Genomic DNA, 70,143 nt, shown 5'->3' on the forward strand with positions numbered 1-70,143 from the left:
AAGAAGTGAATGTGGGTACCATTTGTATTGCACACTATTGAAAAAACAGAATGTTAGTGAATTAACTGACAGCCTCATCATTTGTCTTCCCTTTATTGCTGGGAACCCTGTAATTTTTATACTACATAAGAAGCTCTCTATGCAACAAAAACTGAACCTGAGACTTAGGCAAAATTCAGTTTGATCACTTACTACCACATCTAACTTACGACCTCTGATAAAATGTTAAGCAGTTTAAGAGACTGAATTTAGACTACAAATTGATTCAACAAAACACATCTTTTAAATACATGCCAAGAAAAGAGATGATTAAAAAAGGCTACTCTAGGAAGTTCTAAGAAGAGTGCTATGGAAAGTTAACAGCTAAGATAGTCTTTGGGTATCTTTGGAAAAACCATCAGTTCTGGGAAAATTGGATTAAAAGCTGAAGAATACTTGCTTCCCAAGTGATGTTTTCTGCATTTCTGTCATCCAGTCCCATAGCATTCTGTTTATAAGATACATGAGTGCTACTTCAAATGAAATAGGAAAATGATGGAGCTTCTCTTACCCAACTTCTGGGAAATAAACCCATTAGTCTGGTTCTTGGCCAGTTGTCAACCTACCGCTTCCCCACTTCAAATATCCCTCAGCCTTTTTGCTGGTCAGTTGAAATCGATAATACTCCATGTTCATGTACTCTTCCTTTCCTTGCCCTGTGCTAAGTCCCACAAAAGTGGATGTAAACATTAGATAAGGCTTGTGAAGGCTATGAAACTTCTAGGGAAATGTCTCAACAGTTTTCAGAGTGTAGAGTAAAAAGCCAACTGTGATCCAGACTAAGAAACGTCAACGGTAATTGTGACAGCTTCCATCTTTTTAGAGCTTAGTATGTGCTCGCAAGGGCAGTACAGAGCATTCCATGTGCAGTAGTAAATTTAAGCTTCCTTGCTGACCCTAGCTGGTTAGTCTCTTCAGGGATAAGGGAAAGAACTTGCCGGAGTAAGTTGACTCAAGCTCATGTATAATTCCACAGCCCAAGAGTCTCTCTGAAACCCCAGGTATTCAGGAAGAACTTCCTGCAAGAAATGAATCTGGAGCTGAATGAGTGATTTCAAATACTATAGCCAGTGCTCGCTTTAAGTTCTGTACTGTCCTACAAGCGGCCTCACATTCTTTTCCTTCAGCAAGGAGCCCCTTGCCCTTTAGCCTCAAGCACAAAACCAGTTATTTACTCCTATGTCCTGAAGGAGGTAAATGCAGCTCTGTTAATCATCAAGGGTTCAGTTAAATGACTATAGTGGAAAGTTAGTACTGAGTCTATACCATGAGGGCTCCTGGAAATTAGAGGAGCAAAATTTCTTTGTCCTTGTTTTCAAGGCATGGCTCACATGGGCAGGATCTTGCATAGCCCCCTAAGTTAACTGAGAGATCTTTCTGCCTGTAATATGTCTCATGGAAACATCTTTTTTTTTTTTTTTTTTTTTCCTTTTTGGTGGTGCTGGGGATTGAACCCAGGGCCTTGTGCATGCAAGGCAAGTACTTTACCAATTGAGCTATATCCTCAGCCCTCGTGGAAGTGTCTTGCATTTGCGTTTTTTTCACATTTTTCCAAGTGCTATCCCACATATTTTCTCATATAATTTTCACAACAAAAACCCTACTGAAATACATATAGGAGGCATAATTAACTCCTCTTTACAGATGATAAAACTGCTAAGATGTATACACTGGACTTGAGTCAGACAGTCATAGTTAACCAGGCCACCAACCTAGTGTCCATCCACAGCCTCTAGCCTAGTAGCAGCCACTCCCTCCATCTTTCCTCTCCACACCAGCACCCTTCTTACACCTAGGTAATATCACATTGATCTTGCAGGGCACTGAGCTAGGTGCTGAGCAAGCCAATCTTACCTTCTGGTACTGAACTGAACCTAATGAGGGAGAAGTATGCAAACACTAGCAATAGTCAGATAAGTACTTGAAATAAAACTGCATAAAATGGGCGAACATAGTAAGGGAAGCTGGGGGAAGTTCATTCTAAGAATGTTCTGGAAGGATGGTGACATTTTTTACAAAATCAGGAACAATAGGTAAGAGAAGGGAAAGAATAGATATTTCTGATAGAGGGAGAAGGCCTGTGCAAAAGCATGGAGATGTAAATAGGTATAAGCGCTGGAGGAGGAGGCTTTAGACAGGGAAAGGATAGGAAAGAAAAGATACAAGGAGAAAAACCACCAAATTAGAAGTCAGCAACAATTGGGTTCCTCTCATTACTGTAGTCCTAACTCTGACACTGGGCAGTCGCGGGCTTTAGTTTTCCAGTCATTGAGATTACGGGTTACCACTGTGATCCCTGACGTGCTGTGACCTCATGAATTGGTAGTTCCAGAAATAGGGCATAAATAGTAGTTTAAAAGTCCAGAGGAAGGAAAGCCTTGCTACAAGAGAGAGCTTTGTAGTTAGGCCCTGAAAGATCCTGAAGCATTTCCACAGGCATAGGTGAAGAAAAGATTTCCCTGCTTTTAAAATTATGTTTAACATACTTCATAATTGAAAAGGAAAAAAGGGAATTCTGTTCTCCCCACTGAGAGATTTGAGTAATCATTTCTGTTTGAAGGGATACTGGCATGTCTTTCTCCAGTTCTGAATTAATCATACCTCCCCTGTTTTTAAGGAGATCAAGTCTGAGTAGGGGGAGAAAAAAAACAAACAAACAAACATAAAACTCCCTGAAAAGGTGCTTCAGTGTTTGGAGGCCTGGGTGATGCTCCCTATCTCTTCCTCCCCATTTAGGTAACCGGAACTGTCTGGGTCACAGAGAACATCCTCAGAGGAAATCCTGCTTTCCCACTTCCTGGTCGGGGGCCAAGCTCCAGGAAAAGGATGGATTTGGGGAGGGCTCTGTGTCCTGCTTCTTCATGGGAGGTCTGGGGCCTCCAGGGCAGGGGGCGCTAATTGAAAACACAACAGAAAAGATGATATCAGGTATTCAGAGGTGTAAGAGCTGCAGGCCCCTCAGAAGACCACTTGGTCCTCATTGTACATGTGAGAACACAGGTCAAAGGGGAAAAGGGACTTGCTCCAGTGCACACAGTACAACATGCACAGAGCTGGGACTGAGCTCAGGATTCCGCCAGCCTCCCTGAGCACACCATTGCCTGCCATGGAATCTGAGTCAGCAAGTTAGAAATGGAGCAATAAAACCCAGGCCCTCTCTGATCCCTATACATACCACAAAGGAAAGGAAAGTCGGTTGTCACATACACCACCTCCAAACTCTCCACAGGTTCAAAGCTCTTCAAAACCCAGCTCAAATGCTCCCTCCCCGACTCCTGCATCACCTCCCCACCCTGGAGGAAACCTTCAGGAATCTTCATGTGGAAGGGAGATTTTCCTTCTTTGAAATACCACAGCCCTTTCTCTGATTCTCTTCTTGTCCTCCTAAAGAATTCATTACAACCAGCTTGTACGTTACTTATATGTACCCAATACCGGGAGCTCCAAGTGCAGGAACCATGCACGATCCCTTTATCTACTGAAAAGCAACATGGAAAAGATCTGCTGCACACTCCTGCTGTTCTGGGGGCCTTGCACTAGACTCTGGGGAGCACAATCAAGAATGAAAAGACATCACTACACCCTGCCTTTATAAGTGTGCATTTAATGCACAATCATATACGTGCAGAATCATATTCATCTATCACTGACCAGAGTTCTACTCAGTACCTCATTCAGACTTCACAGTAACCCTTCAAGGTAAACAAGCAAACAGCTTCACATGCAGATACAGGAGTGCTCACAATCACAGAGAACCAGGACAAAACCAAGCAAAAAGACCTGCAGCAAGTGAAAACATCCTGGCTCGGGCCAGTGGGATGAACATGAGATTGAGGGGAAGATGATGAAATTATTTTTAGAGGCCAGAAACTACTTGCTAGGGGGCCAATTCTGTTTGCTTGCAGCATTGTGGATCCTAAGGATCACAGGGGAAGTACTATTTTATATATTTTCTCATCTAATTACCATAACAATCCAATGTTATGATAATAAGTTACACACTTGTTTTTTTACAACAGCTCTATGAGGTAGATGCTATTATTGTTCCTGGTAGAAAATAGGAACAGGGATGTTAAGTAATTTGCCCCAAAATCACATAGTCCATAGAAGAAGCCAGGATTCAATCCCGGTCATCTGGCTCCAGAGCCCATGCTCTTAACCTCAACAACAGGTCAGAATTATTCCTGGGAGGCAATGTAGACTCAGGTGTGAAGGTGATCTCCCCCACCCCAGCACCAGGTCACACAGGTGACCTAAGTGGTCAAGTCAGAAGTTGAACTCAGGACGGTTGAACTTCAGAGCCTGGGTGGGCTGCTCCTCCTTTTTCTCCCTCTCTTGGGTGGGGCAGAGAGGCAGCTGAGGTAGGCATGCCCTTGGGTTCCCTAAAGCCCATGTCCTGCCTTGATAAGGAGACATCAGGTCTTGGCCTTGGTTGGAAGGCAGTGTGTACCAAAGCTGAGTGGCTTCTGATGACTGACTAAGTGCTCCAGACCCAGCTCTGCAACTCTACCAGCCCTGCTTGCCTTCCTGCCCAGCAGAGAGACTATCTGTGGAGATAGTCTACCTCTCACCTCCGTGGAGGCCTTTTCCAGCTGCCCCAGGAGGGGGCTGCCACTCCACAGCGCCTGTAATCGTGGAACCATTTATCTCTCCTCCCAGGCCAGACAGGATGCACTTTCACACTTCTCTGTGACTGGTTTCTCGGGCCCGGAGGACTAGCCAGTTCTGCTTCCTGGAAGTTCACAGCCCAGGTTCCTACCTGGTGGTTTCCCTCTCCCTCAGTTTCTCTCTGCAGCTGTCTCTGTCCCTCCGATTTCTTCAACATACCTTTGCGGTGCTCCTACCCCATTTCCAAATATGCTGGGATAGAGACAAACCATAGACACAGTCCCTTTCTGGGAGGGTCTTGGCAGGTTACACAGACACTCAAATGTGGTCAGCACCATGTTGCGGGGGATGTAAGGGACATAGGAACTTCTGCTCTGTCCCAAATCTAAGGATAACCAAACTCCTTGGCTCTCTCTGCTCCAGGAACTTCATGTGGCCTTCACTCTTCTTCCTCCTGCCGCCCAGTTCAGCAAGGGCCTATTCCCCCAAGAGTCTGGGGAAGCAAGATAATGAGGAGACTAACTGAGAGAAACAAAATGTCCATCCATGTGCCACCAGAGGCCTGAGCGTGTGTATGTGATTACATTCAATTCACTGTGATTCTTCTAAGCCTGTGGTGGGCTCTGGGTCCTCCCACATCCCCAGCAGGCAGCATGGGGCCCAGCACTGCTGCTCCAAATGTGTTTTTTTAAAAAGGACCAGTAAGCAGGGGCTGTGTCCTTTGTGCAAATGAGGAAACTGAGTTGCAGAGAGGATGAATGACAGTCCACCCTCTCCAGTTTTGATACCAGAGTCAGAAAATAATTCAGATTTGTTAACCTAGCACAGGGCATGCTATTCCAAGGAAGGGAGAATTCCTCTCTGATATCCAGGCACCCAGGATATTTTCTGGCACAAACTAGATCCTTAGTAAATGCAGAATAGAATAAAAGAATGAGTGAATCTGGGCGAGTATGTGTTTGCTGACCCTGGCCTACCACTCTCCCCTCATCTACCACAGGGCCCTTCATGCAGCTTTTGAGCCACGCCTCACTGAGTTTCTCAGTCTCCACATGTGCCCTACATTCCTACCACTGGTCTTTTGCACTTGCTATTGCTCTTTCCAACTATCTGCTCTGGTCAGGGGCTGAACTCCCTGTCCAAAGCAAATGACACCAGTTTCATAAAATCTTCTCTGATCCTTTCTTCCTAAAATAAACACACACACACACACACACTCCATACCACCTCTCTTAGACTCCAAAGCACTCTGCACACCCTTCTGTAGTAGAACAAGTATTAAGTAATACTGTAATTCTTTGCCTCTGCCTCTGTCTCCTCCATCTTGCTATCCCTGGGCCTGAATGTAACGGAGCTTGGGATGGGTGGTGGGAGCAGAGGTTTATAATAAAAACTGATAACTTCTCCATATTAAATGTTGTTGGGCACTGGGCTAAGCTCTTTGTATGTGTCTCATAATCTTTCCAACAACCCTATGGGTTTTTTAAAACTTCTGTTTTATATATGAGGAAACTGAGGCACAGATAAATAGTTTGGGAGGGGTGCTGGCACTCCTCAGGTATCCTTAACCATGTTATGGGACTTTGTCCTGTGGAGCAGGTCCTGGGTGTCCAAACCAGGACCTAGGCCAAGCCAGGAAAGGCTACTTACCATAGCTTTTCCCAGTGACTCACAGCTATCTGGCAGAGTCCACTTGTTCTGATGTCTGTGAGTCTCCTTAAAGGTGCCCTCCTTTCTATCCTCTTTCTCATTTCCCCACCCCACATAGCCTTCAGATAGTTAGGACTTTCTATCAACCTGTGAGAAAGGTGACAAGGGGATCTGAATGCTTGTTTCCACAGGGTGCCTCTGTGGAATTGGAGTTCTCACTGAGAGCCTGAGCAGAAGGCAGAAAAGAGGAGGAGGCAAAGATGAGAACAGATTACAGGCAGAGACAGAGAGGCAGGGCTGGAGGCCGGAAAGAGGAGCAGACTCAGCGCCAGAGAGAACATGTTCAAGCTTAAGATAGGAGACAGCAGAGATGAGAGGCGGAGTGAAGAGATGATAAGAGATAAAAGGGAGAGAACCTGTGGGTCCCCCACCCATCCCCATGACAGATAGGGAAACTGAGGGTCTGAGGAAGAAGTGACCGTATTTCCTGGAGGACATTCCTCTCACTCTACTGAATACCATCAGTTGGGTTCTTTCTTATGCCCAGCTCTTACCCATGTCTGTGTGCCTGGCTCTGAGCAGCCTGAGTAGACCAAAAAGACAGATCCAGGGCAGGGCAGGGCAGGTTGATCAGGGATTTCCTGGACAAGGTCAGGTTGGAGCAAAGCCACAAGGAATGTTTGTAGGCAACTTTATTGAGGCATGATTTATATATAACAAATGTACTCATTTTAGTGTTCAGTTTACTGAGTTTTAACAAATGCATACACTGCATAACCACCACCACAGACAAAATATAGAATATTTCCTTTACCCAGAAAGTTCCCCTGTGTCTCCTTAAAATCAATCACCTCCACCATTGCCCTTGATCTGAACTCTGCCATTATAGATTCACTTTGCCTTTTCTAGAGTTTCATATAAATGGGGTCAGATACCATACTCTTTATATAATGACCTCTTTTACTGACCATAGTGTTTTTGAGATTATTCTACATGGTTGCATGTATCAGTAGTTTTTTTTTTTTTTTTAACGACTGAGTAGTAGTCTACTGCATGAATGTACCATAATTTGTTTATCCATTTACCTGTTGATGAACATTTGAAATATCTCTAGTTTTTTGGTATGGTGAGTAAACTTTGGGGCTGGGGTTTTGGCTCAGAGATAGAGTGCTTACCTGGAGTGAGTGAGGCACTGGGTTCAATCTCCAACACCACTTGAAAAAACTAAATAAACAAAATGAAAGTATTGTGTCCATCTACAACTAAATTTTTTTTAAAAAAGGAATAAAACTTCTATGACTATTTATGTCCAAGTGTCCTTGTGGACAGGTATTTTTCAATCTTCTCAATAAGTGTATATTAAACCGTATGTATATAAGCAACTACCAGAGTTCTCCATGGCAGTTGTAAGAATTTTGCATTCCCTTCAACAATGCATGAGAATTCCAGTTGATCTACATCCTCATCAATTCTTAGTATTGTCTGTCTTTTAAATCTTACCATTTTACAGAGGCAAGGTGGCATACACATATAATCCCAGCTACTCAAGAGGCTGATTCAGGAGGTTTACAAGTTTGAGGCCCTCCTCAGTAATTAGCAAGACCCTCTTTCAAAGTAAAACTAAAAACAGCTAGCGATGTAGCTCACAGGCAGAGCAATCCTTAGTACTAAAAAACAACAACAACAACAGAAAAAAAAACCCTCAACCAGTTTAATGGGTGTGTCATGATAGCATATTGTGGTTTTAACAATTTGTATTTCCCTAATGCAAATCTGAGCATCATTCATGAAACTTTTGGCTGTTTGTCTTTCTTTTTTTTTTTTTAAAGTGCACTTTTTATAATAACTTTTATTTTATTTAGTTTTGTATGTGGTAATGAGGATTGAAGCCAGTGCCTCAAGCATGCTAGGCAAGCGTTCCACCACTGAGCCATAATCTCAGCCCCATTTGTCTTTCTTTAAGGATCACAGAGACTTAAGCCAGAATCTATCATGATACTATCCAAGGTGTTCAAGATTTTGAAGTAGTTCACCTAAGGTAACAAATACTTATTTATAGCCAACAGGAGTGGAGAAGACATTGGAGCCAAGCTGGCTTCAGCGTATACCAACCAAGTGGCACTCGGCAAAATGAGTCTGTTTCTCTGTCTTCAAAATGGGATCATACCAGCAGCCCTGAGTCCAGAATTTCAAGTGTGAGTCATCTCTATGCTTCCAAAGCCCAGCAGGATCTGCACAGGATCAGATGACAAAAGTAGAGCAGGTACACACAAAAGGTGCTTACTACATACAGTCCCCCTCAGAGGCCATGGGTTCCATTCACTGTTTTGATGTGTACGTGTGGGCCAGGTGACCATTGACAGGTATTTGTGAGCTAGAGAATGGGTGGCTGTGCACATGTGCTGTGACTCTCTTCACAGCTTTGGGAGGAAAACCATGGGTGCAGAGCTGTCAGGGTTCTCTGCTCCTGAGGATAGACAAGTTTAGATACTACTCCTTTCACAAGTTGGGGATGCAGTTTTGGTTTTCTGGATACTTCTGGAAGAAACATGGGCTGGAGAAGGGGAAAGAACTCTGAAACATCTGAAAGCATAGCGCTTTCTTAATATCCTCAATTATCTTACTTTACAATGTACCTTTGCTACACATAAGGCTATAGAAATTTCTCAAATTTTTGTGTGCATCAGAGATCACCTGGAAGGCTGGTTAAAAGCAGATTACTAGCCAGGCACAGTATTTGTAATCCCATGATTTAGGAGGCTAAGGCAGGAGGATCATAAGTTCAAAGCCAGCAACCTAGTGAGGCCCTAAGCAACTTATTGAGATCCTGTCTCAAAATTAAAGTGTGGGGGTGTGCTGGGAATGTGGCTCAGTGGCTACCCCTGGTTTCAATCACTGGTACTAAAAAAAAAACCAAAAAATATACAAACAAAAAAATGGATTGCTGGCTTCATTCTTATAGTCTCTGATTTAGTAGATCTGGAGTAGGGTCAATGAACTGACTTTTCTAACAAGATAAAGAGGGTTCTGACTGTCCTTCTTAAGAATCAGGAATTAGAATGAGGTCCTTCCATTCCTGAAACTTCTGGTGGTCTGGCTGGGGGTTAGGAGGGAAGCACAGAGATGACTCTCATGCTTGGAATTCTGGATTCAGGCCTGCTAATTGGTAGGACAGGGGTTCTTCCAGGGTAAGAGAATAAAAATGGAGAGAACAGTCACATGGAAGTGGAAGGAGGAAATAATGACATCTCCTCAGTTTGAAGTTTTCACCATTAACAATAATCCCATAAACCCCAGAATGCTGTATGGACAATTATCACCTCCCTTCTACAAACAGGGATGGTGAAACTCAGATTGAGTAACTTACTTTGAATTATGCAGCTAGCCAGTGGGGAGCAGGAACAAGAGCTCAGGTGGGCCTGCCTAGGACCTGCTTTGCTGCCTTGGAAGCACCATGTCTGAAACAAGACCAACTAGGTATGAATTCTGCCTCCACTACTTACTAGTTGGGCATTCTCTGCAAGATGCTCAACCTCTCTGTGCTACTAAAAAATGGAGGTCCTAGGAGTCCCTAACTCATTGGGTTGCTGAGTAACTGAATTGAAACTCTGATGCGCTTAGTGCAGTACCCGGCATACAGAAAGGCAATGTAAATTTTTGGAAATAAACCCTGATGCCCATCAGATTGCACACACTGAGAAGAGAAAGTTCAGAAAGCATCCAGTACCCAGTGAAAAGGGTAGGCAAAAACACTTGAAAAAATGTAAAAGCCTTGGCCTTAGGGTGGAGGGAGAACCTTGGCTTCATCAGTGGTGAGGGAATGGCCTCATGTCAAAGCCTAATTAAACTGCTCTGCCAGTTTGGTCTTAACTTCAGGACTCCAGACTTAGCAGTACGGGTCCCAAACCTCTCTCCCCACCGGCACTACCCCCACCCAGGCGCTCCGGGTTTCCTGCCCGACTGAGGCCCCTGAGTGGGAGGAGGAGGGGTGGCATTTCCTGGCCAGGCCGAGGGCCGAGTCACCCTCTCATGGACGCTCGGACAACTCGCTGACCGACAGGCACCAGATGCTATTTCGGGCGGCGCCTGGCTAAGCGCTCAGTTTCCGTTTTTCCACCCACTGTCGGAAACTGGGGAAGGGAAGGGTGTAGACGTCACGAGCCCCCAGCCCCAGGCAGCCCCAGGTGGGGGTCTGGGGACTAGGTCGGGGACAGCAGACAGACTGTCAGAATCTTTGGAGACTCACGGAGAAGACCGCATCTGTGCAGCGGAGGGGGATGGCGGACGCCACCTCCCGGCCCCGCAGACAGACGCCTGCAGTAGGATTGACAAGCCTTTCCACCTGTCCCTACTTCTTCAGGACAGCTCTTGAAGGTGTAGGGCAGGGTTATTTCATGCCTTGTAAATAATTCAACAGTCTGCAGGTGCCTCAAAGGTATCTAAATTCAAGGAGTTCAAAACCAAAAGCAGAACACCTCTCCCCTGCTCACTGGACTCCAGACAACTCCACCCCAACCGTCTCAAGGAGGAATCACCTTGCCCTAACAAGACAGTCAGATTCCTGGATTCCTCCCTCCTTCTCTCCTGCAAAACCCAATTCCTTCAAACCCAGTTTTACATCCAACATAAACACCACCTTCATCCCCCTTCTGTCTTCTCTTCTGCCAGCGCCGACAACAAGCTCTAATTCTCCCTTTCCAGATCACCACACTGGCCCCAGAACTGGTCTTCCAGAATCCTTCCCATCCCAACTCCACACTGCAGCCAGAGTTTTCTAGAACAGCAAATCTCATCCTAAATAGGACACTGAGCCCTAAAAGCAAATGAAAAGAAGGTTCCAAACAATCCTTAAATTGTCCGTAGGCTCACAACATCCGTATTGAACTCTTTCGTGTTCCTTTCATTAACTTACAGCCCTTTTGCTTCAGCTCTAGGTCCAGGCCTCATTTTCTTAGGGAAGCAGTCCCCAGTTGGACTCTCCAATATGGGATTAGCAAATCTCTTTTTGCAGGGGCTTGCATACACAAAATGACTTACCCAAGGGTCCCACAGTCCAAGAGTGACAGATCTGGGATTCTAGCTTATAATTACATGGATCTCGCTTTTTCTAGTAAATGACATAGCCATGCAAAGGCTTTGTGTGTTTGGGGGGATGGGGGGTTAGACTCTTTTACTCAGGACACGGGTGGCCCTTCCACCATGGGGTTCTGTGAAAGTTACCTTTGTCCACATGGCAGCTGACTTTCATCAGAGAACACAGGAACGGAGGGGACAGGCTGCACTGAATTAACTGCACCTTCTCAGGGAGTCATCCACATGACCTTGGAGCACCCGGAACTCAGGGAGGGACACAGATGAGTCCTTGACTGGGACTCAATCTATGACCGGACAGACTAGGGGCTTTTCCACAGCTCTCACACTCCAAAAAGAGCTCAACTAGAGATAGTAGAGGCACAAGCAGCCCAGCATGATGAGTAGAATTGTGACGGAATTGGGCAATGAGCTTGGTTACTGGCTTTTCTTTTGGTTCACTTAAGTTTTGGCTAATTCATATCTCTTTTTGCTTTAATTTTCTTCTCTCTGATGATACCCAGATTTCCCATGCAAGTGTATATGATGTTTTCATGGACCATGGGCTACGTGAGGTACATACATTATCGCCCACCACCACCACCTTTTAAAGGTCATTGAGTTATTCTCACAACTCTGTGGGGTAGAATTTATCTCCCTGTTTTACGGATGAGGAAAATGAGGTTTGGAGCTAAATGGCTACAAATTTGAGCCTGTACTCCTTTTACTCCAACATGAAAGAATAAATTCAGAGACTCTTCATGGGTTGAGCCCCAATCACGGAGTTGGTACTGGACTCAAATTCGGTATGGTATAGTTCTTGGTTCCTGCAATGAGTTGAACCCAGTTCCCTCATCCCAACCGAAATTCTTAATGCCCTATTTTAGCTGAGATCTAGAAGACTCCTGGGCCAAATTTCCTTCAAACCCAGGCTCCACCACTCACTAGAAATGTAACATTGCATTTTACTCTTTGTGCCACAGTTTCCTCATCTGTAAACTGAGAATAACAAAAGCACCAACTTCTGAGAACTGTTTATGAAAATTAAAAATATTTGTAGAGTACTTAGCACAGTGCTTCAGTAGCAAGATTAAAATGTTTGTTAAAAAACCTGCGGGGTGGGGGGCTGGGGATATAGCTCAGTTGGTAGAGTGCTTGTCAGTCAAGTACAAGGCTCTGGGTTCAATCCCCAGCACCACACACACACACACACACACACACACACACACAAGAAAACCTTACGGGGGGAGTGGTGATCCTGGGCTCTGGGCTACGCCTGAAATTAAGCAGAATGGACATTTTAATCTTCTATTGACATCAATCACTCCAAACCTCCTAGGGCCCCCCTGGATTTATTCTACTGACTCCATTTTAGAGCCGAAAGGGTAGAAGGCCAGAGAGGAGTTGGGGGACTTCCTGAGATAAGGGGAACTGTCCGCTGAAATCTGGATGTCTAAGACACGGGAGAAAGAATGAATGAAGAAAGAAGGGTTGGAAGGTGATGTCTTGGGATGTCATGGTGGTCTTCAGAGGGCAAGACTCGCTGAAGAAAAGTGTCTGGAAGGCCCAGGGAGTGACTGAGGTTGTAGGAAGCCTGGATTCGTGAGAGGTCGCGGGATGAGAAATGGGGCCGGATCCGCTGGTGGAAGGCAGCATGCTCGTTCTCTCGGTGGCGCATTCCGGAGCCGGTCCCAGCGCCGCGCAACCAGTTCCCACTCCCTCCGGTGAAATTGCCAAATTAAAATGAATCATTTGGCCCATAATGGCCGAGGCGCTTATCGGGGGCGGGCGGACCCGCGGCAGTGCCTTATCTCGGCGGCGCACACGGCCCCGGCGCGCCTCGGCCCATGCTAACGAGGCCTGGAACGTGAGCGGGATTAGAGCGCGGTGGGGCAGGAGCCGGGCGCGGGCTGGCGGGCGGGCGGGGGCGCGGGCTGCGGAGGGGCCGGGCCTCCACCGCCAAGGAGCTGGCCTCAAAATGGCCACACGCGTCCCCCCGTACGGAAAAACGTGAGCATTCTGGCCTTTTTCTAGGGGAGAAGCGACCTCCCGCCTCCCACGGAATTCCTCGTCAGTTTCTTCCCTCGCTCCCCACACCCGCAGAAGACGCCTGCGCTCCTTTTCCTTCAGTTTCTTTAGTTGGGGGGCATTTTCCACGGACACCCCCGCCCTCGCCGTCCCCCTCCCGCCTCCGAGACTCTCTTCCTTCCTTCCCCTTTTTCCTTACGCAATATACAGAAATGCGCGAGGCGGTGGTTGGTTTTCATTTCTTCTTCGTGGTTGTGTGCATGCGGTGGGATTGTGAGAGTGCGTGCGTGTGAGCTGTGGGCAATGTTGTCTGTTTCCGAGTGTGGTCTTTTTGGCGATAGGTTGCGTGTCCCTGTGCAATGGTGCCTGCACTGTTTGAGTGTGTAGATTTGGACCCTCGAGGCCCTTCTGCCGTTTATTCGTTGTGTGTCATTCGCCCGTTTCCTTTCTCAACAGGGTTCGGGTTCTGCTGTTGGGGTGTGTGGTCCTGGCGATTGTGTTTGGGTGGTTTCGTTGTTATGTCGCGCCTGTGTGATCCTATGTTGGGGTGGGTGTGTGTCCGTGAGTGATTGCATTTGACTGATTTCGTTGTGTCATGTTGGGCAGCGTGCGGGTCTGACCATGTCGGCTTGTGGGGCAGTGCTTGGTTGTGTTTATTTGCCTCCCTCCCATGGGGCTGGACCTTGTGTGGCCCTGTCCACACTGAGTTGTGTGTCTCTATGCCTGTGTCCTTTAGAGGTGCATTTGCAAATCGCTGGGGGCGGGAGTGGGGGAGGGTGAGCGAGAGATCCAGGCACTGGTGGGGACGTCGGCATGGGGGCGGGGAGCGGGATTTCACATTTTATTCCAAATTATGATGTATTCGGGAGCCAGTGCTGGCTTGGATGGGCGAACAGAGCCCAATCGGCTGCTGCTCTGTCCGGAGGTCAGTCTGCGCCTCGGTGTTTGAAGGGTTCGTTGGTGAGTGGGAAGCTCTTCCAAGCTGGAAGCTGAGCAGCGCTCGCAGAGGCCCGCGCCTTCAAGCCGGCAGCCGCGGGCTTGGGTTCGCGCCGCACTCCGGCTTCGCCCTTTTCTGGTCAGTTTCACGGGTGCGGCCGGCCGCAGTGGTCTAGAAGAGAGGCCTGGTAAGGACAATGGATGCACTTTCCCAAGGCCTCGCGCCACGGGTGGGGGGCCCTCGGGATCACCTCCGGGGGACATTTTCCTACCCTTTCCTCGATGAGCGATATTCCTTATGGGTCAGATGCCTGTCGCATGGGTGACCACGATCGAGTTCGCGCTTCTCGGAAGAATGGGGTCAGTGTTGCCCTGACTGGAGAAGAAAGGATTTTGTTTTGCCAGTTGTTGTGATTGCCAATGTCATCATCATCATGATCATCATCATTAGCATTCTATTTTGATTAAAAATAATCGTCCAAAAGCGCGGCAGCAAGTCCCTTTAGCTTCTTTGGAGGGAGAACAAAGCCGCGCAGTCCTATTACCCCCGCCCTCCAGCTCTGTTTTCAAGTTGTTGGGTTTGGGGTAGGGAGAGAAAATGGAGGGGTTGGACCGAGATTCAGTCATGAAGCAAACACAACCCCGAACTAACACACCGGGATGAGTGGGTTCCCCTTTCTTTCTTTCTTCCCCTTTTTCCATTTGGATTAGAAGAGGATAAAGAAAATCTCCCGCATTGGATCGAAATTCAGGGAAGAATTATTCCTGTATTTCCATCAGAGTCACGGGCAAAAGGAAGGAAGCCTTTGCAATTAATCCAAGACTTCGATGTGTGATGATAAACTGGACAATTTAGGCAAAACAAATTAAACAAAACCCACGGGGGTGGGAATAAAAGCAAACTAAATCTGGCTACACCCTTGCAAGCAGTATCTGGTTGGTTTTTAATCCTCCTTCCCTTTTGCCTGTTTATTACTGCAACAAATTACTAGAATCCCCCCCCCCATTCTGCCTATCTAAACCCTGAAAAATCGAAAATCGTATTGTAGGGTTGGTGGAGGGGAAGGGAAAGAATTTACCCCTTTTATTTCTCTCTCCCTTACTTACCCTAACTTGCTTTCTTTTTTTCTTTCTCTCTCTCCCTCTCTGTTTTTCTCTCTCTCGTCAGTAGAGAGAAAAGAAAGGACCTGAATAGATCAGACAACCCCCTCCCCCCCCCAATTCTGACTCCGTTCCATTCCTTCAGGGAAGTAGAGCCCTTGGAATCGAGTTCTGGTTTCACTTTGGGCTGGAGATGGGTAGATGGGGGTCAGGAGAGTATTGTGGAGGAGGGGTTGGACTTTGGTGTTCTGCACCACAGATAAGGGCCTGGAGACTCTATTCACCTTTCCGGACACATACCCTCACCCATCTACATCAGGCCGGGGAGTAGGTACCCCTATGCGCTGTGGCCAGGGCCTGGCTCTGGTTACAGAGTATACCGCGTAGACACGTCCGTGCTTAGAAAACAAATTCGGCCATACTGAACCAGTCGGATCCCAGTTGGAGGGTACGAAAACGCTCTGGGCAGCCTGCCGGGAGGGGTTGTTGTTGTTGGACTAAATAGTTATTTCTGATTGGTCAGGCGTAGTGTTCATTTTTAAGGGGAGTGGGGGAGGCTCCAAACACCTGCAGGTTGGGGGCAGAAAGCAGTTTGTGGTTCCGTAAGCTGGTTGGTGGGGGACATGAGGTAACTCCCAGCCATTGACCCCCATTTTTCTCTCCCCTCCCTCTCGCCCTCCCTTTTTCTCTCCACCCCCATCGTTCCTGGAAACTCGCTTTGGGCGCGGCAGACCGCCCAGGACCACACAGCAGCCCAACTAACTGCTAGCCTTTCAGCGAGAGAGGGGGAAAGCAAAGACCCCTGGCTACAACCTTGACCCCTCTCCTCCAGCAGAGGAGTGAAGGTCCTGTTCAGAGGGGCCAGTCTCTCTAAATATGTCCCAGGTGAGTTTTTTTTTTGGGGGGGTGGGGGGGGTAGGGGTGAGTGTTGGAGAACAAAGTATCCAGGAAGGACTTGGGGTTCCCGCTTGAGGTGGGGAAGGCTCAGGAAGAGATGAGCCTGGTCTTAGATTGAGTTGGGAATTCAGGTCTGACTGCCACTAGCTGCCTCTGGCATCCAGCAGGGCTCTTTCCTTTTTCCGGCCTCCAGTAAAACCAGCTGGTTGAACTGAGTCCTCCTGCGGCTCTCATCCGTCTGGGTTCAGTGGACATTACACAAGGCCGGTAACTTTGTGGCGGCTATATCCGGGTGGTTTAGACTGTGCCTGGCGCTCCTGCAGGAAGAAGGCCCAAGCCATCCTGGCTTCTTGGGTGAGCCCTTGACACAGGGCCTGAGGCCTAGGGCCTGTAGTGCTGGAATAGCCTCCACTCTGGTAGAAGCAGATACTGGTGGATTTGGGTTTGATGTGGACTCAGGCTCCCCAGAGTGTCCTGCTGGTGTTGATGCAGTAGGAGGGATTGGAGGCCAGTGTAAGGTGGTGGCTCTAGCCCTGGCCCTGTGGAGGCTGTTTCATCTAAGAAATTCTCCATACCAGGGAATGGAGGGTTGGGACTAGAGACTGGGGATCTCCTTGTTTAGGCACATGCTGAAAGACTCTGCTGTTTGGCAACTGAGGTGTGAGGATTTGGTGTTGAGGGCTGCAAGCTGAATTTCTACTGCACAAAGAGAAGAATTGTTGAATAGTCCAGTGCCATTCTGTCCTAAACCTCCCCACTTCTCCATCCTCTCCAAATAAAAACGAATAAAAATCACCCAGGGTTTCCTTTCAGTAATCTTAACTGAAGCCAAGTGATTCAGTTTAGTCCTCAACAATCATAGGTGCTTATGAGTCATCTGGTGGCTTTCTCCTGGGTATGGACCCCTGACTGGAGCGATCCTGGGCTCAGAAGAGGTGGCTGGGTTTTCCTGAGTTCCAGGGGAGGGAGCAAGGAGAGGCCTCCAAGAGAGTCCCAAGGCTAATCTATGTCTCTCACAGGAAGCTTTGGATAGATGGATATTTATAGGCATTTGGAGAGGAACACTGGGACCAGGGTCAACTCATGTGGAATATATACTCCTTTTGCCTCTCAGGAACTTGCTTTTACTGCTGCAGGGCAAAATTAATCAGCATATACATGTGTCATAAGAGAGTTTGAGCTTATTTGATTGGAGTGCACATCATTTGTCATTTAGAAGCTAGAGCTGAAGCACATGTCACTGGGTATACACTGATGGTGCTGACTTTGAAGTAGGGAGCCAACACCTGAGGGCTTGTACATTTCACTAAGGACTATATTTCTGGTGTATTTCAGCAAAGGTAGGGTAGGAAAGCTAGGATGACTGGTATGCTTTTGGTTCATTTCCAGTGGCCTGAGTGTCTTGGCTGTGGCATTCTGTGGATCCAGACCTTTTGTCTCCATTATAATCAAAAGCTCACTTTCAGTGAAGCATTGTAGATGCACTGCCTTTGCTGACTGTGTACATCAAAACTTGGGGAATTTTATAATTTCCAGGCTAAGTGGGGGGCTGGCAGACCCAGCACAGGTGTGCAGTCTGAATCTCTGTGCTCTACCAGCTAGTGTGTGTGTTGGTAATTGAGCTGAATTCTGTAGGAGACTTGGGAAGGTTCAGTCAGTCTCCCTTCTGGGGAGGAAGGAACGGTTCTCAGATGACTCTGTCCAGAATATTGTGCAGTGGCAGAGGGGAGGAGCTTGATGGCTGCCACAAATATTAGATGGACTCTGCTCTGAGTTGACTGGGACTTTGGTCTATTTCTGTGCTGCTTTAACATACCCCAGTTACATAATCCTGAGAGCAGAAAACTTATTTTAGACAATTAACAAGTGTGTTAATATGTTTTTATTAAAATAACTCACAAACATGCCCAAACTCTGGATTCTGAGTCTCATGGTTTTTCTGTTAGATTCTTGTTGGGGTTTGTTTCTATCTGGGAAAGCTGGGTGATGAAAGACTTTAGAATACTCATGGGAAATAGAGTGGATGTAGTTATCTTAGAGTGTGGTTGTGCAGGATAGAGGGAGTTTCTGGGTTCCAGTGTATATATAGGACAATAACACAAAGTGAGATCAGAGTTCTATTTCTTAGAGAACACCAAGATGGGGACTGGAAGCATTCAAGGGCCTTCTTGATACCTCATCCTGATTTTGGAGGGGAGATCAGATCCTATAGGCCTCTTTGAATGTCTAGGCTTCAAACCATCTCAGCCAGTCTTCCCTTACTGCTGAGTCCCACTGAGCAGAATAGGATGAAGCATACAGGGCTGTAGTGCCGGAATCATCTTTGTCTCTTGGTGACCCATCTTCTGTGTATCTGGGTAGGAGCAATTCAGCAGTGCACTGAATACAGGGTGAATTTGCTCAGCACAACCAGGTGAATGTGTATTTGGGGGGCGTGGAACAATTTCTTTGGATTATTTTTTTTACAGCGTTGGCGGAGAGAACTCCAGTCCCTATAGGGACTAATGAAATTCCCTACTTCCACCTCCACCAGGTTTCTGGGTGTATGTGTGCGGGATGTGTATGTGTGTGTCCCTCCGCAGGCTGAGGGAGGGTGTTGCAAAGAGGTGAAGGGCTGTTCCGAAAGCACCCCAACCGTACATGACAGATTCCCCGCCAAAACCAAAAGCGGGGCGGGAAGAACACGGGTCGGGGATTTGTTCCCTCCTCTTCCCTTGCGGCTTGAGAAGGGGCACGGGGTGCCCTTTTACTCCTCTTTGTACGTTTCCTTCCTCCTTTTATTCCCTTCGGTTTTCTTTTCTTCCAGTGTATCTGCCTTCTTTCTCCATTTGTGTCCTTTTGGCCCTCAGTCTCTGTGCCTCCCTGGCACTCTCCCTCCTCCCAGTCCAGATAAGCCCTTTTCCTTGGGCCGCAGACCCGCCTGGCCTTCAGGTCCCCAGGATCGAGGACTGGGTTGTGTGTCTTCTTGGCGCTAAGTTTGTCTCAGCCTCTGTGCGCGAGTTCCTCTCTGCCCGGCAGCTCTCTGTGGCTGGGCTGGGGGCTGTTGTCAGAGCGGCCGTCCGCTTGTCTGTCTGTCTACCCGCAGGATGACCGAGCGGCCGCCGAGCGAGGCGGCACGCAGTGACCCCCCGCTAGAGGGACGGGAAGCGGCCGAGGCCCGCATGGCCCCCCCGCACCTGGTCCTGCTGAACGGCGTCACCAAGGAGACGAGCCGCGCGGCCCCAGCCGAGCCCCCGGTCATCGAGCTGGGTGCTCGCGGCGGCCCGGGGGGCGGCCCCACCGGTGGGGGCGGCGCCGCGAGAGACTTAAAGGGCCGAGACGCGGCGGCGGCCGAAGCGCGCCATCGGGTGCCCACCACCGAGCTGTGCAGACCTCCCGGACCCGCCCCGGCGCCCGCGCCCACCTCGGCCCCGGCGGAGCTGCCAGGCGACGGCCGCATGGTGCAGCTGAGCCCGCCGGCGCTGGCGGCCCCCGGCGGCCCCGGCCGCGCTCTGCTCTACAGCCTCAGCCAGCCGCTGGCTTCACTCGGCAGGTGAGCGGCTGCAGCAGCTGGGCTCCCCGTCTGCACGTGGGAGCCGACCACTCTCCTGCTGTGAATCGCGGGAAGGGACGTATCGTTTGGAACCTCTGGGCGTAGGAGCCAGAAGCTGGAACCGGTGTGAGAGCATAGGAAAGAAGCCTGCTTCGAGAGAGCTAGGGAGCGTGTGTGTGGCTGCGAGACAGATGTGACCTGCGGCGTGCACGGGTGTATGGAAGCCTTCAGTGGTGCAGGCTTGAGGCTGTGTGAGAGTAACTGCATTGTGTCCTGGGTGGTGGTGGTGTAGATGGGGGGGGGTCCTCTGTGTGTGCGTCCCTGGCAAATGTGTCTGAATGAGCTCCTCTGTGAGAGAGGCAGTGTTTGCTGCTGAGTGTGTGAAATGCTGGAAGGTGTAGCCCTAGGTGGACAGGCAAGAGGCAAGGATATGGGGGGCGAATAAATCCTTGATGGAGTCTACCCTAGTCCCTCGGCTCCCAGCTGTGGTGCCTGGCTTGGTCTATACAGTAGGTGTGAGGGAACAGGTTTCCCTGCTGGGTTACTGCGAAGTTGCAGGGAGGATGCCTGGTCAGGATGGGAGGGGAAGAGCAGGCAGGGTAGAGTGCAGGACAGGCGGTGAGGAAGCGGGAGAGAACCGCGAGTGGGTGATGGGGGAGAGCCATCGGTAGGGGAGCAAGTTGGAGGCGATGAGTCAGGGTTTCCTGTGCGTGGTGGCATCGGAGGGCGGGCAGAGGGGGCGCGGGTGAAGGTGGGGTGAGTTTGGTGGGAGGGAACATCATGCCCCTTTGTGGTGCAGGAGTTGCATACCATCAGGTGTTCAGGCCACAACTGCCTATGTAGGCACCTGTTTGGGAGTGAAGGTGTCCGTGTGGTTTGTGTGCTTTCTAGGGGAGGAGAGTGTGTGTGTATGTGTTCATTTTTTGTGTGTTTGCTCTGTGAGTTCACCTGTGTGTGTGTGTGTGTGTGTGTGTGTATAATTCATCTATCAAATTCAAGTGTGAAAAGAGCAGGGTTTCCTTCCAGGAGTGAGGGGATCAAGGACAGGTGGGGAAGATCCCTAAGGAGCCTCTTTCTCTGATTTTCCCAATGTGCGATCTTGTGATTTGCCTGCTCCCTCCACAGCGGTTTCTTTGGGGAGCCTGATGCCTTTCCCATGTTCACCACTAACAATCGAGTGAAGAGGAGACCCTCCCCCTACGAGATGGAGATTACTGATGGTGAGTCTCCCCTGTCCTCACCTCTGTACCCTACCCCTCTCGCTGGTTAGAGACCTGTGGAGGAGGAATATCTGGACTATGTAGGTGTCCCACATAGGTTGGCAGGTCAACTCGGAACCTCAAACTATCAAAACCCTTTTCCTTGGAACTGAGCTGGAGTGAGGCGAAGACATAGGTAAGACTGAGAGGGTCAAACTCATACCCTGGAAGGAGGGAACACAGGAGAGGAACTTAGAGTGGTGCATTTCCTACAGCTACAGAGTCAGTTCTAGTCCCCACTCTGGGCTCCTTTCCTACCTTCTGTCAAGGATCCTGGGGAGGGCAGGAACAATCTACTCTAACCCCTGACCTCTCAGGGAGTCCCTGCCCCTCTCCTCAATGCCTCTTTGGAGTCTGGAGTCTGCTCCTGCCTGAAATTGCACCTCTAAGGGCCCTACGTGTGTCCCACCCTTACCTATCTTGTTCCACATTCTGGGCTGAGACCTGGAGTTCTTCCTGCCATCACAGATTCTATTCTGGCCCAGAGAGGCCTCAGGACTTCTGTGAACTACCCGAGTGTTCTTTGGTCCTGAACTTGATTGGGAGATTTGGAGGACCCCTGTCTTCCTCCCAAAGTTGACTTGATGTAACTGGGTCCCAACACCAGGATAGAAGAGTGGGATCTTCAGAGCCAAGGGACTTTGAGCAAGTCACTAGAGTTTGCAAGGCTTCAGCCTGGCTGGGGCTCCTGGAAGAAGGGCCCTGGGGCCTCAGGAGAGCCAGGACTTATGCTGGGAGCTGGCAAATGGTGTGTGTGTGTGTGTGTGTGTGTGTGTATAGAGTGCTTGAGCTTCCTGGATAGTGCCCTCTGTGGGGTTTGGGAGAGAAGTGGGCTAGATTCTAACAATAGAACAAACCTCAGAAGTCCAAGACTTCCTGGGTCAAGGGCATATGGGACCAAGAGGGAAGGGTGATGGGGTGCTGTTGGATTAGAGCCTAGGAGAACTGGGGGTACCAAATTGGAAGTAGGCAACACCAACCGAGACGTTCCTCAGGGAAGAGGCAGAAAAACCAGGTAAGAGGGTTGGGGAAGTGCAGGAGCATAGGAAAGTCATTGTCCATAAATGTTACCAGTGTATACTAAGCACCTACTCAGTGCCAGGCCAGAGAGAGACAGAGGATGCCAGAAGGATGAACAGACAAGGAAAGAGGAAGGAATGTTTGTGTATGTGTGCGTGTGTGTGGGGGGGGTGCCTCAGGGAAGGACCCAGAGAGGAATAGTTAGACATATAGGTATAGGGAGGGGTGGGAGTGCAGGACATGTCCCCGGGACTTAGAAACCAGAGACTGAACCAAGAGTCCATAGAAGTAGAACCAGTACAAGTTCTAGAATCAGGACTTGTGGATTCTTATTGCTAAATTTTTCTGAGCCAAAGTTCCTTGTAAATGGGGTGAATAATAGTTTCCTTCCAGATTGTTCAGAGAGTATGATGGAGAAGAATGTTTTCAGGGCCTGGCTCAGAGCAGGTGCTGAGGACATGTGAGTGCTCACCCTCTCCCCTCCCTTCCTGTGCTGGTCAGAAAACTGTGGAGGGATTTGAGGGACAGTAAGCACCTTCCATTGAAACTGGGACTGCCTAACAGGTCAGACTTGAACATTTAGCACAGTACTTTGCATACCATAAGCGTTCCATATGTGTGTTCTGGTGGCTGCTTCTGCTCTGCAAGCCTTAGTACCAGGATGCTAGAGACTATCAGGTTAAGCTTTAAGCAATGCATTGTAGACAGGGAGACTGAGGCAGTTCTCCAAAGCCTATCTGAAGCCTAAGACCATGACCATGCATAGCTGTCTCTCCTCACCTCTTCTTGGGCAAGGAGCCCACAGGGTAATTTCTTTCCCTAAGGGCTCTACTTTCCCTTCATTCCTCCCTCTTCCCATCTCAATGATTAGTTACTCAGGAAACCTGCACTAAAGCCCCTACTCTGTGCTTTCCATCACCCCTATAATAAAATCCTTACACTTTACCACAGGGCCCTGTGGGATCTGAGTCCTGCCTACTCCAATATTCCAGCCAGGCTAGCTTAAGCCCTTTTCCGCCTCTGGGACTATGCACATGACACTCTGGACTATGCACATGACATCCCCTCTGCTTGGACACTCTTCTTCCTTTCTCTTCCTGTGCCTGGCTGACTTTGTTTCAGCTTTAAGTTTTTACCTTATACATGTCATCACATCAGAAAGACATTTTCCAGGCACCTTCACAAACAGTAGTAGCTCTTTTCTGTCTTTTACTTATTATTTGGCCCCCTGATTTTTTTTTTTTTTTTTACTACTTGTTTATTGTCTCTCATACCCTCCAAATGTAAGCTTCATGAGGGCAGGAGTATATTTTGTTCACCATATGTCTTAATGCCTAGCACAGTACCTGAGTTGTTAGTAAAAATTTGATTAATGGCTAGTAATAGCTAACACAAATTGAATGTTTAAACTGAGGCAGGCTGTGTTAAGGACATTACCTGCATGAGGCATCAAACCTACATAACAATTTTTCTTATGACTTTACTTACCAATACTCTCTCCATTTTATGGATGAAGAAGCTAAGGCACAGAATTTAAGGGCCTTGCCCAGAGGGACTTGAATAGTGAACAGTTCAATTCAGGAATTGAATCTAGAGGGTCTGGCTCTACTCTGTCTTGCTACATAATGCTCTTAGCACAAGTGACTGACGAAATGAATGACATACCGTCTCAAATTCTGCACAACCCTGAGACGGTGCCAAGCACAGAAACATATATAACAATCAAGAGTGATGGGGACAAAGGAGCAGTAGGGACATAGGGTTTGGTTAGATGGGTCTGGAGGGTTGAAGGAAGATCCCAGAGGAGGTGACATGAACTGAACTCAGAATATGAGTCTCCTGAGTAACAACAACAACAAAAAGGCATTCTGGGTCTCTGAAGCCTTTCAGTGAATGGAGAGTCCTTTGAGGGGGTAAATCTCAGCTTGTTTTCCTAATCTGTGTCCTCCTACCCTCCAGGTCCCCACCCCAAAGTAGTGCGGCGGATATTCACCAACAGCCGGGAGCGATGGCGGCAGCAGAATGTGAATGGGGCATTTGCTGAGCTCCGCAAGCTGATCCCCACGCATCCCCCAGACAAGAAGCTCAGCAAAAATGAGATCCTCCGCCTAGCCATGAAGTACATCAACTTCCTGGCCAAGCTGCTTAATGACCAGGAGGAGGAGGGCACCCAGCGGGCCAAGCCTGGCAAGGACCCCGTGGTGGGGGCGGGCGGAGGCGGGGGTGGAACAGGGGTTGGCGCTCCTCCAGATGACCTCCTGCAGGACGTGCTTTCCCCCAACTCCAGCTGCGGCAGCTCCCTGGATGGGGCAGCCAGCCCGGACAGCTACACCGAGGAGCCGGCACCCAAGCACACGGCCCGCAGCCTCCATTCTGCCCTGCTGCCCGCCAGTGATGGGGCTGGCCCCCGGTGATGGGTCTGGGGTCACCCAGGACCAACTGGGAGAGGACCCCTAGGCCACTGGGATGGTGAGCTTTAGGGCAAGTGAGATGAGAAACAGGGCAATGGACTTTATGAAATTCCCTTGCGCTCTGAACTTTGGGAAGCCCTAAGGCTGGCTTTTCTGTTTCCTGCCTCAGTAGGAGAACAGGAAAATGGAGCAAAGTGGTAGGTACTTTTTCTGAAGATGGCACGGTCTTCCCCCTCCCCCAAACCCTAAGACTTCCTAAGAGAGAGGCTCAAGTGTCACTGTTTGGCCTGGAGTTTGGAGCCTTGTCTTGGCTGACACCTGGAGTTGTCTGCTGTGTCATCTGATGTATCCAGCAGTCTCTGCCTTGCCATTAGCCCCTCCCAAGCTGGCTGGGTGTATTTTGTGGCTGCTTCTGTCCAAATATATAGGTACCCAATGACTGCCCATTTCTTGAGCCCTGTCTTCACCCAGGCCCATGTTGATCCATCCAGCTTGCCAGCTGCTGCGGAGAGTCACAAGCCTTGAGGTGCCTTCTTCAGGGCCTGGTTGAAGAAGCTGGCCATTGGACAGCCTGCTCTGGACTAGCTGGGCCAGAGGGTCAGGAAACCCAGTAGCCCTTACTTCTTGCCCTGGGGATCAAAGTTCTTTCTCCCCACTGAGACTTGCCTTCCTATCCTGTGGTTGTGGAGATGGAGTCTGCAGCCTTGAGCATGCCCTGTTGGGCTTTGTGTGAAGGCAAAGAAAGGGAAAATGATATGAGAGTGAAAATGAGCAAGAGATTTTGGGTATGTGGGCTTCGAATCCAGCTCATCCCTGTTTGTGCTGGTGAGCAAATGCCAGTGTGCTAGTAGGCACCTGTTGGTGCTGAAAGGAGAAGGGCAACCCCATGCACATTCTCCTAGAAGCTTAGAGGGTGTTCCCTGCTGCAAGATGTCTGCTAATAGTCTGGTCTTCTGAATGAATTGAGCACAAACTGTCCTATGAATTATTTGTATTTAAATTTTTTTTTCTTAATTCAGTTATTGGTGGAATCTTTAGGTCTGGATATGAACCAGGACACAACCCCACTTCTAGGGCATGGGAAATCCAATCAGAGACCAGGCTCTGGCTAAACATATGCACATTCATCTAGCAGAACTTTAAGTACCCTGTGATTGTGCAGCTTTTAGTCATCAAGGGTGTGTAGGGGAGGTTGATGTATTGCAACAGAAGTGTCCCCTCCAAAAGTTGTACATGACACTTTTGTAAATCAAATCCTTATCCTTCATGTTTTAAAGAAATAACTACTGCAAGTTCTTTTGTGTAGTGAAGAATCCTTTTGTAGTGTGAACGACTACCCCTTTGTTTATCCCCGTGTCAATCCAGGTGGTGGGACATAGTTTTCTGCCTGTGATGCATTTCTAAGCCCATGAAACAAACTGCACAGAAGTCCTCTGTATTTGTCATTGTACTTTAAGTCACCTTTCCCACCAGGCTCTGCCTTTGAGGTCAGAGAAAATATCCTGTCATGCAAGAACCCATCACTGTGGCTGCTGGAAAGCGCCTTTCCTGTTCTGAGTTTGGGCCCAGTAGCTTACCCCCGCTGTGATGAGGCCTCCAGTACAGCCCTATGCAGAAAAGAAATGATCCAAGCTCCCCTCCCTCCCTTTTAAGTTGTGAGGTCCAGTTCTTGGCCATGGGGACAATATGGTTGATCATAGAAGCACGCTGACTCTCCATCTCACTTCAAACACCCCAAATCATATTTTGATGAACACGAGGGTTGGTTCTTTGCCAATGCTTAGAAGTTTCTGTCAGGAGTCTCACCTATGTAAAAATGGAGCAACTGTCCTGGGCTCTAAGGCTGTGTTTGCTTCTCAGTGGATTAACCTTGACGTGGGAATGAAAGTGGTTACGTGTGGATGAGTGGTTGGGTGGATGGGTTTTGTGAGATGGGTCACACATTCTATTGGGAACTCAAGAATCCAGTTCCCCTTTCTCTTAGACTTGCAGCATGACTGGGATAAGGTACCCAAGTGTCAGTTTTTCATAAATACCCTGGCTTGTCCTGTCTCCTAGGGCAGCTGTGTGGATTGAATGCAGTTGTGAAACTGGAAGTGTTTTGAGACCACAAAGCTGCTGCCGGCTGGGGTGTAGCTCAGTGGTAGAGCACTTTCCTAGCATGCTCAAGGTCCTGGGTTCCATCCCCAGAACTAGGAAAAAAAAATATCTCTGTTGCCCTCAGTACCAATCCTGCTGTGGGGTTCCCAGCCTGAGTCCAGGCCTGGGGAGTGAACAAGTGGGTAATTTAAGTTTTTTTTTACACCACTTTTGCCTGATTTATCCAGACCTTCCTCATTTCTCCAGATTGTCTGAATTTCTGTCTCATTCCAAGGCAAGGGACAGGAGTGAGAGAGGAAAAGAGATTTGGGAACATGGGCAGGCTATGTAAAATGTAATGGGGCTACCCACAAAGAGGCCTGGACAGAGAAGAGCTTGGTTTTAGGTCTTTGTAAGAACTAAACAAGATCTATAATTTCTATTTCCATCTTTCGTACTCCAGGGCTTTCTCTTTCTTTGCCTCTTTCTTGCCCATGAAGAAATGGCAACACTCCAAGAATATCCTTAATATCTGTGTGAAAAGGAAAAAAAAAATGTAAAGTTCAACATTTTGAGGCAAACAAAGATGAATGTAACTAGAGGGAATCCCATCTTTTAAGAAGAACTCACACAGTTTTATTTGTAGTGGCAAATGACAAGATGGTACAACTTTTATCCTTTTCTAAAAATAAAGCAAAGGGCACAACATCCGTAGTCAGCCGACAGCTCTATCGGCCATTTGGGTGGGTCTCTCCGTACTTGTGATTTCAGTGGTACGTGACCCTCTGCCGAGGCTTGCCCCTGCCCGTGTACATAGTGCCGTGTTTCTGTGGGCGGGCCCAGCACTTTCGGTCAATGTTGTACTGTATGTGATGAATTGCGTTGGTCTCTGCGTTTTTCTGCAGAAGAGGAGTAACCACTCCGGTACCTTGACCTTTGTACAGCCTAGAGGCCAACACTGTGGGTGTGTGACTAGCAAAAAACCCATGTGGTGATGATGATGTGTGTACATATATAAGGTTATATGGGGAAGATTTCTAAATAAAAGTTTTACAAAGGGGCTGGACTTTTTTGCTTGCACTTTGCACCCCTAGGCCTGAGAATTGGGATATTAAATGGAAAAGGATGGCAAGAACCTGCTTCCTCTGAAATGGAGTTTTCAGGACTCAGCTGTCCTTTCAGGAAGTGGGAGGCAGGGGCAGGACTAGTGGGGAGGAGGGAGGCTCCCCACTGAGTGTTTCCATTCTTCTCCTCCTGCCTGGGTGTAGCAGAGGAGACCTATTTCCTCAGCATCCTGCACCCAATGTTGGAAGTATTGGGCAGCTCTGAAGATAGGCCATCTCTGTTGGCTCAGCTTCCATAGCTGGGGCAGTAACTTCCAGCATAGGTTCAGGACAAATTAGGGTGTTGCCGTGGGAGGGCCCCAGTTATCTGGTGACTCATAGGAGCCTGCAGCTCCTACTTCTGGCTCTTGAGGACTGGGGGCTCAGAGACAGAGGCGGTAGACTTAGGAAGCCTCAAGTGGAGGCCCTGTGGTGGCATCCGTATTACCTGGGAGGGCTGTCCTGGAGGTTTGGGAATGGGAATGTGGTTGGAGGCAGGGATTCTGAGTCTGGAGGAGGTCACTGCATGTGGACTGTTTGATTCTTGAGGACTTCAGTAGGGTGGGCTCGTGGCTCATGCAACTAAATGTTCATCCTCCCTTCTTTCATTCGCTTTTTTTTTTTTTTAAGTTATAGATGAATACAATACTTTTATTTTATTTATTTATTTTTATGTGGTGCTGGGGATCAAACCCAATGCCTCACACGCACTAGGCAAGCACTCTACCACTGAGCTACAACCTCAGCCCCTCTCATTTGCTTTTTAAAAAGCATTTATTTATTTATTTATACTGGTTGGTGAACTTGAGGACATTAGTCATTAATTATACCCCTGAGCTATATCCCCAGGTCTTTTTATTTTTGATCAATTAATTATTTATTTTTGGTACTGGGGATTGAACCCAGGGATGCTTTACCACTGATCTACATCCTTTTTAAATTTTTTATTTTGAGACAGGGGCTCACTATGTTGCTCAGGGCCTCGCTAATTTGCTGAGACTGACCTTGAACTTGCCATCCTCCTGCCTCAGCCTCCTGAGTCACTGGGATTATAGGCATGTGCCACAGTGCCTGGCTATATTTTTTATTTGAGACAAGGTCTTGCTAAGTTGTTCAAATTTGTGATTTTCCTGCCACAGACTCTTGAGTAGCTGGGATTATAAGTGTGTGCCACTGTGCCTAACCAAAGAGCATTTATTGATCACTTGCTATATTCCAGGGGTAGGAACCCAACCCTGAACAAAACAAAGAATCCTATTCTTGTAGATCCTAAATTCTAGTAGAGGAGACAGTGAACACACAGACATAACTATAAGGATATGTTGGTTATATAATAAGTAAGAAAGTAATCAGTACAAATGCAAAAGGTCATGCTAAAAGGGAAATTGAGGGCCTCACAAGTAACTCTGGCTCCTTTGCAGTGAGCCTACTCATCTTGCTAGGCTTTGGTCTTAGCAGCTCCTGCCCTCAGGGAGCTTCAAACCATTGCTAGGAAGGCAAAGACAGGATTGGACTCGGGATCATACTCTATGCTCTGACCTTTAGGGAAGTGCTTCCATTTTTGAAAGACTATCTGTGCTCTCTCTGACCCGGTACATGGAGGTCCCTGGGTAGAGAGTATGGTGAGATTTGCCCCTGGGCTGGGTGGGAACTGGCTATGGATCTTAGGTTCACAGGCTTGAGAAGCAGTAGGATGAAGGGATCTGCCATGACAGGAGGGAGAACATAGTGTTCAAGACTAGTACAGAATGGCGTTCAGGGTGGAGGGAAGTAGTCAGTCAAGTCCTATGCAGTTGAGTGGTCTAGCAAGCAAAGTTCTGAACATGTTGGTTGGGTTTAGTGACATGGAGGATACTGATGCCTGGGTGGGAGTACATCAGGGAAGGAGTGGAGGTAGCAGCTGGACTGTCCTGGACTAAAGAAGAGGGGAGCACCCAACCCAGGAGGACTTTTCCCAGGAGAGGGTAAGGCCTTCCACGTCACTAGGGGAGGAAGAACCTGTGAACTCTGTAGCCACCAATAGAGAGACTATGAGGTTACAGAATATCCCAGCTGGCCTGGCCTTTGGAAGTCATCTGGGCTACTGTTCACATCTCTAGATGGGGAGCCTGAGTCCCAGAGAGGAAAAGAATCCAGCACCACCTATTCTATAGTGATGTGGGGGGGCAGGATCAGGACACCTGCCTCCCAGGACAGTGCGTCCTTGAGGCACTAGGAGCCTGTCTCCCACTGGGAAAGGGCTGCACCTGAAGAGGGCTGCTGGTCTACCCAGCCCATTCTCACCACTCCCTGGTTCTCTTGGCTGCTGCTGTATACTCCTCCTTTCTCTTCCAGACCACATTATTTTATTGTTCTATAACCTTCCAGATCATAGAACATAGCTGTTCCCAGAACCCATCCTCTCTTCCCACCCTCCTTTCATTTGGTTGACTTGTTCTCAACCTTCTGGAAGCTCTCCTGATTCCTGGGGCCAGTGGCCTCCTGACCCTCAGTCCCTCTATTGTCTTAATCCTTTCCATTCTGTGTTGTCCAATATTTGGACGAAGGTTTACTTTTCTGCTTTCCCACTGAAATATGAGCCCTTTGAAGGTGAGACCAAGTCTGATTTATTCCTTTGCCCTCAGAGCCTTAGGGTACACCTGGCAGAGGTTCCTTTCAATATTCACCTGGTGAAGCACTTTCCAGGTGGTCAGTCTCCCAGCTCAGTTCTGAGGCCAGCAGGAAGGAGTGTAGAGATGGGTGGGAAGTGAGCCATTCCTATACAGATGCTGGCTCCAGTGTCTTCTGTCTGCAACCACGTCCCTGGGCTGGTCAGGGGCAGGTGGACAACTCTGCTCTGCACTGGCAGAGACGTTTGGGCTGCCTCTTTTGTTGGAGGCGGAGCTTTCTGGGGCTGGGCTGCAGCAGCCGGGTTATCATAGGCTGGTGGGGAGGTATGGAGTGATGAAGATGGGGGGATGGTGCTTATCCAACCCACTCACCCAGGCCTTCTCCCGCCTTCCCTGTTTGCAAAACAACTAACTGTTCCCCAGCAGCCAGCACTGCCCCTCCCACTCCACTGCTCCTGTGAGCCAGGAAACTTGGGGACACAGGTTCTGGCAGTGTCCAGCAGCAGAGGCTTGGCAATCGTGAGTCAGAATAAGGAAACGGATACTTCAGGATCACCTGGGAGTGGGTCTGGGAAGACATGAGGCCTAGAGAGGGGAAGGGTCTGTGTTCAGAGACCGTACTCCAGAACTTTCAGGAAGGAAGAAGAGACAGCCAGTATAGTTGGTGTTCTTAGAACAGATGGGTCCAGGTTTTGGGAGTAATGGCAGCTCAGCTTGTCCCAGCAATCTGCTTAGGAGCAATCCAGGAGCAGTCCCGCGGACAGTGGAGAACTGCAGTGGCTGACCAGAAGACAGGATCAGTAGGTGGTGAGGATGGTTGATGTGGAACCACTTCATGAAGGTGGGGTTGGCACGGATGGGAGTGAGTAGGAAAGGCAGCTGGACCACAGAATGAGTCTGCTCTTTGGGATCAGAATCATCTGTATTTAAGTTCCAGCACTGCTACTTAGTGTACTGGCTGTGTGACTTCGGTGAGTCACTTTACCTCTCTGAGTTTCAGTTTCTTCACCTGTTAAATGATGATATTAACACTCATGATCCAGGACTGTCTTGGGATTTCAAAATGATGTTTGTAAAGTTCTGCGTTTTATAGAAAGGAGCCATCATTTTTCCTGGAAATGGAGTTGGTATGGAGCTGTCCTTGGGAATGGCAGAAGAGAGAGAGGAAAGAGAGGACAGGATGCGGGAACATTAGTCATCCCAGCAGCAGGACTTCCTCTGGGCCTGCCCCAGGCTCAGAAATGCTAGGGATCCAGCAAGGGACCACCTTGCCTTTGTCCTCAGGGGCTCACAGGCTGGGTAGAAGTGGGGCGTGGGGGAATGGATGCAGAACATTAGAACCCCTAGAGACAAGTACTGTGAGAGACAGTGACTGTGGGAGACAGTTGTGGGCAGCAGAGGCCTTGAGTCAATGTTTGCTCAACTGAAGGGGCCTGAGGAATAGGCAGTGGAAGGCTTCCTGGAGGAGATGCCACCACTGTCCCAAGCTCCAGCATCTCTCAATGGTGGAGGCAACTGCTCTGAGGATGATGTCTCCCTTCCTGGATCCTGTACTCCTGGCCAGGCCACCTGGAGTCAGGCGGGGCTGGGCTGCTGGAGCTAGTGACGGCACTCTGACGTTGCTTCTGGCTCCTGCTTTCTCTCTCTACCTTTCCCCACTTGCTTGGTCCGAGCCCTGCCTCCCTCCCCAGCTCCTGGCCTTCTCTGTCCACACAATAACAGGATGTGATCCGTTCGAAGAGAGGAAGTGGGGAGGACGGGCAGTGCTGATAGCGCCGTTCTGACTCTCCACTCTTCCCCTCCCCTGTGGACCAGCCCTGTAGCTGCCTCCTCCTGGCCTTGTCCAGCCTCCCTGTGGGTCCAGCAGGGATAAGTGTGAGATCTTCAGAACCATGCAGGCTTGTTGAAGCTATGGGGAGATACGCACTGGCTACACCTTCTGCAGAGCCTGCCTTCCTAGACAAGTATTTTTGGAGCTGCTGGAACCTGACCGTGTGTGGACCAATCCCTCAGCCTTCACATTAGCAGGGCTTCACCTGCCCTACTGCTTCCCTAAGTCCCAGTGGGCCTGATCCAAATCAGTGGGTGATAGAATTCATCACAAGGCCCTTCTCAAAAGCTGGGGAGTCTTGCACAGCATATGGGACAGTCTGCACAGGGGAGGAAACTGAAGCTCAGAAAGGCAAGGGACTTGTCTAAACTCAGTGTGAACTGGGAGCTAGGCAGGAGCTAGAAGAGGCCAGTGCTAACTTTAAGAACCTTCTGGGATGACGGAAGATATAACTACTTATCTAATATGGTAGCCACGAGCCACCCAGAGCATATGAGTACTTGAAGTATGACTATTGCAACCAAGTACTGAGTTTTTAATTTTGTTTAATTTGAATTAACGTAAATGCCACATGTGTCTAGTGGCTGCCATAATGGACAAAACAGCATTAGACTGTGATTCATTAAGTCACTATTCATTTATTGTCTCCTTTGTTGAACTGGGCAGTACTAGAGACACAGATCAGTTGGGTAGTTGCAGCCATGTGTTAAGTACTGCCCTTGAGGTCAACCAGGGGAGAATCCGAATCACCTAGGGGTCATGGAGGCTTCCCAGAGGAAACTGGTTCTTGAAGGATATGAAGGAATTGATCAGATGGGCAGAGAGCAATGTTGTTTGGGTAGCAAGGGTGGCATGAACAGAAGCATAGGTTTGGGAAGAGCAGGATGTTCTCTGGAGGCTGCTGTCTGGGTGACTGATGAGATGTGTGTGGTGGAAGTGTTGGAGCTGGACAGGACTTGGGGCCAGGTCACTAGAGGCCTTGGCTACTGTGAAGGTGATGGGGAGTCACTGAGGGTTGTTAGCAAGTAGGAGGATGGTCAGGTCTATGTTTTAGGGACCCTGGGGTAGCCACAGGGGCCAGAGTGGAGTCAGGGAGACCAACGAGGAGTCAGAGAGCCACAGTCACCACACCAAAGACCTGTGTGGCAACAAACTGGGAGGAGCTTCCTGTTGCTGCCGAGTCAGAGACTGGACACACTTATTACTAGAATGTGAAGGCAAGGGGCTCAGGAGAGCCTGAAATTATCCTAGAACCAAGCCCCAAACAGCTCTTTTTTTTTTTTTTTTTTTTCTTTTTCCCCAGTCCACTTCCCCAACCTATCTCCCTTTTCCACCATTTGACTGCATTCCTGTGAAAACCCACCAGTGCCCTAGTGGGGATCAAAGTCTAGGTGCTGGAGTGTCAGAAGAGATTTTACATGGATCTTCAGTAAGAGCAGTTTGGGGAGAGAGGGGCTGAGGGCTCCTAGATCCCAGACCTGGGAGGCTCAGACAGAGGACATGAGTCCCCAAGGGGAAGCCTGTCCTGCACTCTGAATTGCAGTTTATGACTCCTCCCAAGACCTCAGGACGGAGGAAAGTGCTTTCACTTTACAGATGAAGAACACTGAGGTCTTAGAGATCAAGTGATTTGTTCAAGGTCAAATGGTTAAGCGAGAAACAGCTAGAATTCTACCCCTAGCTGTTTGGGGAGCCAGTTCCTGACCCTCACAGCAGGTGAACTCCTGAATACTGTCATGGTCACTACAGATAGGCATGGCCCAGCCCCAGCCATTAGGTTGGGACTCCTCTGAGGGCAAACCAGAGAATGGTCCTCATATATACACTAGGGGAGAAGAGGTTTGTCTATGTTATTTCATGAGTTTCCTGATCTCGGGGAGACTCTGTGTCTCCGACTCTGTCTGTCAAACAAGATGATGATCTGACCATAACATCACCTCCCGCTGTCTGGCCCCCACCCCCTTGCCATCTCATGAAAAAGTCCCACAAGACCCATGACTTTCTGAGACCCAGTGGACCTATGGGACCGGGCTGGAAAACCCTTTCCCATCCCATGTCTGGTGACAGCATAGCCAGCTGAGCCCAGGGGCTCAGGGTCCTCTGTCGGCCCTTCCCAGCTCCCCTGCTGCAGCTTGCGACCCGCAGTGCTCCTGGGTCCCAGGCTCTCTGGGCTGGGCCTTCTGCCCTCTGGCTGTTCCCACACAGGCTGGCGGAGGCTTGTCTCTCGGAGCTCCCGCCCCTCTCTCGGGCAGTCCCCTGGGAGCTGCACGCTCAATGGGCTATCAGGCTTGCCCATCACTCTCACGCCCCCCTCCATTACCCCTGAATAGGTGGGATCGAGACAGATACAGGCACTCCCAGCCCCAAGTCCCCAGCCAATCTCTCCCAGGACTGCCTGGGACCTCCCAGCTCTGACGTGCTACCTGCCTCACCACGCTTAAGACTCCAGGTTTTGGTCACACTGACAGCCTGCCCTTCTATTGTCTGGCAATGGCACATTCTAAGGCGGCAGTCTAAATCAGGTACGACATGCTCAGATTGCTGTCTACGCCTCTAGGATTCTGCTCTGAGTCTAGTCACAGGTGGTGGTTAAAGTTAAGACCCTCCGTGAGGTGGATGTTCAGGGACTGGGTGCTTCTCCCCATCCCTTTGGCTCGGGTGACTGCAGCAGCTTCCTTGTGATAATGCAGGAGAGGCCTGGGGAGGGCAGGCAGGACAAGCTGGTGGTTGCCTGGCTTGTATTTTTTTTTTTGGCAGGGGGCGGGGACTGGTCATAGGCCCCTTCAGGGTCCACATCTGCTGGGTTGGGGCTCCGCCAAAGGCGGCTGGCTGGTCCAGTTGCCGGGCTGCCACAGGCAGGGAGCTGGCTGGCAGGCTTTCTGCAGGATGCTAATGAGGGTAGTCCTAGGCGAGGGGGGAGGCGCGCTTTTGTCCTGCACTTGTCCTTGGTGGAGGGTCCTCAGAGAGAGACAAGGGGCCCTCCTCAGACCCAAGTGGCCATGATTAGCCTGCCATCACTCACTTTGATGGCTCCCAGGGCTCTGGGGGGGTATGGACAGAGAAGAGGAGGGACAGGGAGCAAGCTGATTCTGTGCCTTCCTGTGCTTCCCAGTGAGTGTCCTTATAGAATCGCTGCTTTACTCTGTCTCCTCCATCCCCTTACTTTCCCACTCTAAGCCTTTGCTGACCTGTGACGTCCTCTCCAGACTCACATTACCACGAGCAAATCTTTGGGTTAGGTAATTTCAGAGCCTGCTTCTGCTGGAGTCTCTCCTCTTTCCAAACTCACAGAGCCACGTCTGGGGGCTGCTCTCCATCTGCCCATATTTCAGTCCTGGTGGTCTCTCCCTATTTGTCTGTGAGCTGCTTAGTGTCACTAATCACTAGTGGCCCCAAACTGCCCAGGGAAGTGCTCAGTAAATACCACTAGGAAATATTCACTGAATGAGCTCATCAGCCCACAGAGTGTTCGAACACAAATGGATCTCAAGCTTCATTTTGCAGATGGGGAAGGATGTGTGACTTGCGCAAGGTCACACGGAGCGATGAGTGACTCAGTTTCCCAGCCCCACCCGGGCCTCCTCTAGAGCAGAGTTTCTCAAACTTTGGTTCAGGGACACCCAAGAAGCATGGGGAGAAAAAATTCAGGTAGGATCTAAACACAAATGGGGAAAAATATACTGTTTGTCTTGCTCTGACAGAAACTGAGACTTTCATCCTTTGCTGATGTAGGCAAATCACAGCAGCCTGTGGCTGGGCCACATCTGTGGCTTTGGTTACCTGTGGAAATCGCATCCTAGCTGTGGTAGGGTAATCTTAAATATCGTTTATGACCATTCCCAATCTGTATGATAGGTATTAGACTTGTTGCTAGATCTTGTTATTTAATCCATTAAAAAAGGAGCACACATATTCATTAGAACACTTTGGCAATTATATTTCAGTACCATTGGTTTTCCATATAATTTTATGTACTTTATTTTATGCATTTAGGAAATTTATTTTATTTTATTTTATTTGTGGTGCTGGGGATTAAACCCAGGGCCTCTCATATACCAGGCAAGTGCTCTACCCTTGAACCATACCCGAGTCCTAAGGCATTCATTTTTAGAGGGATCATAGACTTCACCACTCTGCCCAAGAGGTCTATGGCATACAAAAGTTTAAAACCCTTGCACAAAGGAATGGCTCTGGTTGACTTCAGCCCAGAGACTGTATCTTTCCTGGTCCCTGTTTCTGGTAGGGAAGGGTTTGGTGTTCATGAAGTGTGGCCTCCCTCCTTGATCCCTCTTGGGCAAGGAAGGTTGGAAGAGATATAGACACCCTCGGTAGGGTTCATCCCTCCACCATCAGCCCCTTGGCCTGTCACTTTTTAAAAATAGCTGCTATTTACTGAGTACCACGCACATGCCAGGCACTGTTCTAAATAATGGGAATTCAGTCCTGAACAAAACTTTCCTTTCCAGGGTGTATGTTCTTGGAGGAGAGGTAGAGAATAAGCAACACAAATAAGTCAAATAAATATTGGGTTAGATGGGGGTAAATGATAAGGAGAAAAATGAAACCAGTAAAGGGAATTGGGAGGATGGGGGTGGCATTTGCAATTTTAGAATAGGTGAACAGAAGGGCCTCAGTGGGCTGGGGTTGTGGCTCAGTGGTAGAGCACTTGCCTGGCATGTGTGGGGCCCTGGGTTTGATCCTCAGCACCATATAAAAATAAATAAAATACATAAAATAAAGGTCCATTGACAACTGAAAAACATATATATATATGAAAGAAGGGCCTCAGTGATGAGGTAACACTGGAGCCAAGATCTGAAGTTGATTAGGTAGCAAGCCACACAGTGTAAGAAAAGTGTATAATAGAGGAGAGACCAGCTAGTGCAAATGCCCTGAGGCCCAGGTGTACCTGACATGGACAGGAAACCGCCAGGAGGCAAGTGTGACTGGAATAAGAGAGTTGTGGGAGATGGGTCCAAGAGGTATCATGAGGGCACTCTAAGACATTGAGAGGACTTGGGCTTTTCCTTTTCCTTTGGAGGAATTTGAGTAGGCAAGAGATGTGCTCTGACTTAAATTTCTGGCTGCCATGTTGAGAAGAGACTGAATGGGGGCATAGGAAAAAGTGGGGAGACCAGTGAGGGACTGTTGGAATGAGCCTGGTAGCAGATGATGGGCTTGGAGAGAGCCCAGCCACGGGGAGGTGGTGAGAAGTAGTGCAAGTCTGGTCGGAGCATTTACTGATGGGTCCAATGTGGGGTGTATCAGAGAGGGAAGGCAGAGTCGGCCCCGAAGTCTTCACGTGAACAGCTGGAGGAGGGAAGGGCGCACCCCGACTGGGAGGCCCAGGCCCAGTTTTTAACATTTTATTTTTGAGATGCCTGTCAGGGGAGGTCTGGGTTGGAAGTGTAGCCTTGGGAGAGATCAGTGTTGGGATGTCGTGTGGCATGTGAGAGAGGCTTGGTCATCCACAGCCTTTTAGTGGACGTCTGACAGTGCTGGACCCTAAACTGAGAACTTTCCATGCATCGTGTCACCTCACCCTCCCTCAAACCTGGAGGAAGTGCTAGAATCATCCCCCTGATACAGAGAGATAAACTAAAACTCAGGAGGGCCAGAGTCTCGCTAAAGAAACGCTGGCAAGAAAAGCAGATTTGGGATTCTGACTTACATCCGTCTCATTTTAAACCTCAAGCTTTTTAACCCCTGCCACACTATTGCAATTTCTTCTTTTGAGCCTCATGGTCCTTCCTTCCTCCTTCCCGGCTTCCTTCTTTCCTTCCTTTTTTATCTTCAAGATACTTACTTTTGACTTTCAAATATCTTTGGGAAAGTTCAAACTATAGTTGGAATTAATACTCAACATTTAAAAAATTCTTAATTTTTTTTATCATGAACATTTTCATACATGTGAAAATAGAAAGGATGGTATAATAAACGGCACCAGTCCATCACCAATGTCAACAGTTGTCAACATGTGGGAGACCTCCTTTCTGATATGCCTCTATCCCTCCCCACACACCCTGTCCCCACAATGGATCATTATGAAACAAATCTCAAACATCATGCTACTTCATCTGTAAATTCAGTTAATATCCTTATTACTTGATTTAATTAAAAATTATTTGTAGTACACCTACTCCATCAGGTTGTATGCTATGTTCTGGTAAATTCGTGCTCATCTTTCAAAGCTCACTTTAAATGTTACCTCTTCCTGGAAGCTCTCCATGATCTTTCTTTCCCCCAGGAGTTTCATGGCTCCTTATCTGTGTTCAAATTGTGTGCCTCTCTAACAGCACTCACTTTTTTTCAAGTTGATATCTTTTTCTTTTCTTTCTCTCTCTGTGCCGCCCCCCACCTCAGATTGAACCCCAGAGAACTTAACCACTGAGTCATATTCCAAGTCCTTTTTTATTTTTTATTTTGAGGTCTCACTAAGTTGCTTAGGGTCTCACTAAGTTGCGAAGGCTGGCTTTGAACTTGTGATCCTCCTGCCTCAGCCTCCCGAGTGTGGGGATTATAGGTGTATGCCACCAGGCTCAGCTGATATCTTTTTTTTTTTTTATATGAAGAGAAAGTATAATGTAATGCTTGAGAGCTTTCACATCAAACAAACTTGGATTAAAATTCTGGATCCACTTACATTCTGAGGTTAATTTCTTGGGACCTCATTGTTCTTGTAGTAAAATGGGAATACAACATCCACTTCATACTGAGTTCTAAGTCCAGAGTTCTTTGCACACTACATACCTGGCACATAGTAAGTATTCCTTCTAGAAGTTTCACGCCTCTGAGCCAGAGGGCAGGGCAAAGATTGCTTCCGCTTCCTCTGTGTGTCCTGGCACCTGGGAAGCTTGGACAGAATGGTATGGAGGGGTGGCCTCCAACTGGTCAGCAACCAGGCAGACTGGGGTCCCACAGCCTTACCTGGCCAGGGAAGTTTCTCTGGCAAAGAGATGTTCTGGGTTTACTCTTGGGCTACTTAAGTCCAGTAAAAAGTTTGCAAATGACTTGATTTTGTCTTTTAATGCATACTTATTTCATTTATTTTTAAGCTACAAGTTTATCCCTCCTTCCCCCATCATTAAACATGCCTCATTACAGAAACTCTGGAAAGAATAGAAATAGAAGGAAAAAAAAAAAATCACAAATTCAGCCCAGGTGGTCAGTTCATATTTTAGTATTTTCTTTTTTATGTTTTTTCTCATCTGTGAAACTTTAATTGCATTGTGTTGAATTTTGCTTCTGTCTTCAACTTTTTAGTCATTTTAAAGTTTAAAGTCTGAGAGGTTTGGTTTGTATCTCAGTGATAGAGTGCTTGCCTAGCATAGGCGAAGCCTTGTGTTCCATCCCCCGACTGCAAAAAAGGAACAAACATTTAAAAATATAATAAATAAAAACATAAATAAAAGACTGGGTGTGGCTTCTAGACTGATCCAGAAGTGGTCAACATGTAACTTGACACCACACCCCTGTTACACCTCTCTCTGGCCTGCTGGAACTTCTGTCCTGAGAGGGGCTTGGTTTGGGACAGGGCAGCGTGGCTCAAACACTTGATATCCTGTTTAGATTTGGGCGTTTCTTACATTTACCAAGTATTCACTGCTGTGAGGCCTTCAGATGCATTATCCTCTGGCCCATCCGGTGGACTTTACTGGGAAGCAGGCTCAGAGAAGGGAAGAGTCTTGCTCAGGTCACATAGCTAATGGGGGGTGGGATTTTGACCCCAGCTCCCTTCCTGGACCTCAGGGCTCCAACAGTGAATCCATTCACCCCTCTCCTGCCCCTTGCTGTGCTCCACCTCCCTCTGCAAGCTCAAATTCCTACTTGCATGCCCCCAGCGATGGGGAGCTCACCACCTTTCAGCGTCATCTCAGCCATCACTAGACAGCCACAGGAGATATCTTTCTCCCATTGATCAAAACCCAGCTTCCCTGTGACTTTTCTCATCATCTCCCTGTGGTCACACGGCATAAGTTCTCTCTCGAATCTTGAAAATCTCTGAAGATATCTGTCGATAGAGATTCCTGAGGCTACTCCTCTTCAGACTGAAAAATCTCAGCTCTTCCAAATACTGAATAGACTAATGGCAAAATGAATAGCAAGGGAAGAGAACAGTTTTAGTTAGGATGAAATAAAATCAGTTCCACGACTCTGCCCTGAAGTGCAGAGCACAGCAACACTCGGAGCTGCATTGTGAGAGGTCTGAACTCTGTGCTGTTCCTTCATTTCCCCCTCAGTTGAGATGGACCCACTCCCATCCACCGAGGCTGGCGTCTCTTAGGGCGAATCCTGACTCAGCTTCGCCCTTCCCTCTCCTGGGCTGTGTCATCTCTGCCACAGACCTTAATCTCTGTTTGTAATGGTTGAATTCTAAGCCTCTATTTCTAGTTCAGATCTCTCTCTCCCCTAAATGCCAGATGGAAACACCAAGTTTTGTCCTGAGATGCCCCCCAGGCTGCCCCTGAACTCAGCTTATGTTCCCTGCTTGTCTCCCTCCCTAAGTCACGTGTTCCCCCAGGGCAGGGCCGTGGAGCTGAGGTGCCTGGCACAGAGCAGAAGGAAGGAGGCTTGCTCAACAAATGGGCACCTGATGGCGTCTCTCCCGGGCTCCCACCTGCTGCTCTTCTAGTTTGCTCCAGTCCAAAAAAACCAGTCCTGACATCCAGGTGTCGCCCGTCAGAGGATCAGGTGCCATCCTGGACTCTGGTCCTCGGAACTCCTCACTTCTGCACCTCCGCGTTGGCTTGTCCTGACTGTACCCTTTCTGCTGTCTTTGCATCCTCTAGCTCTCCGTGCCTGGTTAATCCCAGGCACCACCACCCCTCTCTTGGATCCCTGCCAGGGTCTGCTCCCTGCTTTCCAGTCTCTTCCCCAAGCTGTGGATGGGGAGATCCTGCTGAAATGCAAGACTGCCCGTGTCCTGGCCTAACCCTTACAGTGACCCCGCATGACCTGCGAGGGGAAGACCACACCACGCCTCTCGGCATCCCTTCCAGAGTCACTGCCAGGTCGCCAGACCCCTTCCACTCTGCTCTCCAGCCAGGTCATCATCGACAGCATGCCTTCCTGTCTGCTCTTCCCAGCCTGGGAGTGTTCTTCCCCACCTCTCTTCCCCCATGGCTCCCTCATCTCTTGGCTCCCCAGATCCCTCTCAAATCCACACCTCTAGCCTAGGTCCGACCTCCAGACTCATCCAAACCTCCAAACCAAACTGGGAGCCCTGCCCCTCCTGCTCAGAAAAGCCTCCTCCCGCAGTCTCCCCATCGCATCTAGCTGAGCAGACTTGAACGCCCCCACCCTGGCTTTTCTCTTACATCCAGATTATGTAGGTTTTACCCTCAAAATAGACTTAGACTCACCCCACAGATCTCCAGCTCCATAGCTCCTCCCTGACCTGAGCTGCTGTTGTCTCTGGCCTGAAGTTCAAATGAACCCCTTCATGGGCCTCCCTGACCTTCTCTCCTTGTTCCTTATAATCTCTCTTCAACCCAGCAGCCAAATCATGTTTCTTGTGCTCAAAATGCTCCAGTGGCTTCCTGGTCTCCACTGGAATAAAAGCCAAAGTCCTTACAGTCACCCGCAGAGTCCCAAAGGAGTGGACCTCTTGCAGCTTCCCAACTCCTCTCCCCGTCTTTCTGCAGTCACCTCCCCCAGCCACACTGACATCCCCTTCATGATCCTTCCTCAGGGCCTTTGCACTTGCTGTTCTTGCCTGGAATCCTCTCCCCTGACAGTTGACCATCTTTCTCACCCTTAGCTCTGTTTGAATGTCAGACCCAGAGGAAACTTCCTTGATGAATCTATATTCCGTAGTATTCCCCTCCTTGAGGAGTCCCTGCTCCTGCTCCTGCTGCTGCCTGGGCTTTCCTGTAGTGCCATCAGACCTGCTTTATCTACTTATTGTTTCCTGGCTGATTGTTCTAGAATTTCAGCCCTATGGGGCAGGGATTTTGCTATGCTTATTGCTGCTCCCTAGCATGCTGAACAGTGCCTGATCCTCAGGAGGCTCTCAGGGAATAGCAGTTGAAAGAATCATAGACTTACTACTAGCTTTCCCTGAACTCCCAGACTAGATGGTGTCTGCATCCATATACTCTTGGTGCCCATAAGCCGGTTTTGAAACATTTAGCACAACTGCAATTACGTGACTCTACCTTACATCACTACTGGATTTCCAGTCCTCTAATAGACACTAAATACTTGTTGCATGAATGAGTGAACAAAAGTCCAAGTGTTATTGCAGAAACTGAACAATAGGCATGTGTTCCAGCCACAGGCTAGTTGTAGGAATGCCTAGGGTTGTCCCTTTCTCTCCTAATTTACTGTATGGCCTTCAGGTGGTCCTTTTCTGGGTCACAGTTTCCCCAGGTGAGAAACAAGGAACGAGATCACACCATTCAGGATGAGCCTTTAGGCCAGAAGAGACTGTGATTCTAGGAGCCAGCTTGGTTCCACTGCTGGCCCGGAGCCCTGAATGGGGTTGCAGGGGTGTGCTGGAATCACTGGGCAAAGATTTGGCCTTGGGACCTCTGCTGGCAGGCTGACTCCTGGCCTGAGGCCAACCCTTTAGTTTCTTGGCTGGGTGAGTAGGTAATGGGAGGGGTTGATTGATCTTCTCCTACTAGGGGTCCTGGCCATAAATCTCCCCGGCCCAGTGGGGTCGCCTAGGACCCAGGAGCTACAGCCAGTACATTTCTTGGCTTGGCTGGCTCCAGGCTGGTGCTGTCTGCCCCTTCCAGCTCTTACCACTGGGGCTCTCTGTGGGGGTAAGCACCCATCCAGTTAGCCAGAGGGTAGAGAGAGACAAGGAGACAACTAGAGCTAACATGTCTTATCCATTCAACAACCAGCCTCCAAGCATCTGCTCTCTACCAGGCCAGAGATCGGCACTGCCTATACTGAGATTTAATTTCACAAAATATTTGTTGAGTGTGTGTAGGCATTGTGGTCAGTGCTAGGTGCTGGGGGTGAGACGGACATGCACCTTCCCCCTGAGGAGAGCTATTGAGTGAACACATAAGTCAAGAAGGAATTGCAATTTGTGACAACGTCTGTGAAGAGATGAGCAGAGGAGACTCACATGCAGGTGAAGGGAAGCCAAAGAAGTCTTCTTGGAAAATTGACCTTTAAAGCAAGACTTGGAGGATTAGCTTACTGGGTAGAGAGGTGGGAGGGAAGAGTGCTCCAGGCAGAGGGCAGAGCAAGTGGGGAGCTGGCCCAGATGCAGGAGGTGCTGGGGCTAGATGAGGCTGGAGGGGAGGGGGAGGGCGGATTGTCCCACTCCTCAGGCCCAGGTCAAGAAGTCTGGACATTATTTTAAGGCCCATTGGAAGCTGTTAAAGCAACTAAGCAGGATCTGTTTGTGTAAGACACAGTCTCCAGAAGCTCTCAGGCTGGTAGCAAAGATAGTAACGAGATGCGATATTGTGAGAATGAGTGAAGGAAGCTTCTGTCTGTGCTCTGAACACCTTCTTGAAACTTATTCTCAGTCTGAGCTCTCTGCCTGGATGGCTTTCCCCACTCTGTCTTTGTACCTAACCCAAATATCAGGCAATTTTTCTTTTAGCATCACCTCTTCCAGGACACCTCCCTTGACTTTTAGTGGTCTTGTGCAGATTTTCATTGCAGCCCTGGGTTTGCCATGTGCACTGTTCCAGCATCAAAGACTGCATCCACGCCCACCTTCCCTTCCTCCATATCACCCCACGAGGGGGTGGAAGTAGGGGCAGGAGGGCCGGGAAGTTGGGAACTCTGCAGTGGGATGGGTCCCCTGCCTTCCCAACCAGTCTGGGATTGGAGCTAGACACTGCCACCTGCTGGCAACAAATGGAATGGAAATATTCCTGGTCCATTCAGGATTTTCTAAAGGATAATCACATAAGCTCTAGCTAGATGCAGGGCTTTTCTAAGGGGCTGGACGATGTTGGATGGCAGGCTGGCCTGGGAGCGAGAGGGAGGAATTAAGCATTGAGAGAACAGCTGCTCTGAGGTGAGGACTCAGGCTCCAACCCTGAGGGCTGTAGAGACCTGAGTCCAGACCCTGGGCCTAAGCCAGACCAGTAGGGGGACCCACCTTGTTACCTCAGGGATCAGGAATGTCCACACAGCTGGGAAGATGACCTCCTCGACTCTGTGAGGACCTCCAGGGAGCAGGGACCAGCCCCAACAAGTGTCCACCCACACCCCCCTTTTCCGGGACAACTTGTTTTGCTTTGAAGCTTGGGACTTTGACCTGGGAGCTATGTTTTCCGCTTGTTGATCACCCGATGTCTTTCCTGCTCATCCTCCCCAAACACTGTCCCCAAAGCATGGCTTAGGGAGTCCTTGCCCTTACCCTGGAATTTTAGGGAAGTGGGAATGATCTGTGACAAAGGCAGAAACTGGGTCTTGCTGGCTAGTGCAGAAGCTGGGCCTCCGCTCTGGCTGGTGGGGCTGGGCCCACAGTGGTGGCTTCGTTGTCCACCTGGCCTTGAATCTCCTCCCTTGGCTCCTTGGAGAGCCAGCTTTTCTAGGATTTCATCCTCTTGCTCCATCCGGCCTCCTTTTTTTTTTTTTTTTTTCCTTTTCTTTTTCTTCTTCTTCTTCTTTTTTTTTTTTTTTTTTTTTTGTGGTGCTGGGGATCGAACCCAGGGCCTTGTGCTTGCAAGGCAGGCACTCTACCCACTGAGCTATCTCCCCAGCCCTCCTTTTTATATATATATATAAATGTTTTTTAGTTGTCAGTGGGCCTTTATTATTTATTTCTTTATTATTTCTTTATTTATTTACGGTGCAGAGAATCAGACTCAGAGCCTCACACTTGCCAGGCAAGTGCTCTGCCACTGAGCCACACTCCAGCCTCGCTCCTCTTCTTTCGAGACACTTGTGTGTTGGGGCTGCATCCTGGTCCTGGTGCGCGTGCGCGCACGCGCACACACACACACACACACACACATACACACACATTCTAGGAAGGTCTTGTACTCCCATCTTGAATTACCTCACTGTTCACAAGTGTCCCTCAGATCGAACCCTCTACTCCAGACCCAGGGATCCTGCTGCCTTCTAGATGGCTCCCTCTGGAGGGTCCACAACTACCACACACAATACATCTAAGCCTGTAGCCTACTAATCCTCCCACTCCCCAAACTTGCTCTGACCCCTTCTGAGGCATCAATATCTACTCAGCTACCCAAGCCAGAAACCTAACCCGAGAGTCACCTCCTCCACCACCTTGTCGGGCTAATCACTGTTCTAGACACCATGCCAGGGCTTTTCTACAGAGGCTCAGATCCCTGCCCCCCGCCACACCCCTGCTGCAGGCCATCAATGACTGTGTGACTCCTTGGTAGCCTCTCTCGACTCCCTTTTCCATTTCTGATGTCCATTCCATTTTCTCAAATGCACACCTGGTCATGTGACAAACCCTTGCCGTGTGTTTGTTAAACTCAACTTCATTCCTTACATTCCAACCAGTGATTCTCTGGCTGTTCATTACCACACTCCAGAATGTGCTCACAGATTCTGACCCCAGGTTGTTGTAGGAAGGGGAATAGGATTACATATGGATGGGAGGCATCACTCAATTTTACCCAAAGTTCCCCTAGAGCACCTTGAGGATACCCAAGTTTTATTTTTTAAAAATATTTATTTGTTCTTTTTAGTTTTACATGACAGTAGAATGTATTTTGACATATTATACATATATGGAATATAACTTCCCATTTTTGGGGTTGTACACGATGTGGAGTTACATTGGTCATGTATCATATACGAACACAGGAAAGTTATGTTGGATTCACTCTACTGTCTTTGCTATTTCCAACCTCCCTCCCTTCCCCACATTCCTCCCTGTCCAATTCAGTGAGCCCCCACCACTCTGCCTATTGTGAGTCAGCATCTGCATATCAGAGAGAACATTTGGCATTTGGTTTTTTGGGATTGGCTTATTTCACTTAGCATGATGGTCTCCAGTTCCATCCATTTACTGGCAAATGCCATAATTTTATTCTTCTTTATGGCTGAGTAATATTCCATTGTGTATATGTACACATTTTCTTTATCCATTCATCTGTTGAAGGGCACCTACGTTGGTTTCATAGCTTAGCTATTATGAATTGAACTGCTGTGAACACTGATGTGAACTTTTCCCTATAGTATGTTGATTTTAAGTCCTTTGGGTATATGGTGAGGAGTGGGATAACTGGGTCAAATGGTGGTTCCATTCCAAGTTTTCTTAGGAAGATCCATACTGCTTTGCAGAGTGGTTGCACCAGTTTTGTATCTTTTTCCCCACAGAGGATACCCAAATTTTGGACCCACTGCACTTGCATGCATGAATACACACACACACACACACACACACACACACACACATACAGAGGAAGCAGGCACAAAACGTGATGTCTGAGTACTCCCAACTGGCAGAGCCATTTTGACATGGAAAGGGCTGCCCCAGTGGGTCCTCTGAACAGCACTTTGACTTCCTCTGGGCAGGGAGGCTCTGAAGGGGACTCCTTCTCAGGGACTTTGCTCCTAGTCTGCCAGCTTTGCCTAGCCTTTCCTTTTTTTATAGTCAGAAAATAGGATTTATTGGTAAATGTGACTGACACAGGAGAAAGCCTTACAAGTACAGGGTCTGCCACTTGTCCAAAAAATTGGATGAGGACTCAGATCCACCTCACCTTGAATTTCTCCTCCCTCGGCTCCTTGGGATGCATTTGGCAGCTGCTCACTTCTCTGCTACCATATCTTCAATATCATTCACATTAAATTCTGTAAGGCCCCACTGTTTTGAGATATGGATCGTCTGGTGGCCAGGGAACTTGAACTTAACCCTGTGTAGGGCTTCCGTCACATGCTCCTTATTCTGTACCCTGGCGCAGATGGACACTATAACTTGGTCAATGTGAACCCCAGCCACTGTTTCCCTGGGACTTCCCAAAGGCACCTTGAATACCTATCTGGAACACAGATTGGGGACGTTATGAGATCAGAGACAAGTACACGTGCATCTTTTGGGAAGCGTTGTCTCCAAGATCACACAAGGTCATACAAGCAACAGGGTGCACACACCACTTTCAGCCACTGCACACAGGCACCCATGAGGAAAGGAGCCCAGGCACGACTCCCAGCATCTACGCTTCCTGCAGTCCTGGTGTGGCTTCGGGCAAGGAAGTCCACCATGACCCCTGGTCTTGGGTCTTGATCGGAGCTTGGGTTATTCTCAGTCCCTGAGCTGGAGGGTAGAATGGATGCCATGTAATGCTGGAGGGAATTTGTGCCTCTTATGAGCAGTCTGGCTCCAGGATCAGGTGATGGATGACAGGTGTTCCAGATGATAGGGGAACCTTCCTCAGGGCTGCTCCTGGCTGTTTGGACCTTGGCATGGGGGAGCATTTTCCTTCACCCTCCACAGCGGGGCTGTTTGCACCTACTTCTTCCTCCTATGACTGGTGGAGACAGATCTGGGGGTTTGTGCCCAGGACTCTGACGTAGCTCAGGTCTTGTCTGAGGGAGGCCCACATGGGGCCCAGAGGAGGAGTTGAATGGGGCCAAGGTCGGCTGGGCTGGGAAAGTTGGGGGCTGGGACCTCAGACCCTCTGTTGTGATTTGTGGAGGGAGTGATTCAGGGACCTGGGCCAGGGGGCGGGAGAAGCACTGAAGCTGGGTGGTATCCCAGGAGTGGGGCCCCAGGGTCTTGCTTGGTAGGGCAGGGACAGGTGAGGGGGAGAACAGAAAGTAGGCCAGGCTCTGGGGAAAGTGGGCGGCTTTGAGCCTTCCTGGGCCTCTGGGGTTTTCCCCAGCTACCTGAGCCAGCAGCAAATTTCTTAATCCCATTGTAGCCTTCCAAGAAGCTCCACCCATGGACTCATTCAAGGCAGAAGAGACCGATGTGTCACTCTTCCCCAGGGCCCAGCCCCGCTGCCAAGAATGTGGAGCCCAGGCAGGGACTATGGGGCAGCGTGGGGCTCCAGGTGTCTGGGACTCTCCCCACATCTTCCTGGTCCTCAGACTCACCTCCTCGGCTGGCCTCTGAAGGATGACCTCAAATGCCAGTGGGCTGGGCACAGGCCAGGGAAGCCAGCCCGGCAGCTCATTTCCATGGGAGGGAGGGCAGTTTCTCTCCACCGCCTGTCCTTCCCCCTCCTCCTCCCTCTCGCGCCTTCTTCCTTTCTCGCTTCTCTCCTCCAGGGTCAGACTGTGCTCACTTGATTTCAGGCAAACACCACCAACACCCCCAGCAGCTCCAGAAGCTCAATCAGCAACAGCGGAGGGAAGGCCCGGGAGCTGCCTGCAGCCATGTCGGCCCTCAACCTGATCATTCTGGGCCTGCTCGCTTCAGTGCCACCTGCCAGCTGTCAACAAGGTAGCACAGGACAGGGGACAGCCTTGTGGCTGCAGGGAGGAGAGGGCTGGGCACTGGAGATCCAGGGGTGGGTGGGATGGTGTCCTAGCTTCACCCACTACCCTCGGCAGGTACTGGGTTAGCCAGAGGGAACTTCAAAGGCACAGCCTTCTGAACCAGGCCTCTGTGATTTGCTTTCCACTAGAGAGAAGAGGCCACAGCCAGGGAAATGGCGGGTCTAGGATTTTCGGGAGGAACAGCAGTTAGACCTGAGCTCCAAGAGCAGGAATTGCCCTAGTGATGTCCGGGCCCCCAGGGTGGGGCCAGGCGCTATGAGGAAGGTAGGAGTGGGGTCCACACCACTCCTCAGAGCCCGCTTGCTCTAGGGGAGGGGCAGTGCTGTCAGGGGTTTGCCCATGACTTTGACCTAAGTCCTCATCATCTCAGCTTCCTGGGCTTGGGTAGAGAACAGTGCCCCTGAGTGGTCCCCACCATGTCCTAAACTCTCTGTCCAGCTGTCTTTTTTGCTGTGTGGCCTTGAGGAAATTACTGCCTCTCTCTGAGGCTCAGTTTTGTCATGCATAAGATGAGGATAGGAAACCCCACCCTGCCCACCTTCCAGGACTGCTGCCAGGTCAGGGACCTGGAAGAGCTTTGGGTAGAGTGAAGAATGACATCCCAAGGTCTGGGGCCCACCCCGCACTCTTGGGCTGCATCTGTGGTCAGAGTCTGGTGACTCTGCAGTGGCTCTTGGGTCTAGTGGATGCCAACAAAAATGCTTCCAAGCTCTCCTAAACTCTCACGTAAGTCTGCTTCAGCTCTGTCCCCCAGGTCCTGGAGACACTCTGGGGAACTGAGGAGACCAGAGGCTGGGCAACTTACATGGGTCACACAGCAGGGCAAAACGGGACAGGACCAGACCATCTTTCTCCTGCCCCAGGTTCTGTCCCTCACTCTTTGTGCTTGCCTCAGAGTCACATGGGAGGATCAGAGGATTGTGGCCCCTCTTGCGTCTGGAGGAAGCAGGGAGGGGCCTCCCAGGCTGCTCCCAATGCTTGAGCAATCACTTACCTGAGAAAGCAATGCACTTGTTTCTCTTGGGAGGAACAACAAATTAAAAACTGCTGATCTTTTTAGGATAACCACGTCATGTATCCTCTGTTATCCCTGGAGCCAGGCAAGGTCTGACCTGGCCATGGGCCAAAGAATTCCGCAATTTTCCCTCCTTCCCAACACCTGCTAGGCTCAGAGAGAGTTCAAAGAAGAGGTGGGGCCTTTGCTGCAGCAGGAGGGCTTCAGGGTAGACTCAAGGGAGGATTTTTGAGTGGCAGTAAAGTAGAATGAGGCTTTTTAAAAAAAATTTTAAAATTTGTTCTAATTACTTGTACATGACAGTAGAATTCATTTATACATCTTGATAGATCATACATAAATGGAGTATAATCTCTCATTTTTCCAATTACACGTACTGTAGGATCACATGGGTCATGCAGTCACATATGTGCATGAGGTAATAATGTCTGTTTCACTCTACTATCCTTCCTACCCCCAGACCCCTTCCCCTCCCTTCACTCCCCTCTATGTAACATAAAGTAACTCTGTTCTTCCCTATCCCCCACCCCCCGCCCCTTATTGTGGTTTTTGATGCCCAGACTGGGCATAATATGGAATGGCTCTCAAAATGGCCAGGGGATACAGGCGTTTCTCCTGGAGGCAGCACCCCCCCCCCAACGCTGCCCTGAAACCCCCTGTTGACTTCTGTTCCCTCCTAGGACCTCTGCCTGCCAAGCGTCTGCAGGGCTGAGCCCCCTCGGCTCATGGGGCACAGTGGTGCCCAGGAAACAGAGGAGAGCTCTTTGGGGCTACCGGTGGCCTGCGGGTGGAGACTCCCGGGTCATCTTGAGGAAAGGAGTTGTTGTTAACAGTCAAAACCCATAGACCAGGGGCTGGGTTGTGGTTCAGTGGTGGAGTGCTTGCCTAGCACGTGTGAGGCACTGGGTTCGATCCTCAGCACCACATAAAAATAAATAAACAAAATAAGGGTATTGTGTCCATCTACAAAAAAAAAAAAAAGCAGAGAACAGAGCAGAGTTGGAGCCTTGACCTGGTCGCTCGCCCTGCTTTCGTTGGGCACCCAGCCCGAGGAACCAAAAGGGGCTCAGAGTTGGACGCTTCCTTCCTGGTCTCTCACCTCTCTGTGCACCTTGGCTGAGCAGCGCTGCTGCCTGATCTCGCACCCCCAGCTCCTCCCAGCCTCTTGCCACGGAGCAGGATCTTCCAGATGCCAGCCCTTCCCTGGCGTTTCGGTGCCAGTCCCCAGCCTGACGGCAGTTGCAGGGAGGAGGGGAGCCGCTCCTAGCTGGCAGGACCTGGGCCAGCTGTCCGGGGGAACTGCCCTTTGGTCCCTGGGGCCCAGGCACTCCCTGGGGGGCCTGCACGTGACCCCTGGGGGCGGGGGTGAGGCTCAGCTGCCCAGATCTCAGACAGAGCACTCTGAGCCCTGTGACCTCCTGGGCTGCTCAGGCCTTGGTCAAGCAGCTGTCTCCTCTGTCCTTCTCTCAAACCACGTCCTTTTCTCATGCTCGGTGGGGTCAGACGGGCCCTCATTGCCAGTCCTCTTACCCAGAGTGTCCCTCCTGGTCCTGAAGAGGCTGACGGCCTCCCACACAAGCACCAGCCCTTGCAGGGGGAGGCGCGGCCCGCCCTGCTCTGCCCTCGCAGTCCCCCTTCTCTCTTCAGGCTTGGGGAAGCTGCAGCCCTGGATGCAGGGCCTCATCGCAGTGGCCGTGTTCCTGGTGCTCGTTGCAATTGCTTTTGCCGTTAACCACTTCTGGTGCCAGGAAGAGCCGTAAGTGCTGCCTGAGGGCCCTGGGGCTGGAATCCTCCACAGGCGGGTGGGCCCCGGGGACCCCTGCTCTTGCTCAGTAGTGGGAGAAGGGCTTCAGAACCCTGGCGCTCAGGCTCGCTGTCCCCCAGTTTTTGTGGGCTCTATAGGCCAGCTCTGGTGTTCCCTCCCTGTGAGTTTTGGGAAAATATCTTCTCTCCTTGGAGTCTTGAGGTTTCCTTGGTAGAGTTGGGATAGCAGCCTAGTCTTCCTACTAGAAAGAAGTTCCCATCCTTCCGGAGGGTCAGCTGTGGAACCAAAGGACCTCTCAGGCTTGCAGACAGGACAAGCAATCACCAGTCCACGTTGGTGAAGGAGACTGTAGAGTGCACTGGGCTAGTCTGGGGGTGGTCAGGGAAGTCCTGTCTAACTGCACATTCATCCTGGAGCCTGGAGGAGTCAGTTACAGGGCAGGGAAGAGTCCTCTGGGTCCTGAGTTCGGGGCCTGGCACCAGGGCCACTGGGTATGAATGCACAAAGATCAAGGGTGCACTCTGCACTTGTCAGGTCAGGGCCCTGGGCAGCTGTCCCAGAGCATCTTTTCCCAGCTCTCACAAAGGTGGCCTGGTGGCCAGGATGCCAGCAGCAGCAGCAGCAGCCCTGCACAGCCTGCAGAGGAAACACAAGCAGTTTAGCGGAGAGAGGGAAAGAGGCCCAAGATGAGGCATTTGAGGTGAGCAGGACCCAGGCCAAGCAAGCCCTTGTGCCCGAACTTTGAGCTTCATCTTGGTGCAGAGGAATTTTTAAAGCATGCTTTAAAGCATGGGACACAGCCTTAGCTGTCACTCTGACTGCCACATGGCAGCTACATGGGGCGTGGGCAGGAGGTTGGAACAATCTGAACTAGAAGGGGCAGACGTGATACAGAAAAGGGGTAAGTCTAAGAGCTGTCCAGGAGGTGGACGCTTGGGAGCTGGTGGACAGCGACAGTAGTGGACACAGCCGGATGAAAGACAAGGATAATATCTGGAAGCCTCACTGAGGCACAGGACACAGGGGATGAACAGACCCGGAGGCAACGGATGAGTTTATTTGGGACATATTAAGTCTGATGTGCCTGGGGGATGGCCAAGGAAAGATGAGCAGGGGTGAGGGTCCCTGTGACCCTCATGAGAGCAGTTTTGGGGGTGAGGTGGAGCCCGTTCTGCCGTGGGTTTATGCTTCGCTGGGGGCGTGGCCGCACGACAAGGTTTTCTCTCGGGTCGACACCTGGCGTGTGAAGGGAGCCGCGTGGATTCTCGCTCTGAGAGAGGCCAGTTCATACGGTCTCCAGTTTCGGATCCCCGCACGCTCTCTGTATGCAGGAGAGTGATGTCAGCAAGATGACCAAATGAGTTGCCTGCAGCTCATCTCCTTCACAAAAACGGAACACAAAGAGAATGAATGACTATATTCTAACTGGAGGGACGGAGCACATACCCTGGAGAGTAGCAGGGAAGTGGTGAAATCCCTGTGCAGCAAGCAAGTGCACGCGCACACACAAAGAAAGAAAGAAAAAGAAAAAGAAAGAAGCCAATATAGCACCGCAGACAGGAGACTGAGTCATCCTGCTTCTCCCAAACCATTTCCCCGACTCAGATCAGCTTGAGGCCAAGACAGACTTAGGTTTATAAAAAAAATAATGCTGATCCACAGTGGTGGGTGGGTAGGGGAGAACGCAGGGACTTTGGATTATGCAGAAGGAGTGAGGGGAGGCCTGGGGCGGTGGGGATGGGAAGGACAGTGGATTGACACAGACATTATTACCCTATATACATGTATTAAAATATTACTTTTTAAAAAAGAAAAAAGAGGTGAAGCATTCTGTGGAAATGCTTCATTTCTCCACGGACCCAGCTCTCCTTCAGTGCCCACTGACCACATCTGTTCTTAACTGGGGGCACTGAGTCCTGCTGGGTCTGCTCTGAGGCCTGAGCTGAGGGCGAGTCTTGGAGATCTCTGGCCTAAGGGCGTGAGTTTCCCTAGACAGGCTGCTGGCAGGACCTGCTAGACAGAGATGCTTCTGTGAAGGGTGGGTCTCTGCCCTGCGCTTGTGAGAACCAGGATCCAGAATAGGGTCTGCCTGGATGGGGTGGGGTGGGGGGCTAATGGTGATGCTACTAATGAGCCCCGTCCCCAGGGAGCCTGGAAACATGGTCATGACAGTTGGGAACAAGGCAGATGGGATCCTGGTGGGAACGGATGGAAGGTACTCCTCCATGGTGGCCAGCTTCAGGTGAGGAGCTTGCCCTAGGCTCTAGGGCCCCAACGGGGACCTCAGGAGGAGGTGCTGCTGGGGGTGGGGGACAGGGTGGGGACTTCTGTGGGGAAGGGTCTTGCTGAAGAGGAGGGCTAATGAGATGTTGGGGACTTTGTGGGGATTACCAGGCTTCATGGGCAGGTGAAGGCTCAGTTCGGTGAGAGGGCCAAGTTAGGGGAAGGCGACTTGGCAGAGGGAGTCAGTGGGTGGATTGGGACTACGGGGCAGTGGGTACTGTGGAGGAAAAGGGGTTCAATAGAGGGGAGATGGGCTCAGTGGGGGACCAGTGGAGGAGGAGTCCAGGGAAGAGGAAGATGGGGTTCAGGGAGGTGGTGCTGAGAGGCCTCCAGTCCACATGCACCAGCCCAGATATGGTCAGGAGAAGCCCCTCCAGGGAGTCAAAAGTTTATTCTAAAAGATCCCACCCTCTCGAGCTCAGGATGGGCAGGGAGAAGGGATGGGAGGCCTGATGACACCAGGCCCTGCCTCTTCTTTCAGGTCCAGTGAGCACAAGAATGCCTATGAGAACGTCCTCGAGGAGGAGGGCAGGGTCCGCAGCACCCCCATGTGACCTGGCCCACCCGAGACTCTCGGGCACCTGAGATTGAGGCTGAACACCACCACCCAGCCGCTGCCTTCTCTGTGCAGGAATCTACAATCCAATCAAGGACTGACTTCGCCAGGCCTCCCTTGAATTCCAGCCAGTCAAGGTTGGGACTCAGACCATGTCCAGGTTGGCTGCTGGTGTGGCCCGGGGTCTTCCTGGATGCCTCCCACCCAATTCAGAAGAGCCATGGAAAACACAGCCAGTTTAGCCTCCCACACTGCCTCCCATCCTCCCTCATAACTATGGAAATGACCCTTATTTCTGTGAAATAAAGACTTTTTGTACTTCTGGGGCTGAGGCTCAGAAACAGCCCCTCAGGCTTCCAGGGAGGCCTGTCTTGCTTTTCTCAATCTTGATAGTCACCTTCAGAAGCCACTGTCCTGATGGCTTTGAAGGATTACCCAGGAAGACCCCAGGGCCACAGGGCGGCGGAGGCCAAGGGGGCCAGGCCAGGAGAGGTAAGGGGTGTCCAGATGAACGCTCTTGTGTGAGAGAGTTTGGGCCCATCCTTGCCAGAGGGTGGGCCTTGCTTCCTGGGGTTAAACCCTTTCTCCAAACTGTCCCCTGGGCCAGAGCTTCCCCAGGAGGGGCAGACCCTGGTGCAAGCAGGGTGCCCTGGCCTTGTCAGTTTCAAGGTGTGTCCTAGGTTCTTTCTTGTACATAGGGCAGAAAGAGGGGGTCAGAGAGCTAAGGGCCAGGGAACCCACCCACTCTATTTTGTTCCAGGGAGAGCCCCTCCTTCAAGTCTCATCCCCAATCCACCCCTCCTCATGTAGCACCGCACCTGCCCCCATGCTGCCTGGCATTGTGGTGGGTTCATTCATCTCTCATCCATCCAGCTCTAACCCCTTCCCCAATGCCCCCCTGTGCTGCATGTCAGGCAAGGAAGTGCCAGGAAAGAGTCCCGGAAGAACTCAGGAAGCTCAGATTTGAGTCCGTGGCCCCCTAACAACTTGCTGTGTGACTTCGGGAGAATTGCTGACTGCTCTGAGCTCAGCTTCTTCTCTGTGGAAGTTTTGGCCAATCTTATTGCAGAGCTGGAGTAGAACTCCAGTAGTCCTCACTAAGGCCCAACTCCCAGTCCTGAAGCGGGGTGGGGGTCAGGTGACGGGGCCCTAGTGAGATTAAAGCATGAGGCAGAGGAGGGAGGAGCATGACTCAGGGCCTGGCTGACCTGGGCCCTTGCCTCTGTGACTACCTAAGGAGCAGCTTCTGTCTCTCTCTGTCTGGGGTGACAATCCAAGAGACTCCCCAGGAACATCCCCAGACTCAAGGTAGTGGAGCCAACAATCGCTTTGTCCAAATATCTTCCCTGCCACCTGCCTCATCCCATCACAGCCCCCTTGCTTCACATTCACAACCATTCCTTGGCTGTTCCAAGGCTCACCCAAATGCCCCAGGGAAGACCCATCTTAAATCAGAATTATCCTTGTCATCTCAAGGTTTAGGATGTGACCTACAGCAGAGGAAAGAGCCCTGATCTGGGGAGTGGGGTGCAGCAACTTTGTTCCAGGCTACCTTTGCTGTGTCACCTGAGCCAAGTCACCTCCTCTCTCTGGGCTTTGGCTGTATGGATTGTGGCTCCTACTCTAGGCTTTTGCTCATGTGGCTTTCTGTGACTCATGTCCTCTCACCCACCTCTGTTGGTTTAAACTCTGCCTGTTCTTTTTCTTGGCCAAGGCTCCTCTCCCTCTGGGAAGTCTTCTCACTCACTGAAGGAGAGACACAGGCTCCTACTGGGTCAGCCTCTGCTAAGGCACAAACACCCTCTTTTACCTTTTCAGCCTTCTGGTGGGGACCTTTTGACTGTCTGGATCTGATTCTCCTTGCATGGGGTCATATTTCCTTCCTCTTCTGACCCCAGCTGTCCCTGGGAGGTGAAGGTGGGCTCAGGTCTGGTTCTCCTCCTGGCCTGCTAGGGTTGGAGGGCAGAGCCACCTGTGAGGCATTACCAGGAGGGGCCTGCTTCTGCCTGAACTCACCTTGGTCCCCATCAGCCTCAGGGGACAGAAGGGGCACCTGCTCTAAGAGCCTCCTTAGCCTCCTCCCTATTCTGTCTCTCTCAATTTGAGCAGGACAAGGATGGTGGGAACCCTGAGGGCCCCCACAGGGACTGGACTGGAACTGACCTTCCAGCCCCACCCCCACCCCATGCTCTGACCAGAATCGCCAAGACCCCCAATCCTTATCGCTTGTTCCCACCTGCCAGCCTGGCCAGATCATGGAGGGAAAGGAGGCTGGGCTCGGGCCAGGGCGGCTGCTTAATGACCCTCCCGGGGCCTAATCTCAGACTGGCAGCCGCTGAGTGGCTCAGGCTCGCTCCTGGAGGAGGCTGATAACGCACCAGCTGGGCCCCCCACCATCTACTGGGCGGTACAACCAGTCCCCAGGGGCGGCCTCCGAGGGCCTGGGGCGGGGCTGTAGGCGCGCTCCCCGCCCCTGACCCGGGGGGCGGGGGGGAGGGGATTAGGAGCTGCCAGAGTGACAGGCAAGGGAGGGACCCGCGCCTGAGCACTGAGCTGCCTGCACGGGCTGTTCTCCTCCACTCTTTCCTACCCTCTCCATCCTTTCTCTTCCCACGTAGGCCCTCTCCCGCCGTCCCGGTCTCCTCTTTGTCTCTGTTCCTCAGTCTCTTGGTCTTGTTTTCATTTCCATCTTCAGTCTCCTGGTCCCGTCTCCCATCTTCCTCCATCTGAGCTCAGTGCCCACCATCCTCTCTCCCCTTACATTTTTTCTGTTTCCCGCTGGTTTTCCCAGTTGCCCCCCTCCCCAGCTTTCTCCATCCCCCAAGATTCCCGGATGTCACCCCTTTTCCTGTGGGTCCCATGACTCACTGGAGCCTCCTTTCTTTGTGCTGCAACGTCTCTCCCTGATCCCTTCCACCAATTCGCTGCCAGAACCAGCAGGTGTCCCTAACCTCTCTCTGGGACCAGGATGATCTCCTACTGTTGATGGCATTATCGCTTTTTCTGCTTCCTGGAAAAGGCCTTGCACCTTTCTTTCCTTTGTCTTACCCCAAAAGTGTGACTTTCATAGAGTGACATTATAGGTTACACCCAAACTCAGGCAGGAAAAGCCTCCACCCGTGCCCTATACAGGTAGAGGGAGATTGCAGCACTGGGGACTCAGTTAAACTTGAAGAGGAACTTCCAGCCTGGATTTGGTTTTGACCAAGGTTTTGGAGTCCTATCTCCAGAGCCTCCCCTGTTGTGGGGCAGAACTGTGGTGGTCAAGAAGTTTCAAGATTAATTTATTTGTGCTCAGGGAAACTTGCAGAAATACTACGTGCTTCCAGGAGCCATCGGCTCAGGGCTACTGATGGGTAGTGCCTCTTCCCCTAGCCCAGGGGGACTGGAGGGTACAGAGATGGGGTGGAGTCTGAGTCACATTTTCCCTGTCCTGAATCCACCTCACAAGTAAGTTAGACAGCTGGATCCAGCTGGGGCCAGGGAGGGAGCACCTGCTCTCTATCCAGATCTGGCCGGGAGTCTGGACTCCCCAGCTCAACTTTCCTCCCAGTTTTCAGTCCCTGGCAGCGTGCGCAGTGGCCAAAAGTGTGAGTCTGGGAATCATACAGATCTGCTTCAGATTCCAGGTCTGCATCTCATTGCCTGTGGGACCTCCTAGACTTGCCAGTAAAATTGGATTGGTAATAGCTTCTCTGCAGGGGTGCCGGGAGGAAAGAGAGATGACATATGTGTTATAATTACATCTGAGACTTGCCAGAAAGCAAGTAACCTATGATCAGCTTTGGAGGCCAGCCCCACATTCCCCACCATCTGGCACCTATGCCACGCCCCATCACACTGTCTGTCTACTTGTTGGTACCTACCTCCAGCTCCAGGTCTGGGAGACCTTCAAGGGCAGGAATGGAGTCACAGCCCTCTGAGTCACTATTATCCAGGATAGGGCTGAACAAGGGAAGGGAAGACCAAGGAGGGATGAAGTGACACAAAGGGAGGAGACTAAACTCTAGTAGTCTGTGCAGCTGTCTATGGGTCCATACCCCTCCACACACATACCCCTGTACACACATGTACACACGCATGCATGCACCTATGCTTGCTCTGTCCCTAGTTGAAGGTGCTGGGGTCAGTGATGGACTTTCCTGATCACCTCTGGTCCATCTGGCCTTCAGTTTCAGGAGCTGCTCTCCTGGTCTGCCTGTGCCCTCGGCTGCCACCTGGTGGCTGCATGCTCCATAGAAGGGCAGATTCAATAGAGCCTTTGAATTTGAACTTGGGGGCGGGGGATGGGGAGAGGCTTCCCCTTAAATGCTGGGGCCAGAGACCTTCTCCTGGCACTGTCTCAGGCACCCCCTCAGGCAATTCAAACATTTACTGGTTCTTCCTATGGGCCTCCTGGGTAGCTGGACTCCTGGCACATTTTCTTTGTGGCCCCAGTGGCTAAAGCTGTGAATGCCTCAGGCTCCATGCTGTACAGGTCAGCTGGTCAGCCAAGCTTTTAGAGGTTTAGTCATCCTGGTCCTGATGCCACCACCCTCCTTCAGAAATGGTCTAAAGTATAGAGGTCTCTGCCCTTTTATTGCAAGTGCATGAGGGATGATTTCTTAGGCTTTGTTCCATATGGAATGACCTTGGTCCCCTAGAAAAGCAGAGTAGTGATAGCTTAATAAGAGAGAGAGAGGGGTGGGGGAGGGAGGAAGGAATCTGAGCATCTGTCCTGAGCAAGTTGGACGACTGTGGGGCCAGGGACACAGAACTAAATGGTGCAGATGATTCCTCCACTGACCAGGTCCTGCAGCCTGATTTGGGCCTGTGTCAGGTGGAGGGAGGGGTGTCTTTTTCTGGCACCATAGAGGCCGGGTAATGACACTGAGAATGGTAGGTGCCGAGGACAAGCAGAAGTGCATTTATGGTCATGTGGGGTTTAGGAGCCTGTGGGACAAGGACAAAGGAAGTGCTGAAAGGACAGCTGGATACACAGACAAGGTCTGAGGCTCAGGTGAGCTGTCAGTAGTTGAGCCGGAGATTTTGCCCTGGAGTCAGAAGGTCCTGAGCAGTGAAAAGCCCAGGTCTGGGTCAGGCAGCCTGGGTGTGGTACTGAATACTGTGTGACCCTAGACAAATCACCCCCACTGCGCTATAGATTGGGTGGAGTAAATGGTGTCTATATAATGAGGGATGTTGTGAGTCAAAAGGAACAATGCACATAAATCACAGAGAATAGTATCAGCAAATGGTGTTTGCTATTTTAAGTTAACATTATTACAGGATGAACTAAATTAGATGAAAGGCCATAGCGCATCAGAACTAGCAGGATCCTTAGAATCATTTAGCCCGGTTTACTAATATTATACTAAGGAATCCAAGCCCAAGGGAGGGACAGTACCTGCCTAAGGTCCCATAATGAGATGGGTGAGAAGCAGTGGAGACCCTGTGAGGCTGGTGGGGACATGCCAGGCCCATCCGCCCTTCTGCATCTCTTGAGGTATCAGCATACTAGAGCTGGCTAAGCCCATTTGTTCCACATCACTGAGGTTCATGTAGTTCTCTGTGGACTTTGTAAATGAATAACTGGACCTTTGGCCAGTTCTAGCTGTGGGCTTGGGGGTGGTAAGGACATGAGCTGATGTGTGGGGGAAAGATCAGGAGGAGGGGGGGAGAAGAAGGGAGGATGTTTCAGGCCCCCAGGGATAGTGGGCTGGAGCAAGAGACTGGAAAGAGACTGTCCTCAAATCCAAGCACAGTGATGGTGGTGGTGGTGTATTTTACAGGGAAGCTTAGGGTTGCTCTGTGGTGTGTAGGGCCCTTTCTGATTGGAGCCTCATAGTGATCCTTCTGGGTGGTTATAACAAGGCTTATTTTTTAGAGGAGAGAATACAGACTCAAAGAGAGGGAGGTACTTGCTCAGGGTCAAATAGACAGTTAGCGACATGGAACTTGATCTTTTGACTAATTCTACCCCAGTATAAGGATCTCTCTCTCTCTCTCTCTCTCTCTCTCTCTCTCTCTCTCTCTCTCTCTCTCTCTCTCTCGTGTGTGTGAGTGTGTGTGTGTGTGTGTAATGAGTAGCTGCAGTGTTTGCAGAACTTTCAGTCCTTTTGGACAGATGCATCAGTGAGAGTGCAGGAGTCGCTGTCAACATTTGCTGTTTCCACTTCCATCTGTCACACTCACCCCTCAATGTCTGAGCCTTGTTTCCACCTGTGACATTCCACCAAGACTGCTCTCACCAAGGATGCTCTAGTTCCAACCCTTGTTGCAAGATACAATGATCTCGCAGATTCTTCTGAGCTTAGTGGATTAGATAGTAGCTCATTTTCTCTGGGAAGATGTTCCTGAACACCTGCCCTTGGCTCTTCAGGCTCTCCCTGGCCCATTGATGGTGTTGCTCTCCCTGGACAGATTGTGAATTTGAAGACAGGCTTATCTGAACAGAGACCACATCCACTTGTTTATCATAATGTCCAAGTGTTCAGCAAAGGTCTGATATAATATTTGTTGAATGATTGACATAGCGCCCTTCACTCCATTCACTTGCATTACTTCCTGTGAAGTACCAACTGAAAATCAGCACTGTCAGCTCCATTCCCTCCTGCACAATTCCGTAGGCAACTCAGGTTCCAAGTGGAATTCTTGATTTTTCCCTAACTGCAGTCTGCAGTTCTTGTAAATGGCACCCACCCACCCAGACCAGACAGGGGAGTCACCTGGAGTGCGCCCTACCTCAGCTGTACTGAGCTTTTAATTTTCAACAAAGCACCCTCCCGTTCCTGTTGACCCCCTTGCTTCAGGTCAATGCCTTGCCTGGATGTTTGCAGCAGTCTTCTCCCTCATTTCCTCCTACTTATTCTACCTTTTTCCTGCCACATTGCAGAAGTTTAGAGAGACTCCTGCAACACCAGATCCAACCAGGATCCAGCTTATTGCACCTGCAGGGTGAATCCAAGTGCTTTCAGGCAGGTGTAGCCTTGGCTATGTGCATTTACCTGTCTTACCTGCAATATCTGAATCAGCCACTAGACGGCCAGACTGCAACTGTCTGCTTCCTCCGCAGCCTTTGTTTTCCGTCCCTTGTCACACCCCTCACCACAGTTCTTTTACCTCCCTTCCCCGATCCCGCTGTTCCACGCCTCAGTGCCTGTGTTGTTCATATTCAGGGTTCATGTTTTTCCTTCTGCCAGCCTTACCTTCCTGTTTGGAGGTTCTAGCCGGGGGACTGCAGCTATTCACCTACTCTTGACAAAAAAACTGGCGCTCCACCGCGGAAGGTTGACCCCTTCCACCAAGTGCACAACTTCGGGAGGGAAGCCCGGGAATGGCGAGGGTGGAAGTGGGCGTCTGCCTAGACTGCAGACCAGCTGAGTCCATATCCCTGGCCATCAGTGAGGTCGATACCGCCGGTTATCGGTTACCTCGACTAGTCCTGCCTCCTCAAATTCTTAAAGAATACCACCAGAGAAGCACGCCGAGGCAAGCATAGCGTAGAACGTAGGAAGTTTTGTTAAAGGTTAGTAAAACAGACTGCTCCCGGGAGGAAGAAGGGAACCCGAAGGTGGAATCCGTGCAATGAGGAAGTTCTGTCCCTTTTATACATCTAAAGTCTCCTTTGTTCTCCTGCATTCTTCACCCTTACCTTGTTTATTTCCCCCCATCCTGCATAGTGACTGGGAGATGTCGTTGGAATGGCCAGGGGTGAGCAGGTGGGCTGGAAGGGCCAAGGTGGAGTTCTAGGCAGGAAGGGAGCAGCAAGCTGCCCAGGGGCCATTGATTAGTAGCTCTCTGTCTGCTCAAGAGTTGCTTCGTTGACAACCTTCTTGGGAGGGGTGGTATCCAAGGATTCTGTAGACATAAACATTCCAATCTCCCAGGGATGGTTTCCAACTTCCCAGGTTCAGATTGGCTTCCATTTTCTCGATTTGACCCGATTACCTATTTTACACTAACTGCCTGTCTTTAATTCTGGCTTCAAGGTGATAGATGTTACAACTAGATTGCCCTCACATCCCCGTCTCACCTTTTTCAGGAAGACTCCTCCAACACCTCTTTGCATGCCACTATCACCATCTGGGCTGTATTCTGGGACTGTGAGCTCTTGGAAGGCAGGCCATCTCCAGAACAGTTGGTACAACTCCTGCATAAGCACATGGAATTCATGTGCCTTAGCCAGTCCCTGCTGAGCGGCTTACATCAGCTGCATGACTTTGGGCAAATCACTTAGTCTCTCTGAGTCCCCATTTTCTTCTCCCCAAATGGACATTAAAAAATGATGTAGGGAGAGACCCCCTGAGTGCCAGCCCTAGTCCCCCACGAAGCCCCATTTCCACTCCGACAAGATGAAAGAAACTATCATGAACCAGGAAAAACTCGCCAAACTGCAGGTACAAGTGCACATTGGTGGGAAAGGAACTGCTCACAGAAAGAAGAAGGTGGTTCATAGAACAGATACAGCAGATGATAAAAAACTTCAGTTCTCCTTAAAGAAGTTAGGGGTAAACAATATCTCTGGTATTGAAAAGTTGAATATGTTTACCAACCAAGGAATAGTGATTCACTTTTTTTTTTTTTTTTTTTTTTTTTTTTAGTGATTCACTTTTACAACCTTAAAGTTCAGGCATCTCTGGCAGCAAACACTTTTACCATTACAGGCCATGCTGAGACAAAGCAACTGACAGAAATGCTACCCAGCACCTTAAACAGATTGGAGCAGACAGTCTGACTAGTTTAAGGAGACTGGCTGAAGCTCTGCCCAAACAATCTGTGGATGGAAAAGCACCACTTGCTCCTGGAGAGGAGGATGATGATGATGAAGTTCCAGATCCTGTGGAGAATTTTGATGAGGCTTCTAAGAATAAGGCAAACTGACCTGATCAACTTCTGAAGAAGATAAACTTGAAAAAGTTACTGGGAGCTGCTATTTTATGTTATGATTGCTTTAAAAAATTGTTTTGTTTATGGATCTGATAAAATCTAGTTCTCTAATATGTTTAAACCCAAGTCCCTTGGACACTGCAGCTCTTTTCAGTTATACACGATTTACTGTTTGCAGCTAATTAAGCTGAGGAAGCCTGGGAATAAAGTTTGAAACAAAGGTTAATAAAGTTCTTTGCCTAATTAAAAAAAAAAAGATGATGTAGGGGCTGAGGATATAGCTCAGTTGGTAGAGTGCTTGCTTTGCATGTACAAGGCCCTGGGTTCAATTCCCGGCACCACCAAAAAAAAAAAAAAAATGATGTACTTCATATTCGTGGTGACCAGCTTGCTGCCCATCCCCATTGTCCATATTCCATTACCCATCCTATGCTCAGCCCTGTTGCCTGGCCTGGACAGGTAAAGGGTCCTTCTTTACTAGGGGAGGATCAGAAATTAGTCTGGAATATAGCTGAGTCAGCTCAGCTAGGGGACTTGCATTAGCCTGGAAAGCACAGACTCAAGTTCTCCTTTCCTGGAGCCCACTGAACTTCCTGGATCACTGGGTGCTGGGGCCTCTTTTTGTCTACCCCAGGTAGGGCTGAAGGCTGGTTTCTGGTCACTCCCCATGATCTCTGCGCCTCTGTCTGATGAAACTGGTCATTGTACATTTTACAGCAAAACCCTGGAGCAAGGGTCATGGCTTAGGGCTAACTCCTAGGAGTAGAACCATGGTGTTTCTGAGGCTCTTGAAAGATGAATGTTTTTTATTGCTTCCCTTGAGGGTTGAATCCATTTACACTTAATAAATTGGCAGTACAAACAGCATGTTTATGTGTGACTTAAGTCTGTCTTGAGGCCAAATATTTTCCAAAAACTTGTTCACAAACTATGCTTTTCTTTGTGAGGTCCTTGTTTCTTTTCTATGTATTGATTGCAATATCTTGAAGAGCCACCGGATGGCAGAGAGCACACTGTCCTTGGGAAGATGGAAGAGTCGCTGTGCAAAAGGGGGAGTCGGCTTGGCTGGGAGGTCTGAACCAAGTAGCCATTGATAGAATTGCTGGGGAGACACAGGGGTGACTTAACAGAACTCTGATTGGAAATCAGGCATTTAGGATTCTAGAATTGGCTCTGCCCTGCCTCAAGTCTAGCTTTCATTTATTTGTTGAAGTAAGAAATAATGGAGATACCTTGTGACTGTAAGCACATTTCCACCATCATTAGGAAATGTGTTCAAAGGATTTCAGATATGGGTCTGGGTGGGGATCCTTTCCCTTTTTTCCTTGGAAAGAGACATGAGATGACATCATACAAAATGCTAATCTATGTCTATCTGCCTTTTTCCCTATATGTCCCTTACCTTCTGATATTTGTGGGCACCTTTATGAGCTTCTTTGGCTTCTGAAGTGGGAAGAAATGGTATAAAATAAATGTTCAGTATAATTACAGCTACTGTAAAACAAAGCAATCTGCAAGTCCTGAAAGAATGCAGCGTTCAATTTGCCTACATCCATCAGCCACATCACGAGGTTGTGCCAGTATTTATGTGGCTGCCAGAAGATATTTTAATCCTCTTTAGCTGAAGATAATGCCAAGCAAAGCCTCGACAACACATCATACACAATGTTCAGCATTTAATAAAAACCTGGTGGGCATGCCAAGCAGCAGTCCACATGACCCCAAAAAAGCAAAAGCAAAAGAAAAAGAAGGGGGAAAAAAAAAGACAGTAGAAATAGTCCCACAGGAGATTCAGCTATGGAGTAGCTAGACAGAAATGTTAAAATAACTATGAATAATGTTCTTTGGAAAATAGAAGGAGAGAGAATCTCATAAAAAATTTAATCCATAAAAATGAGTGAAATGGAAATTCTGGAATTATTTAACCATGTTTTGTAGTTTGGGTCTATAGGCTTTGAACTTATTTTGTAATTTATTCCCATAAATTTTATAATTTTGGTTGCTATTATAAACAAAATGATGTTTTAGATTTCATTTTACAATTGTTTGTCACTCTTATAGATGCTCCTTGATGGGTCCTGATAAACCCATCCTAGGAAAAAAAATTCTAAATGGAACCACCACAAGTCGGGACCGATTATATACAAAGAGATTGGTTTTTGTACATTGATGTTATAGTTTGCATCAAAAATGTCCCAAGTATTGAAGGCTTGGTCCTCAACACAGCACTGTTCAGAGCTTGGTCCCCAATACAGCACTGTTCAGAGGTGGGGCCTTGAGAAGTGATTGGATCATGAGGGCTGCAACCTCACTGGTCGGTTGATTGATAATTTGATGGTGTCATTGGGAGGTGGTGGAAACTATAGGAGATGGAACCCAACTGAAGGAGCAGGTCCTTGCAGGTGTGCCCTGGGGACTATATATTGTCCCTGGTCCCTTCCTCACTCCCTCTGCTTCCCGGCTGCCATGAGGTGACAGGTTTCCTCCCCTCTGCTCTTCTGCTGTACTGTTCTACCTTGCCTCAGTCCCAGAACGATGGAGCTGGCTGACCATGGACTGGAACCTCTGAAACTGTGAGCCAAAACAAGTCTTTGCTCTTTTAAATGGTTTTTCTCAGGTATTTTCCCACAGTAATGAAAAGCTGACTAATACAGGTGGCTTTCATGTTGGGGGTCTCCAAGACTACTCTCAGGCTTGGGGATTCACTGGAAGACTCAACAGAATAGAGAAAAGTAGTTATACTTTTGGTTACAGATCAAAATCAGCAAAAGAAAAAGATGTATGAGGTGGCGTGCAGGAGATAGCCAAAGTGTAATTCCAGTTGTTTTCTCTCAGTGGAGTTAAATGAACAGAACTTCATGTTCTCAGCAATGATGTGTGACTACCTCCACAGAGCATAGCTAACCAAGGAAGCTCACCTGAGCTTTACTGTCTAGGGTTATTTATTTGTTTATTTTTAAAAATTTTAAATTTTACTTGTTCTAATTAGTTGTACATGACAGTAGAATGCATTTATACATTTTAATAGATTATACAAAAATAGAGAGTAATCTTTCATTTTTAGGGTTATTTTTAGATTGAGAGTCAGTCACGTCAGCCTGTCAGTGTGACAGACAGTAATTGTTCAGTCTCCAGCCTTTCCAAGAGGTCAAGTTAACACAGCATAGTTCAAGGCTTCCACCATAATCACACTCTTAGTGTAAACTGGCGTAACCCAAGGATGGGGGTATGCAAACACACTCTTATCGTCAGGCTGTCCCCTGGAGCCCATCATTCCATATTTTGGAATGTGCAGAGTTCGAACATCTTAATCTTAGTGAATTTACTCTTGACCTCAAAAACTTCAATCCTGCAACATTCCTAACTCATTTATCAGTTTTAGTAGCTATTTTGTAAATCCCTTAGGATTTTAAAACATACTTCATTTCTGGAACAGTTTAAGATTTACAGAAAAACTGAGAGGGTAGTTCCTATACTCCTCACACTGGGTTTTACCTGTTATTGACCTCTTACATTAATATGGCATATTGGTTATAATTAATATATTTTGTATCGATATTTTCTTATTGACAAAGTCTACAGTCAATTCAGGTTTCCTCACTTTTTACCTGATGTCCTTTTTCTGTTCTAAGATTTCATATTACATTTAGTTGTCATGCTATCTTAGCTCCTCTTGGCTGTGACAGTTTCTCAGACTTTCCTTGTTTTTGATGACTTTGACAGTTTTGAGGAGTACTGATTTGGTATTTTGTAGGATGTTCATTGGAATTTGATGTTTTTTGCCTCTAAGACTGGGGTTGTAGGTTATTGGGAGGATGACTATAGAGGACAAGTGGTGTTTCATTACATCTTAATTCTACTTTCTGCTTCTATGAACTGGACTATTTTAGATACCTCAAAGAAGTGTAATCATATAGGATTTGTCTTTTTGTGACTGGCTAATTTTACTTAGCATAACATATTCAAGATTCATCTATGCTGTGGCCCGTAACAGGATTTCCTTCCTTTTAAAGATGGAATATTAGATTGTATACACCACATTTTGTTTATCCATTCAGTCAATGGGCATTGTGTTGCTTCCACCTCTTGACTATTGTGAATAATGCTGCTAAGAACGTCGATGTGCAAAGAGTTCTTCAAGATTACGCTTTCAATCTTTTGAACATAGGCCCAGAAGTGGGATTACTTGATGGTAATTCTGTTTTGAATTTTTTGAGGAGCCGCCATACAGTTTTATATAGCGGCCACATCATTTTACATTCCTGTCAACAGTGCACAAGATTCCAATTTCTCCACATCCTCACCAACACTAGTTATTCCCTGTTTTGTTGTTGTTTATTTTGATAGTAATCATCCTAATGTGTGTGATGTACACTAAGGATTTTTAAGTGAATATGAAAAAGAATATTTTTAAATGATGTGAAAAAGAGTTTTAAGCCTCAAGTGTGGTTCAGTGGTAGAGCACCTGCCTAGGACACAGAAAGCCCTGGGTTCATCCCCAGCACCACACACACACACATACACATACACATATGCACACACATAAAAAGATCTACATATTCCTTATTCATCATATATCTTTTCTTGCATTTTATTTTGCAACAGCTAGAACCTCCAATACAACATTGCCTAGAAATTATGAGAGAGGACATTATATTTTCAATCTTAGGGAGAAAGTATCCAGAATCTACATCATTCAATCGAATATTAGCTGTGGGTTTTTAAAATTGTAATTAATAACACATATTAAGTTTACAAATGGATGGGATTTGTTGTGGTATTTCCATGCATGTATACATAGATCATTGTTCATTCCCATCCCCTTTTTACCCTCAACCCATCTCTCTTTCCATTTCCCTTTGCATTCCCTATTAATCCCTCTGGTCATTTTATTTTTAAGTTTCCAAATAGGAGAAAGTTGCAATACTTGTCTTTATGAATCCGACTTATTTTGCTTAATATGAGTTCCTCCAATTCCATTCATTTTCCTGAAAATGACAGGACGTCACTCTTCTTTTTGGTGGCACCATACTCCACTGTGTAGGTACACTGTATTTTCTTTACCCATTTATCTGGTGATGGGTACCTAGGGTGATTTCGTATATTAGTTATTGTTTTAATCAGCCTTTACATCACTGTGACCAAAAGACCTGACAAGTCAATGTAGAGGAGGAAAAGTTCACTTTGGTTCACAGTTTCAGAAGTTCATTTAATGGTCAGCCAACTTCATAGCTCTGGACCCAAGATGAGGCAGAACATCATAGCAGAAGGGTATGGTGGAGGAAGGCTCAGGACCTTGGCAACAAGGAAGCAGAGAGAACTTGTTCCTCTATTATGTTGAGGTATGAGCCTTCTCTAGCTGGTTTGTTCAGGGCTTTTTGCATGAAAGCATGTTGAATTTTATCAAGTTCTTTTTCTGCCTTTATTGAGATGATAATATGATTTTTTCCCTGTAATCTATTTATCACTTTTCATATGTTGAACCACATTTCCATTCCTGGAATGAAATCAACTTGATCATGGCATATGATCTTTTTGATGTGCCGTTGGATTCAATCTGTTACTATTTTGTTAAAGGTTTTTGCATCTGTGTTCATCAGAGATATTGGTCTATGGTTTTTGTTGTTGTTGCTGTTATGTCCTTGTTAGATTTTGATAGTAGGGGAATGTTGGCCTCATGGTTCCCTTCCTTTCAAGCATGTGGAATAGTTTGAGAAGCATTGGTGATAGTGCTTCTTTTTAAGTTTGGTACAATTCAGCAGTGAAGCCATCTGTTCCTGGGGTTTTCTTTGTTAGGAGACTATTTGTTACTGATTCAGTCTCGTTAGTTGTTATCAGTCTACTGATTTTTTTTCCTTATATTCTCTTGGTTCAATTTTGGTAGGGCATCTGTACCCAGAAGTCTGTCATTTTCCTAGATTTTCCACTTTGTTAGCTTATGGTTTTAAATAATCCCTTCTGAGCCTTTGCATTTCTGTGAAATAAGTTGCAATATCTCACTTTTTATCTCTAATTTTATAGATTTGGGTCTTTGCTCTCTTTATTTGGTTAGTCAAAGGTTAGCTAAAGTTTTGTCAATTTTATTTATCTTTTCAAGGAACAAACTCTTTGCTTCACTGATCCTTTGTACTGCTCTTTTAGACTCTATTTCACTTATTTCTGTTCTGATCTTTTTTCTTTTTAAAAATATGTTTTAGATGTTGATAGACCTTTATTTTATTCATTTATTTATATGTGGTGCTGAGAATCAAACCCAGTGCCTTACACATACTAGGCAAGCACTTTACCACTGAGTCACCACCCCAGTCCTCTGTTCTGATCTTTATATTCCTTTCCTTTTACTAGTTTGGGGTATGGTCTGTTTTTTGCTTTTCTAAGATCTTGAGAGGCATTACTAGTTTGTTTATTTGAAATCTTCCTATTTTTTAATGCAGACACTCATTGCTACAAGTTTCCCTCTTAGTACTGCTTTTGCCACATTCCACAGGTTTGGTATGTTGTGTTTTCATTTTCAATTGCTTCAATGAATTTTTAAATTTTCATTATTATGAGTTTTTCAATATCTCACTGTTCATTTGAAAGTGTGTTGTTCAGTCTTATCTATTTGTATAATTTCTGTAGTTTTTCTTGCTACTGATTTGTAGTTTGATTCCACTATGATCAGAAAAGATACAAGATATGATTTCATTTTCAAAAAAAATTTGTTAGGACTTACTTATTTTGTGGCCTAACATATAATCTGTTTTTGAGAAGATTCCACATGCTGATGAAAAGTGCATATCCAGCAGATGTGATGAAGTGTTCTTCTATAGAATACTGTTTATTCTGTTTGATCTATAGTAGAGTTTGACACTTCTTTTCTGATTTTTGTCTGAATGATCTGTTTAAGTAAATGACATAATCAAACCAAAAATACTTTAGAAATATAAAGATAAGTTTGGGAAATTTTCTATTTTGTTGAGGTCTTCAATCTCCAAGGAGCCTTAGGGTAAAAAGAAAATAGAATACATAACTTAGATGGTCTGCCATCTCTCATTGCCCCATGGAATATCTACAAACACCTCAATGACTGATAC

General features: G+C 48.7%; 2 protein-coding genes and 1 pseudogene across 6 annotated transcripts; all 3 read left to right on the forward strand.

Annotated features, from left to right (window-relative positions):
- Positions 1-12,843: 12,843 nt before the first annotated feature.
- Tal1 (TAL bHLH transcription factor 1, erythroid differentiation factor) lies at positions 12,844-27,684 on the forward strand. 5 transcript variants are annotated; one of them, XM_047528757.1, is made up of 5 exons: positions 12,844-12,865; positions 16,164-16,317; positions 19,415-19,861; positions 20,987-21,081; positions 24,100-27,684. In XM_047528757.1, exons 3-5 carry the CDS (start codon positions 19,416-19,418, stop codon positions 24,552-24,554), a joined length of 996 nt encoding a protein of 331 aa, XP_047384713.1. In that variant the 5' UTR covers positions 12,844-12,865; positions 16,164-16,317; position 19,415; the 3' UTR covers positions 24,555-27,684. The 5 variants fall into 5 exon arrangements, with proteins under 5 accessions (XP_047384713.1, XP_047384724.1, XP_047384684.1 ...); XM_047528768.1 differs by lacking the exon at positions 12,844-12,865 and adding an exon at positions 13,342-13,377; XM_047528728.1 differs by lacking the exon at positions 12,844-12,865 and adding an exon at positions 14,218-14,519.
- A 20,598-nt stretch (positions 27,685-48,282) lies between these two features.
- Positions 48,283-54,562, forward strand: Pdzk1ip1 (PDZK1 interacting protein 1). The gene is made up of 4 exons (XM_047530562.1): positions 48,283-48,524; positions 51,243-51,351; positions 53,507-53,602; positions 54,125-54,562. Exons 1-4 carry the CDS (start codon positions 48,458-48,460, stop codon positions 54,195-54,197), a joined length of 345 nt encoding a protein of 114 aa, XP_047386518.1. The 5' UTR covers positions 48,283-48,457; the 3' UTR covers positions 54,198-54,562.
- Positions 54,563-62,532: 7,970 nt separating this feature from the next.
- On the forward strand, positions 62,533-63,069 carry LOC124962800 (transcription factor BTF3-like; annotated as a pseudogene).
- Positions 63,070-70,143: the final 7,074 nt, after the last annotated feature.

The sequence above is a fragment of the Sciurus carolinensis genome, chromosome 1 (assembly GCF_902686445.1).
Source record: "Sciurus carolinensis chromosome 1, mSciCar1.2, whole genome shotgun sequence".
Taxonomy (NCBI): domain Eukaryota; kingdom Metazoa; phylum Chordata; class Mammalia; order Rodentia; family Sciuridae; genus Sciurus; species Sciurus carolinensis.

Excerpts from the sequence above, each read along its gene's own strand:
- Tal1 (XM_047528757.1), top strand. The coding sequence starts at position 19,416 with ATGACCGAGCGGCCGCCGAGCGAGGCGGCACGCAGTGACCCCCCGCTA. Across the intron at positions 19,862-20,986 it reads CCGCTGGCTTCACTCGGCAG|CGGTTTCTTTGGGGAGCCTG; the intron begins GTGAGCGGCTGC and ends CTCCCTCCACAG. Across the intron at positions 21,082-24,099 it reads CGAGATGGAGATTACTGATG|GTCCCCACCCCAAAGTAGTG; the intron begins GTGAGTCTCCCC and ends CCTACCCTCCAG.
- Pdzk1ip1 (XM_047530562.1), top strand. The coding sequence starts at position 48,458 with ATGTCGGCCCTCAACCTGATCATTCTGGGCCTGCTCGCTTCAGTGCCA. Across the intron at positions 48,525-51,242 it reads ACCTGCCAGCTGTCAACAAG|GCTTGGGGAAGCTGCAGCCC; the intron begins GTAGCACAGGAC and ends TTCTCTCTTCAG. Across the intron at positions 53,603-54,124 it reads TCCATGGTGGCCAGCTTCAG|GTCCAGTGAGCACAAGAATG; the intron begins GTGAGGAGCTTG and ends CTCTTCTTTCAG.